Here is a 72,089-nt window from a genome sequence, read left to right on the forward strand (position 1 = left end):
CGTATGGGGAAAATTAATTCAACTAACGATAAATTCGTCTAACGATAAGCTCTCTGGAATGGATTAATATCGTTGGTTGAGGGTCCACTGTTTTATAAACTCCAACTGCACCTTAACACTTTCACAGTACAGTCAGTATGTAGCATAAAAATTAGTCCTTAACTATTGAAGTATAATAAAGCCTCTGATTAATAGATTTCAGCAATTTCAAGCAAGCAACTGGTTGGACAAAAGCTCTCCATATTGGACAAAATAGACTAAAGTCTGTAATTTTGCATTTTGTCCATAATGAGTGTCTGGTTGTCTTCTGAAGTATTGGGCTAAGTCTGCTAACTCCAATGTTTGTCCAGTACGGACAAAGCGGCCACATCCAGGACCAGTCTGTTTTCATTGTTCCCTGAGCCATAGGCCATCTATGCCAGTTTCTTTTTTGTGTTCACTCATGGATACACTCATATTTCAGTCTCTAGTTTTCCCAGGATTTAGAGCATTGTGTGTCACTTTAATTAACTTATCAAGTAAGGCACAATTAACAATGGCTTCTAAAGCAAGTGGTGATGCCAAGAGAAAATGTGTGGTTCTCAGCCCTCTACATTGTTTTCAATGCTTGAGTTTTACAGCTTCTCTGACTCAGAACCAAACTTATTCCGAGTCACCACTATCGATTAAGCAGTTTACACCTCATCTCTCAACCACAAAAACATAATTAAATTTACTGTACATTATGCAAAATACTATAAAGTGCAGTACTGTACTGTAGCACTACAGGTTACAATATCCACGTTCTTAGTGTCTGGTTGTCTTCTGCATCAGTGGCCCAAGTCCACTACTGCAGAAGACAACTGGACGATCATGAAATATTAATTTCATGAGTCAGAAGTTGTAGACAGTTAGCATTATCTTACACCCCCTTCCTAGAATTAGTCCATTAATGAGAGGTTTTACTGTGTAGTTAAATTATGGGAAATTTGGTTTATGAATGGGTGAACTATTGTATGTTAAGACTGGAAAGTAGTGAAGTACTATCATGATCTCTGGCACATTATAATATGTGAACTATCATAGTTCACATTTTAATGTGACTGGGAAGTAGCAGATCAGAGCATTTTCACAACCCCTATGAGATTACCATATTAAGAATTTTTTATTTTAAGACTATATGTTAACAAAATTTATGATTCATCTTTGGAGAACAAGGTGTTAGTGTTCATATTACTGTATGTAAAAGTACAATTTCCTGTTTCTAATATTGTTGGAATAAGAACTGCTGCTGCTTCATAATAGTACATAATTAGCAGCATCTCTGGTTATCTGCAGTTGGTGTCCACTGGGGAACATTTGAAGGAGAACGTAATGTGGGCTTCATGTTTCTTGTGGAGACAGCCTTAGGGAGGATGAAGTACATTAAGATGGGCAACAGCTCTCTCACTCATCCCCCTGAAGGATTTAGCAGTATTGCTGCCAAGGGCAGACTGGAACCAGGTGAGGGAATATAGATAGTTTACATTAGCAAACTATTTTTTCCAGATCTACATTCAAGCAATGCAAATGAGACCATCTGATTACAGCTGTTCTGTACTTTAAACAAAATTGTATATAGAGAACCCATTATAAAATAGGTTCACTATATACATTATAAAATGTGAAAGATAAAGATTTGTTCTGAGACTTTGCAATTTTTTTTTTTTTTTTAAGCAAATGCATTCATACATTGTTAATGTTCATTTCAAACATGTATGAAGAGTTCACATTTTCTTTGTAAAACAGGTTGGACAAGAAGTGTAGATTATTCATGGTGTGTCATTACATAAGTGGTTGACAGGTGAGAAGAGGGTGGTTGGTGAGGAATAATGGTGAGTGGGAAGCCAGCAAGCTGTGGAAGGAGGCACCAGCCCAGCCCAGAGGAAAGGTAATGAGAGTGGAGAGAGTTGGCTGGGTGCTGAGGAGGGAGGCCCAGGACCAGGACTGGAGGTCAACACATTAAGTATGCTCACTGAATTTACCATACCAAAATCTGGTTGGTAGGTAAGACACATGGGCAACAGTTAAGCAACTTTATTCTGAAATGTTTCACCTACACAGTAGGCTTCTTCAGTAGACTACAGAAAGTAGGCAGGAGCAGTAGAGATGTGAAGACGATGTAATCAGTCCATCACCCTTAAAGTCATAGATTTGAGGTTGTCAGTCCGTCAGCCTGGAGAAGAGTTCTGTTCCATAGTCTGAAACAGTCTGAAGAGATAAGTGACATTGTGGAGACTTATATACTGTCGGAAGGAGAGGTGCAGGGTTGTAGAGGAGAGAATGTAGTTACTGAGAGGTTATGTCCTTCTCAGATCCATCAGTTCTCACTTGAAAAAGTTGTCCAAGGTGTTTTCTCTTCTGTACCAAGATGCCATTGTGTTGCAGTGTCTGACAGAGTGAATAACAGGATGGTAGGTAAGACACATGGGCAACAGTTAGGCAACGTTATTCCAAAATGTTTCGCCTACACAGTAGGCTTTATCAGTCGAGTACATTTTGCCTACTGTGTAGGCAAAACGTTTTGGAATAAAGTTGCTTAACTGTTGCCCACGTGTCTTACCTACCATCCTGTCAGTATTGTATACCATTTTGATATTTTTACCAAAATCTGTTTGCTTTAAAGTCTTTCTTATGAATGTCAATATAAATAAGTTTAGAGTGATATTTAATGAGATATGTATTGATATAAAATCAAGTGGTGCTGTGCTTGGGTCATCACATATAAGTGAAAACACAGAACAGACACTCACTTCAGTTGCATAACCGTGAACTTTAAGCGCATATAGTGAATTCCTCACTATGGGGGAATCCACATAAAGTGAAGGGAAACCCTTGGTAAATTTTGCCAATGACAAAGCACTTTTCGGAGATTCTGAAGAGAAGTTGTATGGTTGGTGGACTAATTTGGGAGGGTCTGTAGCTGAAAAAAAGCGAATATAGGAAAGAGCAAAGTGATAAAGGTAATAAAGTGTTTAGGTAATGGAAGATTGGATATCAGATTGGAGGGAGGAAGTAAGGAGGAAGTGAATGTATTCCGATATTTGGGAGTGGACTTGTCAGTGAACGGGTCTGTAAAAGATGAGGTGAACCCTAGAATTGATGAAGGAAAAAAAGTGGGTGTTGCATTGGGGCATCTCTTAAGATGAACATTATCCATGGTAGCAAAGAGGGGACTGTATGAGAGTACAGTGGCAACAACACTTATATGGGTGTGAAGCACGAGTTGTGAATGTTGCAGCAAAGGAGGCTGGAGGCAGTGGAAATGTCATGTCTGAGAGCAATGTGTTGTGTGAATATTATGAAGAGAACGTGTAGGTTGTAGATTAGAAGGAGGTGCAGGGTTACTAAAAGTATTATCCAGAGGGCTGAGGAGAGGGTTGTTGATGTGGTTTGAACATTTAAGAGAGGATGGAGCAAAGTGCTATGGCTTGGAGGGTGTATACATCTGTAGTGAGGGATGATGGGTAGAAGTCACTCTAAGAAAGTTTGAAGGGAGGGAGTAAAGGAGGTTTTGTATGTAAGGGACTTGGACATTCAACAGGCATGTGTGAGCATAGTAGTTAGGCATGAGTGGAAGCAATGGCTTTTATGACTTGATGTGCTGTTGAAGTGCAATTCAGGGAAAGTGGTTAGTTAGACTTTAGTCCTGGAGATGGGAAATACAGTGCCTGCATTCTGAAGGGGTGGAGATATTGCAGTTTGGATTGGCATCTGAACTGTAGTATCAGTGCATCTATTGAAAGATAATAATGGGGTGAGAGATGGTGAGAGTGTTTTATTTTTTTTTTTTTGGTTCCCCCTACCTTGGTGGGACACAGTTGGTGTATTAAAAAAAATTAAGTAAATGATGCTTTTATACTTTTTTTTATAATGAAATTAGAAGGGTCACTTGTACTGAGCTTCACTGGAGATTAAAATCATACCTAATTATCAGTATATATTAAGTGCACTGAAATAAAACATAGTTTCAATCCTATGAGTGTGTTTATTTCTTATGCCATGCTGCTCTGGTAGATTTTTTTAAGAGCTACTAATGAAGACAAAGCCTTTGGGAATTTCTCTATGACCATGCCTTTCCCACCATTCCATTCTTATGCCGTAATTACTTATGCAACTGCTCTCTTAAGTTTTTTTTTTTTTTATCAAGTTGATATTTTTCTTTGTATTACTTTAGTCTCTCATACTTCACTTATAAATTTGACTCGACTATATCATCAGTGATTCCTCACTCTTAATGTTTTTGGCTTTGTTCTTGGCCTTCATCATAATGATAATTTTTACTTTTTATTCCATTCCATCTGCTTATACTACAGGTATTCTTGAAATAGCTTACTATAGCAGTGAATTTTGGATCTTGTTCCATAACCACGTTTCACTCACAGTGATGAAGTTGTAAGATTACCTTTTTTTTTTACTTCCACAGATCCATCTAAAGACAAGATACAAATGTTGGACAACATGAGAGTAATTATACCTATTGGACCTCCAGAACCACAGAGGGAGTTTGAAGCAAGTGGATTTTTACACAGTGAGTATGTGATATACAACGAAGGACAAGCAAGGCTTCGCTATCTTGCTAAGTTCTCCTTTGCTTAAGTAAATGCATAAATAAAATAAATAAATTAATAAATGTTTGTTTTTCAAGATACATTGTGTTACTAAGATTGGTTTATGTTGGTTGTATCTTGATGGAAAGGACAAAGTTATGCAAAGCATTTTGGGCAGACTGAAACTGGAATTTTAAATTATTTGACATTGAATAGTCAGATTACTTGAATCCTAAGCTTAGCATAACTAAGTTGTTTGGAAATAAGATTATTGAATGCAATGATCATTCCTGTTAAGTAACAAAATTCTGTTTATTAAAAGTTGCCCATTATGCATTCATATCTTGATTCTTTAACATGTTTATTCAATGAAATTTATGAATGTTTATTCACATTATCATTACATCAAACCAAAGGTCATACACTGAGTATTTTCTTAGACATTTACATTCTTGTTTATAATAGTAACACCTATTTTGTTATAAAATAGTTTTCTGTGATAATCACAGGTCTTAAATGGAGTGCATTTATTTACATGCTCCTAAGTGATGTGTTTTGTTTTATAAAAAAAAAATCATTAAGTGCTGGACTACAGTAGATAACTGTAAGTATGTTTTTTTAATTCATCATTGGTTAAGAAAGCTTCATTAATATATATCTACTGGATGTTTTATTCTAAAACATATACATGTACAGTATAGCTCTTAACTACAATATATGGAAGCTACCTGAAATATTTACACACAATATAGCTGACTACTATACATAAAGGCTACCTAAAGTATATACACACAATATCATTAACTAGCATACATAAATATCCTTGAAGTATGTATTATACATACATATTATAGATCTGACTATATATGATGATTACTGAGAGTATACAGTAGACCATTATATTACACGGTTTTATTTGGCACATTTTGGTTATTGCACTATTGAAAAATTGCAGCACAATTTTATACAACACTTCATAAAATTAACACGGTTTGGATTGCGGGAAGGGAAAAAATTTGGAATATTGCCCGTGTGATGCTTCCCCAACACAGCTAGGAGCTGGCTGTGTTTATTGTTATATTTGTGGATTGAGTTTAGAGCTTTTAATTGTCATATCGTGTATCCACCAAACAATGATATCATGGCACCCAGTAGACATACAAGTGTTGCTGAAGGTGGCAAGAAAAGGTTTAAGCATTTAACTCTTGGAGTTACAAAGAAAATAGAGATATTAGGCAAGCTTAAGAGTGGCTCACGTGTGGTGGATATAGCGAGAGCCTATGGCCTTATTGAAGTGTCAGTGCATACAATTAAAAGGAACGAGGTAAATGTACGAGCTTGTGTAATGAATAACCCAAGATGTCACCTCATGAAAAGAATGACATGTAGATCACAACAAGTAAATAAAGCTGAAAACTTGTTGCTTGAGTGGATTGAACAAAAGACAAAGAAATGTGCACCACTTAATTTCATCATAATTAGGGAAAAGGCCTTACAGTTGTTTAAAGCAGTGTGTGATAAGGAAGGAAGGCCTGAAAAAGTGTATGTTTAGCACAGGCTGGTTTCACAACTTTAAGTTGCATAATAAGTTACATAATATTAAGTTTTCTGGTGAAAGTGCTTCAGCTGATCATACAGCAGCAAGTAATTTCCCTGCTGAATTGCAGAAAATTATTTCTGAGGGTGGCTTTGTGCCACATCAAGTGTTTAATGCTGACGAGACAAGTTGTTTTTGGAAGAAAATGCCAGCAAGAACTTATATCAGTCAGCAATAGAAAAGTGCACCGGGCTTCAAGACAGCAAAGGATTGCTTAACCTTGCTCCTTTGCAGTAATGCTTCAGGTGATTTTTAACCCTTTGAGGGTCGACAGGCCCTCTCCGAAACTCGTTCTCAGGGTCGGCCAAATTTCAAAAAAAAAAAAAATTATTTTTTCTTATGAAAAAATAGAGTTTTTTTTCTAAACATTATAGGATAAACAAAAAAATTTTACCATCAATACTTACGGAGATATGGATGCATGAAGTTTGCAGAAAATGAGCAGCGTATGGCAACAGCGGCAACTGCCGCTCACCCGGTAAACTTTGATTTACTTGTATTTGAAGGTTTGTTGTTTTTTTCACTATTTTATTTTTTCACATAACTTATGTGGCCTATGAGACCAAAGTAAGGTGCAGTGTACATATATACACTCGTTGTATACAACACAATAAGCACACAAACATAATTATCAATATATTGTTTACAAAACTTGTTTACAAAAACAAACAATACAAAACATTGTTTATTATTATTGTTCTATAATATATATACCAATATACAGTCACTGAACATATTCCTATTAGTTCTGCAGCTTGTGGAACTCTGAAACATGGTGTCATACACAATGGTGTTTTATCTTTCTCCCTCATTCTATCTCTTTCAATCTGTCTCTCTCTTTCTATCTGTCTGTCTATCTCTGTCTCACAGGTACACATAAATACAAGTATACATAGTATAAATTACCTAGGATAACCCAAGAAATCCAGACAAAGTGCTATACTCTGCTTGAAGATGTGAGTAAAAGTGATGACACAGTCTTGTGGCTCTCTGAGACAGAGAGCTAGACGGATAGACAGATAGACAGGGAGCTTGACAGACAGACAAATAGACAGACAGAAATGTTAGTGTACCAGTACCAGTGTACTAGTGTTCCACCCTCCTCCTCCTCTTCTTCCTCTTCCTCCTCTTCCCCCTACTCTTCCTCCTCTTCCCCCTACTCTTCCTCATACTCTTCCTCTTCCTCCTCTTCCTCCTACTCTTCCTCTTCCTCCTACTCTTCCTCTTCCTCCTCCTCCTCTTCCTCCTCCTCCTCTTCTTCCTCTTCCTCCTACTCTTCCTCCTCCTCCTCTTCTTCCTCTTCCCCCTATTCTTCCTCCTTCTCCTTCTCCTCCTCGTCCATAGTGTAAATTACAAGGAGTCAGCAGCTGTCAAAGTGACATATTGGCTCATTACTCTTTCCCCCTCCGGCCTGTCAAAACAATGGGGTCGGATGCTGCTTCCCCTCCTCCATTCTATCTAATTATCTTTCTCCCTCATTCTATCTGTCTATCTCTGTCTCACAGGTACACATAAATACAAGTATACATAGTATAAATTACCTAGGATAACCCAAGAAACCCAGACAAAGTGCTATAATCTGCTTGAAGATGTGAGTAAAAGTGATGACGCAGTCTTGTGGCTCTCTGAGACAGAGAGCTAGATGGATAGACAGGGAGCTTGACAGACAGGCAAATAGACAGACAGAAATGTTAGTATACCAGCAAAAACAAAGGGAGGGCGATGTTCATCTCATCTTTTGGCATCAGCTCTACCCTCATTTACCCTCATCAAACGTCAGCACTTATCAGATGTTATCTCCCCTTATCTTGTTACTGTCATGGGTGAACATTTATTATTACATATTATTATTACCTATTATTATTATTATGTATTATTATTATTATGTATTATTATTATTATGTATTATTATTATTATGTATTATTATTATGTATTATTGTTATCATTACGTATTCTTCTTCTTCCTCTTCCTCCTCCTCCTCTTCCTCCTCCTCCTCTTCTTCCTCCTCCTCCTCCTCTTCTTCTTCTTCCTCCTCCTCCTCCTCCTCCTCCTCCTCCTCCTCCTCCTCCTCCTCCTCCTCTGCCTCCTCCTCCTCTTGCCTCCTCCTCCTCTTGCCTCCTCCTCCTCTTGCCTCCTCCTCCTCTGCCTCCTCCTCTGCCTCCTCCTCCTCCTCCATTCTTGGAACAAGTTTGAAGAGCTTGTAGTTCATAATCACTATCATTATCATCACCAATGCTCACATCTGAGTCTGGGATTTTGGAAAATAGGAGTTTCCTCTTTGATTCTGGTACAACTGAACGACGGCCCAGCACCAGAGGTGGAAGGCTGTGGGTTGTCTGGGTTTTCCTCACTATTACCCATATTATGGTCATTAGTTTCGGTCAAAACCTCACCAGAACCTTGAAACTCATCTTCACTGTCACTTCCATCTGTATTAGAACTGTCACTGGGGAACAAAAGTGTCCCAATTCGCCGAGGAGTGAGGAACTTCTTACCGCAGGGCACGGTGGAAATTGTGTACTATGATGGCAGTCCCACAATGCACCACTGGGTCCCAGATTTTTTTCCTACTGCGCACACCCACCACACAGACCCATTCTCTCACATCTAGGCTTATCAGCCTTTTCCTGCGAGATTTGAGGCCGCTAGAATTTATGCGTACTAGTACGTCAAAAACCCCTACGCGTAAGACGTACTAGTACGACCAAAACCCTCAAAGGGTTAAGTGTAAGCCCATGTAATTTGGAGGTCAAACCAATCAGCATGGATGACAGAGGAAATATTTATTGGCTAGTTTAAGCATCACTTTATTCCTGAAGTCAAGTTTTACCTGCACAGCAAGAACCTTGCATTCAAGGCTCTCTTCATTCTTGATAATTTCAGTACTCATCCACAAGCTTTGCTGGATATGACCTCACATGTAAAAGTTGTATTTTTACCTCCAAATACAACATCTTTAGTACAACCACTGGATTGCAAAGTTATTAAGTCATTCAAGTGTAACTACACAAAAAAGTTATAAAAAAACTAGTTGCATCAGTGGACTCTGACTCCAATCTGGCAGTACCAAGTTTCTGGAATAAATTTAACATTGCAGATGCTATCAGCTATGCTATAAGTGCATGGAGTGAAGTGCCCCAATCAACATTAAATGAAGGCTGGGGAAAGTTAGGGCCTTCTGTAATTAATTCTTTCACTGCTTTTTTCTTGCTTGACAGTCAGGTTCAGGAAATTGTTCAGCTGGCAAGGAGAGTACTAGGTTATGGTTTTGAAGATATGAATGAAGAAGATATGAATGAGCTCTTAGAAGATGATGAAGACAGGAGTCCAGGGAAAATGTTGGCAGAGCTCGATGCACAGATACAAGGGAGCCACATAACAGAAGTAGATGAAGAAGAATCTGAAGAAAAACAGTTAACATTGCAGCAGTTAGGTGAGCAGTTCCATATTATTGGTAAAGTTGCAGACCTTTTCACTGAAGAGGACCCTGACAAATCAAGAAGCAGTGCTTTAAAATGGGATCTGGTGATACCTTACTGTCAGTTGTATAATGTACTGCAGGATAAAAGAGCCCAGAGATCCATTACAGAATTTATGCACACTCCAATGCAATCATCGACTTTAGTACCAGAACTTCTACCATCTGCTTCTGCCGACAACCAACAACCATCCACCTCAGTCCAGTAGGGCCAAACCATGCATCTCCACTCTCTTCACAATCATACACAAACACCAATACCCACAATTTAAGTTAAGAAATACTATTATTTCTGCTGCATTTGTAGTCTTAAACAGTAAAAACATAATATATCACAACAGTGAACTACTGTTACATCTTCACTTTTATTTTTGAAAGATCTGTTGGTCTAGGAAAAAAGTTGTTCAGCTTTTTGGGGGCTCCCAGGAACGTAACCCTATTTTTTCCCATAAGTTCTTCAGTTTATCTAACAGTTTTACCTAAGACGGCATTTTCAGAAACGTAACTACCGTGTAATATAACAGTCTACTGTGTACAGTGGACCCTCCCTTTTCTTTGGGCTCTGTTTTTGCTCATTTCAGTTATTGCCGAATTTTTCCGTGAAGTTATTGGCTCAGTTCTCGTTGCTTTTCTCCTTTCTCATTGGTGATACCGTAAAAATATTGGCTCAGTTTTCATTGCTTTCCTCCGTTTGCGTCGGTGGTATGGTACCTGTCTGAGTGTGCCACACACACAACCTCCCACACATGCATTCTGAGGAGGCAGTGTCGCTTTGTTTATGGTTGAGTGAACATTACCCTGCGAGCTCATGGGAATTATTTCGTAACAATTCATTGTTTTTTGCACTTATTTATTCTGAGTGACTGCTAAATAAGCCACTATGGGCCCAAACAAAGCTGCTAGTGCTAGTCCTTTGGTAAAGAAGGTGAGAAACACAATAGAATTAAAGAAAGAAATCATTGAAAAATATGAACGTGGCTTACATGTGATCAGCATCGTGAAGATGTACCACAGGCCTACATCAACCATCAGTTCCATCATAGCGAAGAAAAACGAAATCAAGGAAGCTGATGTTGCGAAAAGGGTAAAAGTGATAACAAGACAGAGATCACAAACACTGAAAGATGTTGAGATATTGTTCTTGGTGTGGATGAACGATAAACAATTAGTGGGAGATAGTATTGTGCAGTTGATAATTTGTGAAAAGGCAAGGCAGTTGCATGCCGATCTCGTAGAGAAAATGCTTCAAACGAGTGCTGGTGTTAGTGAATTTAAGGACAGCAAAAGGCTGGTTCGAAAAATTCAAGAAGCGTAGTGGCATACAGTGTTGTAAGGCATGGTGAAGCAGCAAGCTCAGATAAACATGCAGCTGAAAAATTTGTCCATGAATTCAAGGAGTACATAGAAGCTGAAGGATTCGTCCCCCAACAAGTGTTCAATCGTGACGAAACAGGCCTGTTTTGGAAGAAAATGCCAAAGAGGACCTACATCATGCAGGAGGAACAGGCACTCCCAGGACACAGCCTATGAAAGACATGGGGTTTCACTCTGAAAATCCCAGAGTGTTCGAGAAACAATGCCGCCAAGAGTAAATTGTGTGTGATGTGGAAGGCTAACAGTAAGGCATGGGTAACAAGGGAAATTTTCCTTGATTGATTCAATGAAGTGTTTGCCCGAGTGTGAAGATGTATGTACTTCCTGGAAAATAAATTGCCACTCAAGTGCCTCCTGGTAATTGACAATGCTCCTGGTCATCCTCCAGACCTGGATGACCAAATGGTGGAGGAGTTTAATTTCATCACAGTGAAGTTCTTGCCCCCTAATACCACTCCTCTCATCCAGCCCATGGACCAGCAGATAATTTCGAATTTCAAAAAACTCTCCACCAAAGCAATGTTTCAAAGGTGCTTCAATGTGACCTTAGACCCTAAGATAGTTCTGGAAACATCACTTCACTATCTTCAGTTGCATAGGCCTTATAAATAAGGCTTAGCAGGGAGTGACTTCCAGGATAATGAACTCTGGAGAAAATTGTGGCCAGAATATGTCCAAGAGAAAGATTTTGAAGGGTTTGGGGCTGACCATGTTGACCCTACACTTGTTGTGGAATGTATTGTGGCATTGGGGGAATTCCATGGGGTTGGATGTGGAAGAGTTGGCGGAGGACCGTAGTGAAGAACTAACCACTGAAGAGCTGCAAGAGCTTTGTCTGCAACAGCAACAGAGCACAGCTGAGGAAAATGCTTCAGAGGAGGAGGAAGAGGAACAGAGAGAAAAGGTGCCTTCTTCAGAGATTAAGGAGGTTTGTTCAATGTGGAGTAAGGTGCAAACATTTGTGGAGGAACATCAGCTGTTGCAAGCTGTATCGGCAACATGTGCAATGGCAATGCCATGTCCCATTTTAGGCAAATTTTAAAGAGATGCCAGAAACAGAGCTCTCTGGAACAATTTTTTGTGCGACAGGGGTTCAGTGACTCTTAAGCTGGTCCTAGTGCCATTAAAAAACAAAGAAGGGAAGTAACCCAGGATAGGGACTTATTACCTAAAGTCTTTATGAAAGGGGATTCCCCTTCCAAACACTAGTGACTTCTCCCGCTCACCTCCTCCCTGTCTACTATACACCAACAGCAGTCATCAATCAAGGTAAGTGTCATGTTATTATTGTTATATGCTTCATTTCTCATTCTTCTCTGTATGTAAATCTATATTTAATGTGTAAAAAAATATTTTTTGTTAATACTTTTGGGTGGCTGGAATGGACTAATTGGATTTACATTATTTCCTATGGGGAAAATGGTTTCAGTTTGTCAATTTCACATTTCATCAGACTCTCTGGAACGAATTAAAGATGAAAAGGGAGAGTCAACTGTACATATTTTATTTTATTAACACATCAGCCATTTCCCACCAAGGCAGGGTGGCCCAAAAAAGAAAAACTTTCACCATCATTCACTCCATCACTGTCTTGCCAGAGGTGCCCTTACACTACAGTTATAAAACTGCAGCATTAACACCCCTCCTTCTGAGTGCAGGCACTCTACTTCCCATCTCCAGGACTGAAGTCCAGCCTGCCAGTTTCCCTGAATCCCTTCATAAACATTACCCTGCTCACACTCCAACAGAACGTCAAGTCCTAAAAACCATTGGTCTCCATTCGCTCTGATCTAACATGCTCATACATATTTGCTGGAAGTCCAAACCCCTCTCACACAAAACCACCTTTACCCCCTCCCTCCAACCTTTCCTAGGCCGACCCCTACCCTGCCTTCCCTCCACTACAGATTTATACACTCTCAATTTCATTCTACAGTGGACCCTCGTTTTTCGTAATTAATATGTTCCAGAGAGCGTGACTATTATCGAAATTGATGATTTGCGAATTCATTTTCCCCATAAAAAATAATGTAACTCCAATTAATTCATTCCAGACACCCAGAAGTATCAACAACAATTTCTTTTTTTACCTGAAAGATTGATTTACATGCACAAAGGAATGAACATTCAGCATGACAGTTACCTTCATTGAAGGCTGTTGTTGATGAATGGAAGACGGAGGAGGAGGAGAGAGGGAAGAGAGGTTATTGTTTGGAAGGGGAATCCCCTCCCCCTCCATAAGGACTCTAGGTCACTTCAGGGGTCACTTTCCTAGCTTAAATATAGATTTACATGCAGAAAAGAATGCCAAATAAATATAAAGTACTAATAAAATGTATAAATGAGCATTTAACATCACACTTACCTTTTATTGAAAACTTTTGTTGGTGTATGGCAGAGGGAGGGGAGGCGAGTTTATTGTTGGAGAATACGACACTAATATCAACTCTACGGCTTATTTATCTATCACAATTCAACTAATATGACATAATAAACAATTTTAATAACATAGATACATGGAATATACTCTAGAATGAATAAAATAAGTCGTGTATGTCACGAGAGGTATTGTGTTGTGTTGTTGTTGGGTGTATAAGGGCCACTGAGAGTAAGCCGTCCATAATGGTGGTGAAGCAGCAGCTGAGGCGGTAGTGTTTTCTGTAGCCCTATATAGCTCCAACAACATTGGAGGAGTTGGTAGAATCACTGAAGAAGGCACCCTCAACCACCATCACAATCACTACCACCTTCTACCACTATCACAACTGCTACCACCATCACTACCACCATCTACCACTACCACAACCACTACCACCCTCTACCACAACCACTACCACCCTCTACCACCATCACTACCACCCTCTACCAACATCACTACCACCCTCTACCACCATCACTACCACCCTCTACCAACATCACTACCACCCTCTACCAACATCACTACCACCCTCTACCACCATCACTACCACCCTCTACCACCATCACTACCACCTTCTACCACTATCACAGCTGCTACAACCATCACTACCACCTTCTACCACCATCTACCACTATCACAACCACTACCACCCTCTACCACCATCACTACCACCCTCTACCACTATCACAACTGCTACCACTCTACCACCACCACCTTTGTATTTTTCTACAAACTTTTTCTTAAATTATATGTTTCTCACATTCTTTACCAAAGGGCTGGCACTAGAAGCTTTCTTTGGAACCATGGTGACTTATTTAGCACTTGCAAGCACTAAAATGAATGGAATACAGTGGTCCCTCAATAATCTTCCGGCCTGAAAGTCGTCCATTTCAGAAATAGTCCCGTTATTTCGTCTAAACATTGGCTCACAAATGGTCCGTTAACTCACTAATTGTCCTTCATTTGGGATGCGTACTCACACTCTGAGCCGCCTGGGCCTGCCTTCCCAGCCAGTGTGCCATTGTTTACCAATGAGCGACGGTCCCCTCACTTGCTCCTACGAAATATTTCATAATATTCCATTGATTTTAGTGCTTGCAAGTGCTAAATAAGCTACCATGGCTCCAAAGAAAGCTTCTAGTACCAGCCCTTTGGTAAAGAATGTGAGAAACGCATATAATTTATGAAAAAGTTTGTAGAGAAATGCAAAGGTGGTGGTGGTGGTAGAGTGGAAGCAGTTGTGATAGTGGTTGATGGTGGTAGTGATGGTGGTAGAAGGTAGTAGTGATGGTGGTAAAAGTTGTAATAGTGATAGAAGGTGGTAGTGATGGTGGTAGAGGGTTCCTTCTTTAGTGATTCAGTGATATTACCAACTCCTCCAATGTTGTTGGAGTTATATAGGGCTACAGAAAACACCACTGCCTCAGCTGCTGCTTCACCACCATTATGGACGGCTTACTCTCAGTGGCCCTTATATACCCAACAACACCTCTCGTGACATACGTAATGACTTATTTTATTCATTCTAGAGTATATTCCATGTTTCTATGTTATTAATATTGTTTATTATGTCATATTAGTTGAATTGTGATAGATAAATAAGCCGTAGAGTTGATATTAGTGTCATATTCTCCAACAATAAACTTGCCATCCCTCCCTCAAACAAGTCTCCAATAAGAACATAAGAAAGGAGGAACACTGCAGTTGGCCTGCTGGCCCATACTAGGCCAGTCCTTCACAAATCCAACCCACTAACAGAACAAATGCTACCTAAGCAATAAGCTCAGGTGCAAGCGACTCAAATCCAACCCCTCTCACTCATGTATTTATCCAACCTAAATTTGAAACTACCCAATGTTTTAGCTTCGATCACCCTACTAGGCAGACTGTTCCACTCATCAACTACCCCTATTACCAATGTTCATTTATACATTTTATTAGTGCTTTACATTTATTTGGCATTTTTTTCTGCATGTAAATCTATATTTATGCTAGGGAAGTGACCCCTGAAGGACCTAGACTCCTTATGGAGGGGGAGGGGATTCCCCTTCCAAACAATAACCTCTCTTCCCTCTCTCTTCCTCCCTGTCTTCCATTCATCAACAACAGCCTTCAATAAAGGTAACTCATGTTGAATGTTCATTCTTTTGTGCATGTAAATCTATCTTTTAGGCAAAAAAAAATGTTGTTGATACTTCTGGGTGTCTGGAATGAATTAATTGGATTTACATTATTTCTTATGGGGAAAATTGATTTGAAAATCGTCTATTTCAATAATAGTCCCACTTCCAGGAATGGATTAAGGACAATAATTGAGGGACCACTGTATTATGAAATGTATCGTATGAACTCGTGGGATCATCCTCACTCACTGATAAACAATGACACACTGGCTGGGAATGGAGTGTGAGGAGGCTCGGGGCTGTGTGTACGCGTCCCAGACGAACGACTATTTACGAATCAAACGATTCGCGAGTCAATGTTTTGACGAAAATAACGTTATGATTTTCGAAAATTACGACTTTCGAGCCTTTCGATTATCGAGGGTCCATTGTATTTTGTTCCATCCTCTCTACAGGTTCGAATCACCTCAACAACCCCTCCTCAGCTCTCTGGATAGTAGTTTTGGTAATCCCGCACCTCTGTCTAATTTCCAAACTACGAATTCTCTGCATTACAGTGGACCCTCCCTTTTCATCAATCTCAGTTATCGCCGATTTTCGTTTTCACCAAGTTTTTTCGTCAAAATGTTAGTTCCCTTTTCGTTGATGGTCTGGAACCTGTCCAGTGCCCAGCGTGCACACAAAGCTGCCTCCCACACGCATTCTGAGGCAGTGTCACGTTGTTTCTTGGTGAGTGAACATATCCTGCAAGGTCATATGAAACATATCATAATAATCCATTGTTTTTGGCACTTGTTTATTGTTTTTGACTGCCAAATAAGTCACCATGGGCCCAAAGAAAGCTCCTAGTGCCAGAACTTAATTAAAGAAAGTGAGGAACACCGTAGAATTGAAAGAAGAAATCATTCAAAAATATGATAGTGGGTGACCTCGACAGGATGTACAGGAAGGCGCCATCAACCATCAGTTCCATTGTGGCAAAGAGAAAAGAAATCATGGAAGCTGATGTTGCGAAAGGGGTGAATGAGATAGCAAAGCATAGATCCCAAACAAGTGAAGATGTGTAAAGCTTCAATGTGTAAAGCTTCAACGCAGTCCAGAGAATGTTATGACCTGAGCTGCCCAGACCATCATGTAACAGGAACGCAGTGCTACAGAGTTAGCAGAGAAAGGGAAATTGAACAGCATCCTTTTTAAGACAAAAAGAGAAAAGATCAAACAAAGGAAGAGACAAACAGGGGGAATGGTACAGAGAGGACAGGTGGGCAGTAAAATGGGGCGTACTAAACCAGGCATCAGCCCGTCAAGGCCGAAAAAACAAACAAACGTGAAGCCAGTACTGGAGAAACCAGGGGTGTGTACACCAGGGGACATACCAGGTAGTACACCACCAGTGGTACTAATGAAACACAAGACGAGACAAAGCATTCCACATGGTAATTCCTGCTTCATATTTGCAAATATACAGGGTTTGAAATCAAATAAAAATGACAAAGTTAATTATGTCAGTGGGCTCCTAACAGAAGCGAATGTCATGTTCGGAGCATTTAAGAAACATATACAAGGGATGTTTTGGACGGAAAGATAAAGTTAGAAAACTACAACATGTATAGATGTGATAGAATCAATAGTTCACAGGGAGGAGTAGGAATCTATGTAAAGGATACTTTCTGTTGCACAGAAGTGCTGAATTCTATGAATGATATACTAGAAATTCTAGGCATTAAAGTTGAAAATAGGAATTTGGTGATTATCCTAGTACGTATACAAACCGCCATCGGCAACTGCTGAGGAATTCACAAATCAGTTAAGTAAGATAGATAGCTATCTGGATAGGCTAGAAAATCCTACACCAAATATTTTACTCCTTGGAGATTTTAGTCTCCCTCATGTAAAATGGAAGATGGCGCAACGTAATGTTATACCAGAAATATCTCCGGGAAGCACCCTGGCTCAACAGGCACATACCAGGGAACTAATGAGGCTTTGTGAAAAGTACTCTTTAAACCAACAGGTAATTGATCCCACCAGAAATGAAAATACCCTGGATTTGATATTCACAAACGAGGAACTGATCAGACACAACATTTTCCATGATTTCTTTTCTCTTCGCCACAATGGAACTGATGGTTGATGGCGCCTTCCTGTACATCCTGCCAAGGTCGGCAATATGTATGCCACTATCATATTTTTGAACGATTTCTTTTTTCATTTCTACGGTGTTCCTCTCTTTACCAAAGGACTGGCACTAGGAGCTTTCTTTGGGACCATGGTGTCTTAATTAGCAGTCATACACAATAAACAAGTGCCAAAAACAATGGATTACGTATTATGAAATGTTTCGTATGACCTCGCAGGATATGTTCACTCACCGAGAAACAACGTGACACTGCCTCAGAATGCGTGTGGGAGGCGGCTTTGTTTGTGCGCTGGGCACTGGACAGGTTCCGTACCCTCGACAAAAACGGAGGAAATCGATGAAAATGGAACCAATATTTTGACGGGAAAACTCAGCAAAAACGGAAATTGGCGGTAACGGAGATCAACGAAAAGGAGGGTCCACTGTATCTGAATACATTCACCTCCTCCATTCTCTCTCCCTCCAACCTGATATCCAATCTTTTGTTACTAACACCTGAGCATTCACTTCTCTTACAACCCCATCTATAAATATATTAACCCTTTGAGGGTTTTCGTCGTACTAGTACGTCTTACGCGTAGGGGTTTTTGACGTACTAGTACTCATAAATTCTAGCGGCCTCAAATCTAGTGGGAGAAAGCTGGTAGGCCTTCATATGAAAGAATGGGTCTATGTGGTCAGTGTGCACAGTCTAAAAAAAATCCTGCAGCACACAGTGCATAATGAGAAAAAAAAACTTTGACCATTTTTTTTTAATAAATCAGCGACTTTGCAGTGTATTTTCGTATGGTATTTATTGTTGTATTCTAGTTTTCTTGGTCTCATTTTATAGAATGGAAGACATATTACAGAAATTGAGATGATTTTGGCTGGTTTTACAAAGAAAGGTGCCTTGAAATTGAGCTCAAATTAGCAGAAATGTTCGATTTTTACCAAACTTCAAAAGTAAACAAATCGTGCCAAGCGTGCAATACACGTCAACTGGTGAGTCTAATATTCTTTCACAAGTGCACCAATAATATTTATACCATTTTTTACACTAATGCAGTAGTCTGCATAACAGTAAATCTTATATTTTTTGTGAAAATAAAAATTCAAAGTGGAAAGCAAAAGAATATAAGAGGGGCCTTGAGACATGACTAATGACTAGAGGAAATGTCATTTTAGTGCCAGGAATGTCTTTCTTGTTTATTCTGGACCCTATTCGGAAATTGGCATCTTTTGAAATTTGTGTGAAATTGGCAAAATTGCTAAATTCTGACCACTGTACTGGATAGTAGAATTTCATAAATGAGTGGTTTCTTGCACCCATTCGATAGAAAAAATGGAGTTCTATCGAAATATTCATGTTTTTTGTTGACTAGTACAGTGAAATTGGCCGAAAATGGGGCTCAAAGTGGGCAAAATCGCCGATGCGTAAACATCGCCGAGACGCTAACTTTGCGAGAGCATAATTCCGTAAGTTTTCTATCAAATTTCAAACTTTTGGTGTCTTTATGATCGGGAAAAGATTCTCTATCTTTTCATAAGAGAAAATAATTTTTTTTTTTTAAATTTGGCCGACCCTGAGAACGAGTTTCGGAGAGGGCCTGTCGACCCTCAAAGGGTTAAACAACCACGGTGACATCACACATCTTTGTCTATTGCCTACTTTTACTGGGAAATAATCTCCCTCTCTCCTACATACTCTAAACTGAGCCTCATTATCCTCCTGGAGTACCTGGAGTTCTTGGAATACCTTTTCACTGCTTTCAGTAACCTACCTTCTATTCCATACATTTGCAACATCTGGCACATTGCCCCCCTATCCACCCTGCCATACACCTTTTTCAAATCCGTATCTAGATACTGTTCACCTGTATGTTTCACTGTAAACACTTAGTCTACACACCCTCTACCCTTCCTAAAGCCTCTTTGTTCATATATCCTACTCTTTGTCTTACTCTTAATTCTTTCAGTAATAACTCTTCCATACACTTTACCAGGTATATACATACTGTATATACTCTCTCATACACTACCAGTATATAGTACATACTGTATGTAATATTGCTCTGATGGTTACCATTAGTATGTACTGTACATATATAACAGATCTGACCACTATAAATAAAAATAAAAAATACAGTACCACATTTCTTCTGTTAAATTATATACTGTAAATACTATAATAATAAAATTTCCATGACGTAAATACAGTTGGCCTCCAGATTCTCATGATGTTACATTCCAAGAGGTGCATCAGATTTAGAATCCACAAACAAAATTTTTTCCCATTTAATAAATTATGTTTCAGATTTATTCTTCTTTAGTGTTTCAAAAGCCAGATCTTTCTAAATATAGTTCTAATTTCATTGTAATAAGTTTTCATGATAAATAAGGATTAGGCAGAAAATAAGTTTGGGGATAGGAAGTGTGATTTAGGTATCATGCACCAAGCCAAAGGAAAAAAAAAAAAATAGGCATTGTAAAGGAGAATCTCCATACAAAAAATGAATGCATTTGATAAACAAATGTTTAAAAAGAGAATAAATTCACTGTGAGCCAACCCATAAGAGGAGAATGGCCATAATTCTTTAACTCTTTGACAGTCTGTCCTGTAGATCTACTGCTTTGAAGCCAGGGTCCAAGCTGTAGATCTACGCCATGAGCTCAGCTCACTCAGATAAGCTATGAGCTGTAAATTTGGGCCTAGATATGAGAGAATACATCTGTGTGATAAGTGTGCACCACATAAAACAAATCCTGCAGCAAGCAGTGCATAATAATAATAAAAAAAAAACTGACCATAATTTTGGATTAAAACAGCGACTTTGCAGTGTTTTTTTTTTTTTTATATTTTTTACAATTGTATTCGTGATTTCTTGGTCTCATTTGATAGAATGGAAGATATACTACAGAAATAGAGATGATTTTGAAACTGAGCTCAAAGTAGCGGAAATGTTCAATTTTTGCCGATGTTCAAGAGTAAACAAATGATGTCACACGTCTAATATGCGTCTGCTGGTGGGTCTAATATATACGTTCACGAATGTGCTGCTATTATTTATACAATTATTACAACATTGGTGTGAATAAAAATTCATTTTGTGAATAAAAAAATCAAAATGGAAATCATTTGTAAAGCTTGAAAACGTAACTAATGAACAGAGAAAATGTTAGTTTAGTGCCAGGAATGCTTGCATTGTTTATTCTGGACCCTATTTGGAAAATGGAATATTTTGAACTTTGTGTTAAATTGGCCAGATTACCAATATTCGATCACTTTATTTTATAGTTGAAACAGTTGACTGGGCAATTACTTGTGCTCAGTTGATAAAATAGAAGTAATACTAGCGATATAGCTAAGAATTTGGTCAACTGGAATAATGTAATTGGCCTAAAATGAGTGTCAGAGTCGGCAAAATTGCAGGTGCGTAAATATCACTGATGCACCAAAATTCACGAGTGAAATTTCATAATTTTTTCCATCAAATTCCAAACTTTTTGTTTTATTACCTTCAGAATAAGGTTCTCTACCATTTCATAAGAAAAAATAATAATTTTTTTTTTTTTAAATTCTTGGATCCTGGCTGTCACTCTGAGATTTGGCCTCTGGATCCTCAAAGGGTTAAACATCTTTTTAATTATGTTCAGAATCATTTTTGGCTGTATAACTCTTGTGGTTTAGTGCTTAGTTTTGATGATAATAATCAACATCATTTTCATAAGGGTGAAGCAAGTAAAACAAGTTTTTTGGTCATAGCTCTTTAAATATTACTCTCATTTTGTTAATATAGGATTAAGAATGAATGATCAAAGAGAAAAACAGATTTAGGCTTTTGAAACCTAAATTTTGAACAAAATCTTCTGGATTTTTTTGTTTAACTTCAGGGTCATGCACCATGCCAATAGAAAATGGACACACACAAAAATATTTTATTTGGATATTGCCTAGCATGAAAAATTTTGGATAATCAAATTCCACGACTTAGGAAGCCTATGAATTTGAGGGCTGACTGCAGTTTAGAAATAGGTGCCATACTGTTTATTATAATAACCAAGAACAATTATTATAAATATCTGTCATGTTTACAAATGTTTTATATGATGTAAAGATAGAGATTCTCCTTAATTTTAGAAGCCTTTTGCATTAGAGAATTTTTGGAGTATGGTAGGTGTCAGTTTAGGTAAATTAAGCCTAAAATATTCAGAATGTTACATATATGTCTATATGCACTTATGTGTAAATTAACCATTGTATTTAAATACATGTATCTGGTTTGGTAATTAATGTGATTATAGTTGTTTTGATGCCAGACATTATTAATTTGATTCCATTACTGATACAAAAGAAATTACCAATACCTCATAATATCCACATTTGTATACCAAACAGCCATTTATAAAATCATGTGCAAATTTACTTGGATATGTATTTGAAAGAAAATGACCATAGACACCCATGTTATAATTAAATATGTCATTGGGACAGCAATGTTCTGTATGTATTGTCTTTTATTAATGATGAAATTAAAAGCAATTTACTCCACTGCAGTGATTTGACTAAGACACACATTAGCCACAGCTATATTTGAACTCCATTTTCTGAAATGTTGTTTTCTCTCCAGTATGTCAGTGTCTAATTCCAGCACTTAACCACATGAAGAAATTGTGAGTAGCAAGTACCTTATCTCTCTCTCCCTGTCTCTTTTGTTTTCTTGTTCCTTTTTCCCAGTTCCTCTGTGTGAAATCACTGAGAGGTGAACATACAGATATATAAAAGAAAGCACTCCTCTCAGGTAGGATACTGTTTTCACTTCTTAGTGATTATCTGCAGAGGTTCTTAATTCTGGCCCATGGTAGCACTACGTCCTTTGTTGATCCAAGTACTCGCACACATTCACAGGAATTCCCTTATACTTATCGATTTATTATTATAGTCAAAACTAAGGGCTAAATCACCAAGGTCATGCAGCACTGTCATAAACTTGAATGTTTCAGTTGAATTAGTATGCTATTGCATTAATAAAATATTTTTATAATTGTAGATTGTATTAGAGAACTAAGATACTTTTCAGGTAGCTTATAAATGACAATAAGAATTTTGATCTTGTCTCACTCTAATCACTCAGTCCTTTATGTATGGTTCCCAGTATTAATTCACATTATGTAACTGTGAAATAAAAGCAACTACTGCCACTATTACATCGAGGCAGTGGTAAAGGGAACCTGAGGAAGTATAGATGCTTCTATTTTCATAATCTGCAGGCATTTTTTTTTTTTCAACAAACCGGCCATATCCCACCAAGATCTGCAGGCATATAAGTGAATATTTAGATTAAGGTAGGGAAGTTTTCATTGCTTTTATGAATTTAGAATAGGCATATGATAGGGGAGCAGTATGGCAGATGTTGCAAGTACAGTGGAACCCCGGTTTTTGTCTTTAATCCATTCCTAAAGGTCAGCCGAAAATCGATTCATATGAAAACTGAAGTAATATTTCCCATAAGAAATAATGTAAATTCAGTTAATCCATTCCAGACACCCAAAAATATTAACAAAAAATACATTTTATAGAGAATAACTATAGTTTTACATACAGAAAACAATGAGAAGCAAATGACTAATGAAATGGATAAATGAACATTTAACATCACTTTTACCTTTATTGAAGACTCTTGTTGGTGTATGGAAGATGGTGAGGAGGGGAGAGGGATGAGAGGTTATCGTTCGGAAGGGGAATCCCCCTCCATAAGGACTTCAGGTATCAAAGCCCTATCTGGGGTTACTTGATTTCTTTGTCTTTTACTGGCACTAGGACCAGCACGAGTCACTTTACCTCTGTCGCACAAAAAATCTGTCCAGAAAGGCCTGTTTCTGGCTTCTCTTTAAGATTTGCCTAAAATGGGACATGGCATTGTTATTGAACATGTTGCTGACATGGCTTGCAACAGCTTTGTTAGGGTGATATTTCTCCACAAAACTTTGCATCTCACTCCACTTTGCACAAATGTCCTTAATCACTCAAGAAGGCACATTCTCCCCTCTTCCTCCTCTAAAGCAGTTTCCTCAGCTAAGGTCTGTTGCTGTTCCAGATGAAGGTCTTGTTTTGGATGAACGCGCTGAGTAATGCTCACTGAACGAGTAACAAAGGCAGACGAGTCACGAACATACGAGCGGCTGCGTCCAACGGGCAGGTGGACATAGTATCAGGTATGGACGATTTCCAAGCAGATGTATGAAAACAGAAAATTTTGCCGAAAAAAGTGGCCGAAAACTGAATTGTACAATAACTGGACCAGACGAAAACCGGGGTTCCACTGTATCTTGAACATTGGTAAATTACTAAATGCTGTAAAGAGTTTTTATGGGGATAGTGAGGCTCAGGTTAGGGTATGTAGAACAGAGGGAGATTACTTTTCAGTAAAAGTAGGAATTAACCCTTCAACTGTTTCGACCATATATATACATCTTACGGCCCAGTGTTCTGGACGTATATATACTCAATAATTCTAATATCTACTCAATATATACGTACTCAATAATTCTAATATATATTCAATAATTCTAATCAAGCAGGAGAAAGCTGGTAGGCCCACATGTGAGAGAATGGGTCTGTGTAGTTAGTGTGCACTGTATAAAAAAAAATCCTGCAGCACGCAGTGCATAATGAGAAAAAAACTCTGATAGTGTTTTTGGATTAAATGTCGACTTTGAGGTGTATTTATGGTTGTATTCTCATTTTCTTGGTCTCATTTGATAGAATGGAAAACATATTACAGAAATAGAGATGATTTTGATAAGTTTCATGATGAAAATGACCTTGAAATTGAGCTCAAATGGTATACAATACCGACAGGTTGGTAGATAAGACACATAAGCAACATTTAGGCAACTTTATTCCAAAACGTTTCGCCTACACAGTAGGCTTCTTTAGTCGAGTACAGAAAGTAGGCAGGAGCAGTAGAGATGTGAAGATGATGTAATCAGTCCATCACCCTTGAAGTCGTAGATTTGAGGTTGTGAGTCCCTCAGCCTGGAGAAGTTCTGTTCCAAAGTCTGGAACTAACTGAAGATCAAGCGACAGTGTCGAGACTTAAATACGGTCGGAAGGAGAGGTGCAGAGTAGTAGTAGTGAGAATGTAGCCACTGAGAGGTCACGTCCCTCTCAGATCAAATTCTCACTTGAAAAAGTTGTCCAAGGTGTTTTTCTCTTCTGTACCAAGATGCCATTGTGTTGCAGTGTCTGACAGAGTGAATATCAAATGGTATAAAATACCAACAGGTTGGTAGATAAGACACATAAGCAACATTTAGGCCTAAATGTTGCTTATGTGTCTTATCTACCAACCTGTTCGTATTGTATACCATGAGTTTGGTCGAATGGAACAATAGAATTGGCTGAAAATAGAGCTCAAAGTCGGTGAAATTGCCGATGCGTATACATCGCTGAGATCGCTAACTTCGTGGGAGCGTAATTCCATAGGTTTTCGATCAAATTTTGTACTTTTGGTGACATTACCATCAGGAAAAGACTATCATTTCATAAGTTTTTTTTTTTTTTTTTTGGGGGGGGGGGGGGGGGGCATTTTGCGACACAAGGAGACGCTTCAGGATTTGGGGTTGGGACAGTCAAAGGGTTAAACAGGGATGTATGATGTCACCATGTTTAACATATTTATAGATGAAGTTGTAAAGAGTAAATGCTAGGGTGCTGGGGAGAGGGGTGGGATTAAAATGTGCAGAATGTAATACAAGATGGGAGTTGGCAGTTACTTTTTGCTGATGATACTGTGCTTTTGGGAGATTCTGAAGAGAAGTTGCAAAGGTTAGTGGATGAATTTGGGAGGGTGTGTAAAGGAAGAAGGTTGAAAGTGAATATAGGTAAGAGTAAGGTGATGAGGGTATCAGACTAGTTAGGTAATGAAAAATTGGATATCAGATTGGAGGGAGGGAGTATAGAGGAAGTGAATGCTTTCAGATACTTGACAGATGGGTATATGAAAGATGAGGTAAACCAGAAAATTGATAAAGGGAAAAAGGTGGGTGGTGCATTGAGGTATCTGTGGAGACAAAAAATGTTATCCATGGAGGCTGTGCGAGTATATAGTGCTATCAACACTTACATGGGTGTGAAACATGGGTTGTGAATGCTACAGCAAGGAGGAGGTTGAAGGCAGTGGAGGTGTATCTGAGTGCAGTATGTGGTTAAATATGCAGAGAATTCTTAGTGTGGAGATTAGGAGGAGGTGCAGAGTTAAAGTATTATCTAGAGGGCTGAAGAGGGGTTGTTGAGGTGATTTGGTTATTTAGAGAGGATGGAGCAAAATAGGATGACTTGGAGGGTGTATAAATCTGTAGTGGAGGGAAGGCAGGGTAGGGGTCATCTTACATAAAGATGGAAGGAGGGAGTTTTTAAAGGAGGTCTTGTATGTAAGGGTCTTGGACATTCAGCAGCCATGTGTGAGCATGTTAGGAGTGGAGACAAGTGGTTTTAGGACTTGACACACTGTTGGAGTGTAAGCAGGGTAATATTTTGTGAAAGGATTCAGGGAAACCTGTTAGACTTGAGTCCTGGAGGTAGGAAGTACAATGCCTGCACTCTAAAGGAGGGGATTGGGATGTTTACTGCTTGGGGGGACATCTGAACTGTTATATCTGCATACCTCTGGCAAGACAGTGATAGTATGAATGATGGTGAAATTGTTTCTTTTTTGGGTCACCCTGCCTTGGTGGGAGACAGCCAGCATGTTAAAAAAAAAAAAAAATCAAGAGACATTGTCAGTCTGCTCCAACCAGCAAATTCCCAGTTAACCCTTAACCCTTTGGGGGTTGCCAGACCCTCTCAGAGACTTTTTCTCAGGGTTGCCAAAATTAAAAAAAAAAAAAATATTTTTTCTTATGAAAAGATAGAGAATTTTTTCCTGGTCATAATGACACTGAAAGTATGAAATTTGATGGAAAACTTACGGAATTATGCTCTCGTGAAGTTAGCGATCTCGACAATGTTTACGCATTGGTGATTTTCTCCACTTTGAGCCCTATTTTCGGCCAATTCCAGTGTACTAGTCGACAAAAATCATAACTAATTTGTTAGAAATCCATTTTTTCTATCAAATGAGTACAAGAAACCACCCATTTACCAATTTCAACTATCCAATAAAGTGGTCAGAATTTAGCAATTTTGCCAATTTAACACAAATTTCAAAAGATGCCAATTTCCGAATAGTGTCCAGAATAAACAAGAAAGACATTCCTGGCACTAAAATAACAAGTTCTCTGTTCATTAGTCACATCCCCAAGCCCCTCTTATATTTCTTTGGCTTTCATCTTTGAATTTTTTTTATTACAAAAAATAGAAGATTTACTGTTATTCAGACTACTGCATTAGTGTAGAAATGGTATAAATAATATCAATGCACTTGTGAAAGAATATTAGACTCACCGGTTGATGTGTATTGGACACTTGGCATGATTTGTTTACTTTTGAACTTTTGTAAAAATCAAACATTTCTGCTACTTTGAGCTCAATTTCAAGGTACTTTTCATTGTAAAACCAGTCAAAATCATCTCAATTTCTGTAATATGTCTTCCATTCTATAAAATGAGACCAAGAAAACTAGAATACAACAATAAATACCATACGAAAATACAATGCAAAGTCGCTGTTTTAATCCAAAAACACGGTCAAAGTTTTTTTTTTCTCATTACGCACTGTGTGCTGAAGGATTTTTTTTATACTGTGCACACTGACCACATAGACCCATTCTTTCATATGTAGGCCTACCAGCTTTCTCTCACTAGATTTGAGGGCGCTTGAATTTAGGCGTACTAGTACATCAAAAACCCCGGGGCGTAAGCCGTACTAGTATGGCCAAAACCCCCAAAAGGTTAACCTTTTCACTGTCCATCCTGTAATATTACGGCTTGCAAGTCAGTATCGGTCTCGTAATATTACGCCAAAATTCTAGTGGCTTCAAATGTTGTGGGAGAAAGCTGGTAGGTCTACATATGAGAGAATGGGTCTGTGGTCAGTGTGCACAGTATAAAAAAAAATCCTGCAGTAGTACACAATGACAAAAAAAAACTGTTTTGGTTTAAAACAGCAACTTTGCGGTGTATTTTCACATGGCATTTATGGTTGTATTCCCATTTTTTTGGTCTCATTTGATAAAATGGAAGATGTATTACACAAATAGAGATGATTTCAAATGGTTTACGGGCTAAAAGTACACCTTGAAATTGAGCTCAAAGTAGTTGAAATGTTTGATTTTTCCCAATGTTCAAGAGTAAACAAATCATGTCACCTGCCCAATACACATCAACTGGTGGGTCTACTATGCTTTCACAAATGCGCTGATATTATTTATACCAGTTTTTACATAATTCAATAATCTGCATAACATTAAATCTTCTAGTTTTTTGTTTGAATAAAAATTCAAAATGGAAAGCAAGCATAACATAAGAGGGGCCTGGAGACATGACTAATGAACAGAGAAAACATTATTTGAGTCCTAGGAATGTTAGTACTATTGTTAATTCTGGACCCTATTTTGAAATTGGCCTTGAATTGTGTATGAAATTGGCCCAATTACCAATTTCTGATCGCTTTTTTGGGTAGTTGAAATCAGTAAATAGGCGGTTTCTTGTACTCAATCAATAGATCAAATGGAGTTCTAGCGAAATAGCTATGAGTTTAGTCGACTGGAACGATGAAATTGGCTGAGAAAAGGGCTCAGAGTGAAATCGCCAATGCGTAAACATCGCAGAAACCGCTAACTTCACGAGAGTGTAATTCCGTAAGTTTTCCATCAAATTTTGAACTTTTGGTGTCTACCATCAGGAAAATATTCTCTATTATTTCATAAGAAAAAATAATTTCCAGGATTCTGCAGCCTTCAGAATGGTCCTGATTGGCCTGGTTATTCCTACATCAGAGAATAACAAGTCTGTGCCATAAGTGTGCAGAGAATAAAAAAAAAAGTTGTGTGCAGAGCATTGTGGGAGCCAGTAAATGCCATTTACATTTGTTTAGTGTGAATGAACAATATAGGTGAAATATGACATGAAAACAGATACAGGCACTCCTCACTTAACGACTGAGTTCCATTTCCACGACTAGGTTGTTAAGTGAATTGGTCGATAAGCGAGGAGCTGCCTCTTATCAATATTTCAAGCATACTGTACTGGTAGTGGGTTTGTGTCATCCATCTTTAGATATTGTTTTAATGTCACCTGTGCACCATTTATAAATTTTTTAATATATTTTTGAATGTTTATATAGTAGTGTACTGTATACAGTACACCAACTGTACCTTATACGATATACTGACTGGAGAGCCGGTCAAAAGTCTGAGCACTCGTTAAACAGGAAGTTGTTAAGTGAGGAGTGCCTGTATACTGAAGGTGTAAAACGTATGATCCCTAAAAAATAATTAAAATAACAGCAACTTCCTTAATGTGGCAGGCACTTGTGTTGCCATTAACCCTTTCAGGGTCCACAGGACAAATTTCAAAATATGCACCAGGGTCCAAGAATTTTCAAAAAATAATTTTGTTATTTTTTCTTATGAAATGGTAGAGAATCTTTTTCTGAAGGTAATAAAACAAAAAGTATGAAATTTGATGGAAAATTGACAAAATTATGCTTTCACAAATTTTGATGTGTCAGCAATATTTACGCATCGGCGATTTTACTGACTTTGACTCCCTTTTTAGGCCAATTTGTAGACAGCCTGTACTGTCTGCATAGACAGCCTATGCTGTCTGCCAGCTTTGTCCATATTTCGTGCCACTAAGGTGCTGCCCTCTGGGCCTGTCCAGGTCAGTGGGATGCTGGGCCCACACACTGTCTCACTCGCACAAGGCCTAGTAGCTCTCTCTCGTGGGATGGCCCTCCCGGGCCATGGGCACAACACACAAGCCTGTGTACCCACCACGGCCTAACAATAAAGTAAGAAACCTCCGAAGACATTTATAATTTACCACCCCGCTACCAGCATCACCAAACAAACTGGTTATAAATGGTGGGAAGCGGCGGTCGCAGCAGTTGTGTTTGCCCGGAGAGAGGAAGGAAGGAATGAAGTCATCTTCACTTCTTCATCCCATGCAAGAAGGATCCGTCTCTCAACGAGTTATCCTGAAGTCATGTCTGCACGTTTCAGCATTCAGACACAGGTACAAGCAGGATCCAGCCGAAATTTGCCAAATTTCTTCGAGAATTTTAAGTGGCATCCCAGTGACCCCACGCTACAGCGTCCCATGCTGTTTCTCAAGTCACGTGTTCAGCATCACTTGAATGTTGCTGTTGTTGTTCAGCTCAACACAGCTGTTTGAGCAAGCCAGAGGCAAGTTTTGTGGTCATTTCTGCATCCAGTGTGAGCTTCTCCACGTGTTTGTGGGTGGGGGAGGAGGAAGTGGCCGTTCCTCACCTTGCCCATGCTCGCCCGTCTACCATACACTCCACCGCTATGTACTCACTCCTCTGCTGTGTTTTCTGCTGTTTTTCGTGTGAATTCTTTGCCAGTGCTGTGTATACGAGTGCCCAAGGCCACGCGGATCAGCATGCCACGTAGATCAGCAAGCCACGTGGATCCCGACGCCACGTTGGGTGTGGGCAATGTCACGAGGATCTACAAGCCATGTGAGTTACCAGATGTCCCAGGTCACATGCTGTGGTCTGCATCACATTGACGTCACCGACGATGCTGCCCGACTTCATGACGTCACAATGTCTGCCTGACGTTACCTCGAGATGTCTGCTGACGTCACAGTGCTGCTGACGTCACCTCGCGACGTCACACCTGGCATCACATGATGTCACCATCGAGTGTTTCTAGTAATTATTTCAGTATTGTCGAGAAGATTGAGAGAAGATATATGTCGTGTGTTAATTAATTCCTTTCAGCCAGTGTTCTCACATGTTAGTGTACTGCATGTACCGCGGGTGTGTGTAGTTTCCGTGTGTCCAGTGAGGTCTGAGCCAGACCTGAGTAGCACCACTGTGCTAAGTCACCCAATGTGACCAGTGTGTTTGACAGCTGTTATCAGACAGCCCTGAGCCCGAGCCCCCTTGTACAGAAAGCTCTTATGCTCGTCGCTCATAGAAGTTCTGCAGAATCGTACCTGCTACCATTCCCATCGAGATTTGTTTCACTTCACCTCCAGACCTTCAGAATGCAGTTATATATAGAGAAACAAGTCTTGGGACGCTTAGACTAACCTCTGCTATAACTCCAACTGCTGAGAGAATGACACTCGTCAAGCCGCAGTTAGCCCTGTCGGCAGGCGCTGTGTCAGCCTCGTGTCAAGCTTCAGTGAGCAGCCTGCACAAAGAAGATGTCTGGTGTATGATGTTACAACTCCCAGATGTTTCGCCCAGTCGTCTCTGCCACGACTCGCTCCACAACTCGCTCCACGCTCGCCGACAGTGACAGCCCAGCGACAGTACCAGTCGAGAAGTGTCCTCCTGAGTCGCTTGCCAGAAGTCTTGCCGAGTTTTGTCGATGCCTCACTCAAGGGCACCAGCATGTCGTGCCCCAGGTTGAGTGAAAACCTGCGACTCCTACGATGACTGCTTCACCGTTCCAGAGGAGACCGTACCCTATTATGTCACAGCTCAGCCGCAGCGATGTCTCCCGTGTTGCAGTATCTGTCCAGACGCAGGAAGGTGTGCAGTGATGCCCTTCGACGCTCACTGCCTATGACCACGATGTTTAGCACACCCCACATGTTTTTTTCTTCCCTCCCTGTAGGAAGTTTTTTTTTACATGTTCATATGTATATATATGTTTTTATTTTGTGTTGTGCTCTGTTCCTACGAGAGAGAGACCGAGTTATTTTTACCGCCAGACATGGTCGGGTCGACCATGTGGTAGGTGGCCGAGCGTATGTAGACAGCCTGTACTGTCTGCTTAGACAGCCTATGCTGTCTGCCAGCTTAGTCCATATTTCGCGCCACTAAGGTGCTGCCCTCTGGGCCTGTCCAGGTCAGTGGGATGCTGGGCCCACACACTGTCTCACTCACACAGCGGCCTAGCAGGAAGACACAAGGCCTAGTAGCTCTCCCTCGTGGGATGGCCCTCCCGGGCCATGGGCACAACACTGTGTACCCACCATGACTTTACAATAAAGTAAGAAGCCTCCGAAGACGTATCATTTACTCCCCGCTACCAGAACACCAAATAATCTCGTTATAAATTACATTATTCCAGTCGGCCAAATTCTTAGCTATTTCGCTAGTATTACTTCTATTCTATCGATTGAGCACAAGAAATTGCCAAGTCAACTGTTTCAACTACAAAATAAAGTGATTGGAAATCGGTAATTTGGCCAATTTAACCCTTTGACTGTCGAAGGGCCAAATCCTGAAGTTGTTTCTGGTGTCGCAAAATATTCGAAAAAAAAAAAAATTATTTTTTCTTATGAAAATGTTAAGATTATTTTTCTGATTGTTTTAGTCCCAAAAAAAAATTTTTCCCATCAGTACTTACCGAGATATAGAGTCCTGAAGTTTGCTGAAATTGATCTGCTGGCGGCAACAGCGGCGACTGCCGCTCACCCGGTAAACTTTTATTTACTTGTATTCGATGGTTTCTTGTTTTTTTCACTATTTTATTTTTTCACATAACTTTTGTGGCCTGTGAGACCAAATTATTGTGCAATGTTCAAATATACACTCGTTGAATGTAACACAATTATAGCAAAAACACTCGTATCATTATAATGTTGCTAAAACTTGTTTACACAAACAAACAATGTAAACAAATGTTTATTACGATTGCTTTATAATATATATACATATGTACAATCACTGGACACTTTATTAGAAGTGCTGCAGCTTGTGGAATTCTTTGAAACATGGGTATAAGCACAATGGTGTCTTACACTCCTCACACATAAAACGTGTGTCTCTGCGTTTTTGTTGGCGTTTTGTGGTATGTCCACAGACAAAACACCTCTTCTGAGCATTTTTCTTGGCAGTAGTAGCAGGCAGTGGTATGGGGTAGTGATCACCAGGCCTCAGACGAGAGGACATGTGTTGATAATTTCGTGGGCGCTGGTCTATTGCAGGTGTTGTTTCTTGGTACTTGAATATTATTTGTCTGATGACTGACAAACAAAATTCACCATATTTGGGTTTGTTCTTGGTCTTCAACTTATACATATTATAAGCATTCAGCATGGAAATGTCAAGAAGATGGAAAAACAGTTTTATGTACCACTTATAACTCTTGCGAACACAGTCAGCAAACCCAATCTGCATGTCACATTTGTCCACTAAGCGCATATTGAGGTTGTAATCCATCACAGCTGCAGGTTTTACAATAGGTTCTTTGGTCTCTCTATTCTGCTTGCCAGTCTCTACCATTTCGTGTCGGTGAACTGATGTCAGCAGTGTGACATCACGTTTGTCATGCCACCGAAATGCCATGATGTCATTGGCAGCAAACACCTGCACTTCACCTCTACGACTGCCAGCTTCGAACCTAGGCATATGTTTACGACTTCTACGCACTGTGCCACACACATCTGTCATGTTCACTCGCAAGAAATCACTGAGTATAGGGCTTGTGTACCAGTTGTCAGTATATAAAATATGCCCCTTACCAAGATATGGCTCCATCATTGTTCTAACCACATCACCAGAGATACCCAGTAACTTCCTGGTATCTTCCATTGTTTTACCGCCAGTGTACACAATTATATCCAAAACCAGACCAGTTTTGCAATCACACAGAACAAATAACTTTATACCAAAGCGTTTCCTCTTGCTTGGTATATACTGCTTGAATGAGAGTCTTCCTTTGAACAAAATCAAAGACTCATCAATAACAAGCTTCCTGAAGGGATAAAAATACATACAGCACTTTTGTTTCAGGTACATAAACACACGTCTGATCTTATATAACCTGTCGCTTCTGTCAGGCCTGGTTTTGTCTGAAAAGTGTAACATACGTAACAGTAACACAAATCTATTCACTGGTATAATGTCACTGAAAGCAGGGGTTGAAATCAGGCGGTCTGTCGCCCAGTATGTGCTGACACTATGCTTATACACATGTGGCATAAGCATTATTGTGGCAAAGAACAGATACATCTCTGCCACAGTTGTGTCCTTCCACTGGTGTAGGCGTGATCTTGGTGAAAGCATAGTGTTTGCCATGGTGTACTCATAGTATGTATTGCTTTCCCTGACAATAATGTCCATCAGGGGTTCATCGAAGAACAACTGAAAGCATTCCAGTTCAGTGGGATTGTTCCCAAGTGTACATGATGGCCGTATTCCACTTTGTCCTTCATCAAAGTCATGGGGATTGGGAACAAACTCGTCATCTTGATGCCAATCCCAGATGCGGTCAGCTGGTGCGTTCTGGATATTGTAATGTCGTTGTGGTTGTGCAGGTTGTGGTTGTGGTTGTGAGAGTGTGGGGTCGGCCGAAGCAGGTTGTAGTTGTGCAGAGTCAGCAGCGCGGGCACTAGCGTGGCCCGCTGCTGGTGTCACATGACTCATGGCACCGTCACTATCACCACCACCGCCTGCTGCCTCACTCACATCATTTATACCCATCGTAACAATATCGTCATCTTCACTATCAGGACGTGGTGTAGGGCCACGGGATGTGCTCCGAGATGTACTCCTTCCTCTTGGAAGAGCATATGGCACACTACCAGACCGCATGCGACGTCGTACATACTGCCGTTTCACTGGGGAATATTCACCCTCACTGTCACAACTAGAAGTGCTTTCAATAACCTTGAAATCACTATCACTATCACTTGCACTGCTCACATCTGAGTCTTGTACACGGGCAAATAGTTTCCTCTTTCGTCCTGGTACAGGTGAATATGAACGAGCCGGCCTAGCACCAGAGGTGGATGGTTGTGGGTCATCTGGGTTTTCATCACTAATTATGTTATCCTGGGTAATTTTCTCGGTCACACCCGCTTCAAAACCATGGAATTCACTTTCACTGACACTATCATCACTGTTTGAGCTATCACTTGGGAACAAAAGACCTCCAATCCGCCGAGGAGTGAGGAACTTCTTACCGCGAGGCATGGTGAAAATGGACTACCAAGATGGCGTTCCCACAATGCACCGCTGAGTCCCAGATTTTTTTCACAGGGTGCACACCGACCACTGAGACCCATTCTCTCTCGTGTAGGCCTACCAGCCCTCTCCCGCTCGATTTGAAGCCGCTAGAATTTATGCGTATAGATACGTCAAACACGGTATCTCCCATGACGTACATATACGACCGCGACAGTCAAAGGGTTAATGCAAAGTTCAAAATATTCCAGTTTCAAAATAGGGTCCAGAATAAACAATGCAGGCAATCCAGAGAATGTTATGACCTGAGATGCCCAGACCACCTTATAAAAGGAACGTGGTGCTACAGAGTTAGCAGAGAAAGGGAAATTGAACAGCATTCTTTTTTAGACAAAAAGATCAAAACAAAGGAAGAGACAAACAGGGGGAATGGTACAGAAAGGACAGGTGGGCAGTAAAATGGGGCATACCAAACCAGGCATCAGCCCATCAAGGCTGAATAAGCAACCAAATGCAAAGCCAGTACTGGAGAATTATTATTATTATTATCAAAAAGAAGCGCTAAGCCACAAGAGCTATACAGCGCTGCAGGGTAGGGAAGGAAGCGAGGGTATTGGGTGGCAGAAGGGAGGAGGGATGATCAGTAGGTTACAGAAAACAGCGGGGCAGGGGATAGTACGGGAGTAGAGGGTACCAAGAGATTGAGGTACAAAGGGCTGAAGGTATCATCAGAGTTTGTGAAGTAAGTCAGTTGTTGTCAAAAAGTCAATGAGAGAGTCCAGATGAAAGGTGGGTCCATCAGTGAGAAAGGAAGGTAAAGAGAGAGCAGCGGAGCGAAGACGACGATGGAGGTAAATTCTGCATGCTCGTTGATAAAGAGGGCAGTCCAACAGAATGTGGCTGACTGATAATAGAGCCTGGCAATTCTCACAGAGAGGAGCAGGGCGCCTCTCCATGAGATATCCATGAGTAAGACGAGTATGGCCAATGCGAAGACGGGAGAGAGTAGTCTCCCAACCTCGACACTGGTGATAAGAAGACGGCCAGTAATCTATACTCGGTTTAATAGATAGAAGTTTGTTACCGAGCATAGTAGACCAACCTTGTTGCCAACGGGTGTGAAGGTGGGAAGATATTGCAGCAAAATAGTCCGTAAATGGAATACCTCTATATGAAACTGGTAGGTCATGTACTGCTGACCTCGCAGCAGTGTCTGCCTGTTCATTGCCCTGTACGTCAACATGACCAGGGACCCAACAAAAAACAATATCTTTATGCTTGGTAAAGATGCGGCGTAGCCAAAGTTGGATACGGAGGACTAAGGGGTGAGGTGTATCAAATTTCTGTATAGCCTGTAAAGCACTAAGGGAGTCTGAGACAACCACAAATGATGACACAGGCATAGATGCAATACGGATAAGTGCTGCAAGGATGGCATACAATTCAGCAGTAAAAATACTAGCCGAAGATAGTAAATGCCCTCGTACGACGCTGTCTGGAAACACTGCTGCGAATCCTACGCCGTCAGAAGACTTAGAGCCATCTGTGTACACAGCAATGGCATGAGAATGAGAGTGGAAGTGGTCAAGAAAAAGAGAGCGGGAAGCGACCATAGACAGTTGGGCTTTCGAGCAAGGGAGAGAGAAAGAACAGACTCGAACAGCTGGAACTTCCCAGGGGGGTAGGGAAAAGTGAGATGCTACATGAACATAGAAAGGTGGTAATTGAAGAGAAGACAAGAGCGAATGAAGGCGAAGAGAGAAGGGACGGAGTAAACAGGGGCAGCGAACAAATAAAGAATGTCTACTAATATCGGTGACCATTCTATAAATGGAAGGATTGCGGAGATCATGAGAGCGTACATAGTAGCGAAGGCAATGGGCATCACGGCAATCGGATAAGGATGGAACTTTCGCTTCTGCATAGAGGCTCTCAACAGGGGAAGAGAGAAAAGCACCAAGGCATAAACGTAATCCTTGGTGATGAATGGGGTTAAGGCTAGAGAAAGTAGCAGGAGATGCCGCTGAATAGATCTGGTCACCATAATCAAGTTTTGATGAAATGAGGGTGGAATGTAGGCGAAGGAGGGTTCGACGATCAGCTCCCCATGAAAGATGAGCAAGGGTTTTAAGAAGGTTCAGCTGGCTGTGACAAGTTGCCTTCAGAGAGGTAATGTGAGGTTTCCAGGATAACCTACGGTCAAAGAGGAGGCCCAGAAACTTGACTGTATCACGTTCAGGGATACGGGAGCCATAGAGGTACAAAGGATGATCGAAGATGACATAGCGTCGAGTGAAATTAATTTGGTGGGTTTTAGTGCTGGAAAATTTAAACCCATGTGTGGTGGCCCAATTGGAAATATGGTCGACCGCATGCTGGAGAGAAACTGTAATGAGGTGACAGTCAGCACCTGCACAGGCAATAGCGAAGTCATCAACATAGTGATGACCAAATATTTGATGGAAGACTAGAGGCCAAATCATTAATAGCAAGGAGAAAAAGTGTTGTGCTCAGAACACATCCCTAGGGGACACCTTCAGCTTGGATAAAGTCCGGGGAGAGCACATTATTAACCCGAACACGGAAATGTCTATCAGTTAAAAAGTTCTTAAGGAAGGATGGTAGATTGCCTCGGAGGCCTAAGGAGTGGGCTTGGGCCAAAATATCATACCTCCAAGTTGTGTCATACGCCTTCTCAAGGTCAAAAAATATGGCAATAACTGAGTGGTTATTCGCAAAGGCATTACGAGCATATGTATCCAAGCGTAGTAAGGGGTCTGTGGTAGAACGTCTCTTACGAAAGCCATATTGACGAGTGGAGAGACTGTTGTGTCTCTCTAAATACCACACTAAACGTCTATTTACTAGGCGTTCCATTACTTTGCAAACTGCACTGGTAAGAGCAATGGGACGATAGTGGGAGGCTTCATGTCCCGTAGTGCCTGGTTTGCAGAAAGGGAGAACAATGGCAGATTTCCACAGCTGTGGAAGAACTCCTTGTGACCAAATAAGATTGAAAAGGCATAATAGGACTGCAAGGGCTGACTGATGTAAATGTTGTAGCATACAAATATGAATGTTGTTGGGCCCAGCTGCCGATGATCGGCAAGCTGAAAGTGTTGCCTCCAGTTCTTGAAGTGTAAAAGGCACATTATATTGTTCTTCTCTGAGAGAAGAAAAGTCCAAGGGTGCTAACTCTCTGGCAGACTTTGAGGAAAGAAATGAGGGGCATAGATGGAGCCCCTGAGAAATACAGACCAGATGATTGCCAATTTCATTGGCAACATCTAGTGGGTTTGCTAAATCAACAACGGCAACCCGCAGAACAGGAGCCGGGTCAGGAGAATATTTACCACTCAGTTTTTGTACTTTTTTCCAGACTGCACTCATAGAGGAAGCAGAGGTGATGGTGGAGACATAATCTCGCCAGCAAGTGCGTTTAGTATCACAGATGACACGGCGAGCGATCGCACGCTTCTGCTTAAAATCAAGAAGTCTCTCCGTGGTTCTATTGTACCGGTACCTGCCCCATGCAGTGCATTTCAAACGTACTGCACGAGCACAAGCAGGAGACCACCAAGGCACGCATTTCTGAGAATGTCTGCCCGAAGTTTGGGGTATAGAATGAGAAGCTGCGGTTAAAACGGAGGACGCGAAGAGGTGTAAAAGCTCATCAGTGGAGGATGAAGTAGGAACCTCACTAAAAACAGTTAGTTGTGAGTAAAGGTTTCTATTTGCTTGATCAAATTGCCAGCGTGGGATACGAAGAGGTGGTGAATATGAAGGGGAAGTAAGAATGATTGGGAAATGATCACTGTCATGTAAATCCAGGAGAACAGACCAGGTGAAGTCTAATGCGGCAGAGGAAGAGCAGACTGAGAAATAGTTGCAAGAGAGAGTATGAGTCCGAGGATCAAAACGGGTGTGAGTACCTGTATTTAAAACATGGAGGGGGTGGGTGGCAAGAAAAGCCTCTAACTGAATGCCACGGGAATCACAGTGAGACCCCCCCAGAGGAAATGATGGGCATTAAAATTGCCAAGTAACAGAATCGGTGGTGGTAATGACGAAACAAGAAAGGCAATATCCGGAATAGATAATGCCCAAGAAGGAGAGAGAGATAAAGAACAGAGCGTATACCACCTATGTAAGTGGATACGGGCTGCTCTGTAATGCAGCAAAGTACGAACAAATAGCTGATGGTGCGGAATATCAGTGCGTAGAAGGGCACTTTCATTAAAGGTCCCATCAGGAAAAGGATCTGAAGAATACAATAAATTATAGCCTGAGATGGGAGAGATAACAGCAGAATGTAATTTTGATTCCTGTAAGCAAACACCAACAGGGAAAAACTGGGAGAGTAACATCTGAAGCTCACCCTGATTACCCCTGAGGCTGCGTATATTCCACTGTAAATAGGCCATGATTGGCAATGATAAAGATACTTGAAATCCACAGGTAAGGGTTCCTATGGACTAGAGGGGTTAGAAAAGTCCACATGCGAAGGCAGCGGAAAATGTCCAAGCAGCAAAGGAACGGTGCGCTGTGAAGAAAGGAGTTGCAGATGGAGGAGAGGAGAGAGAAGGAATAGAGGGTGGATCACTGTCCATTGATGGTTTGGTCTCTGCAATATATTCAGAGATTGCTTCAAGTGTTTTGGAATTCAGAGACGTCGTATGGGAGACAATATTGGAGATGGTAGGGGGAGGATGAGTAAAGATTGGAACTGTAATGGACTGTACCAAGGTACGGGGGGGGGGGGCAAAAGGGTGGAGGGAACTGGAGAAGAAGTGTGGAAGGGGACAGAAGAGGCAGAAACCTGGGAGGTGGCAGAAGAGGAAGAAACTTGGGAGGGAACAGGGGAGGTAGGTATAGTACGAGGAGGAGGGTGAACCTCTACACTTGTAACAGAGCCAGTGAGAGGGGAAGAACCCTGTACAGAGACAGGAAAGGTGGGGTTAAAGGACGTTTTTTTGACTTCTGAGAAGTAGAGGGATGATTGGGAGGAGGTGTCTTACGAGGTCTCGTCGATACTGAGGCTTGTGAGGGAGAACACGAAGAAGCGAGAACAGACTGAGGCGATGAAGTAGGGACGTCTGAGCCTAGGACAGCAAAAGAATTAGATACAGGAGTGACTATGGGAGAGGTAACCACAGAGGAGGCTGCAGAAGATGGGACCCCAGAAGTGGGGGGGACGTTTTGAAACACGGGAATAAGAAACACGAGGTAGTCTCCCTTGGAGGCGGAGATGAGAAACTGCCATGGCATAAGGGAGACCTTCTGCCTCTTTGAGGTAACAGATTTCCCGCTCATTTAAGTAGACTTGGCAACGGCGAGAGTACAAAGGGTGAGCCTCATGAGAATTAAGGCAAGAGGGAGGTCGATTGCAAGATGTATTAGAATGGTCATCGGCACCACAGACTGGGCATTTGGCTATGGATCTGCAATATTTCGCTGGATGGCCAAATCGCCAGCAATTTCTACACTGTTGCGGTGTAGGGGTCACCTTTTGAACTTGTAACCGATGTCCTGCTACATAAACTGAGGATGGGAGTTCACGGCTGTCAAAAGTTAAACGAGCCACATTGCTAGGGTATCGTCTCCGCCCGCGGACAGGAAGAACATAAGTGTCTACCTTGAGGATTGGGAGATCTTGGAGTTCCAGCTGTTCAAGAATGTCATTGCCACATGTCTGGAAATTTTGTCGAACTATGGTATGGGGCAGAATGACGGTACCACTACAAGAATTGAGGGAATGATGTTTTTCAATAGTGACAGGAACAGTATCTATATGGGAAAGAAGAGAAAAATCATGAGCTTGGGTAGCATTCTGTACAGTGATGATGCGCGTACCGCTTTTAAAAGCATGAAAAGAAATATCTTTACCAACATGGCGTAGGAGTGCCTTGCCAATACTGTGGTCGGAAAGATAGGCGGTAGAGGAAGTCGGTCGTAAAGTGAAGAATTTAGTCCATTGTGCAGTCTGAAACTGAGCTTGGAAAGGGAGTGCAGGACGTGTCGATCTTTTCTGAGAAGAATGAGAAGGTGGAGAAGTATCATCAGCAGGTAATTGTCGTTGGCGTTTAGGCGTGGGACCAGAGTTGGTCCGATGTGGAATGGGCCGGCGATTCGAAAATTGCCGCACCGTAGAGGGAGAGGCCGGAAGCATAATTAAAGGAGAGCGGAGGTCAGATAAATCAAAGGAGTCTGTCGAGACCTCGGTACCTGAAGCGGGTGAGGAAACAGCACTGGCAGGAGGTACAGAGGCATGAGGAGTGTCCGAAGAGTGGTCCAAAGATGAGGCGGGGTCAGAACGGGGTGCGGTATCAAGAAGGGGCCCGGGGATACCAGGTTCATGGACTGGTGCTGCCATGGTTAGGTTACTTCTTTCTTTTTGTTTTTAAGAAAAAAAATAAAAAAAAAATAAAAAAAGAATAAAAAAAGGGGGGACCGGGGAGGGATAGGTCCTAGGAGGAATGAAAGGGCCAGAAATCTCCCTCCGCGCCCAAGAGGACCTCAGCACCGCAAGTAGCGTAGATGCAGCGTGGAACCCGTGCCATACCCTACCCATCATGCCAGTAAACCAGCAATCCGGGATAGCAACCTCACATCTGCCGAGCTACCTCGGTGGACAAAAGAGAGGGCGGCCGGATATCTGCCACAAAGCATACCTCCTTCGGCCACCACCCCCGGAATCCGAAAGGTGGCTTCCAGAGACACACCCGTCGCCCGAAAGACACCCAAAGCCACTCTCTGGAATACCGGAGAGGGATCGGGACATCCCCAGGCGATCCAGATTCCATGGCAAACTACGCCACCGCCAAGAACCTCAATGGAATGGGATGGACCCCGGTACCCTTTCCCCTACCTAGGAACTAGCGCGCCTGTGGGAAAAATCCCAAAGCCCAAAAAGAGGAAGGGCAAAAGGGAGGGGTGGCGAGGGGGAGGAGGAAAGGGAAAAGGGGAGGATGGGATAGGGAAGGGGGGATTGGGGGGTAATTAGGTTCGGTCTGAGGAAGGAGACCGACAGGTCTAATTCCTCAGACCAAGAGCCTCTTCACCATGCCAAGGAGCCCCCCTTGAAGAGGCAGTACTGGAGAAACCAGGGGCGTGTACACCAGGGGACATACCAGGTAGTACACCACCAGTGGTACTAATGAAACGCAAAGCGAGACAAAACATCCCACATGGTAATTCCTGCTTCATATTTGCAAATATTCAGGGTTTGAAGTCAAACTAAAATGAGTTAGTTATGTCAGTGGGCTCCTAACAGAAGCAAATGCCATGTTTGGAGCATTTACAGTAACACATACAAGGGATGTTTTGGACAGAGAGATAGATAGAAAACTACAGCATGTATAGATGTGATAGAATCAATACAGTGGACCCCCGGTTAACGATTTTAATCCGTGCAAGAGGGCTCATCGTTATGCGAAATAATCGTTATGCGAATGAATTTTCCCCATAAGAAATAATGGAAATAAAATTAATCCGTGCAAGACGCCCAAAAGTATGAAAAAAATTTTTTTTTACCACATGAAATGTTAATTTTAATACACACAAACTGAAAAAGGCATGCACAATTACATGACACTTACTTTTATTGAAGATCTGGTGATGATTGATGGGATGGGAGGAGGGGAGAGCATTATCTTCTTACTGTTTAGAAGGGGAATCCCCTTCCATTAGGACTTGAGGTAGCAAGTCCTTTTCTGGGGTTACTTCCCTTCTTCTTTTAATGCCACTAGGACCAGCTTGAGAGTCACTGGACCTCTGTCGCACAACAAATCTGTCCATAGAGCTCTGTACCTCCCGTTCCTTCAAGACTTTCCTAAAATGGGCCATAACATTGTCATTGAAATAGTCACCAGCACGGCTTGCAACAGCTGTGTCAGGGTGATTTTCATCTATAAAGGTTTGCAGTTCAACCCACTGTGCACACATTTCCTTAATCTTTGAAGTAGGCACAATGGATTCCACAACTGGCATAGGCTTCTCAGGGTTAGCCCCAAACCCTTCAAAATCTTTCTTAATTTCCATACTAATTCTCACCCTTTTTACCACAGGGTTGGCACTAGAAGCTTTCTTGGGGCCCATGGTCACTTATTTTCCAGAAACAGCACCGAAAACACTGTAATAATACGAAATATTCCGAGTGTATGCTTGGATGTTACCGCGGAGGCTGGCTGGTAAACAATGGGACGGCCGGCACATGTGAGGGCACATTGGACGCGTCTCGGACGAAAATCGGTAAGCGGGTTTTTAATCGGTATGCGCGGCAAAAATTTTGTGATAAAAGTAATCGTTATGCGGAAAAATCGCTATGTGATGCCATCGTTATGCGGGGGTCCACTGTAGTTCACAGGGAGGAGTAGGAATCTATGTAAAGGATACTTTCTGTTGCACAGAAGTGCTGAATTCTATGAATGATATACAGTAAGGCCCCGCTTTACGGCATTTCGCCTTATGGCGTTGTCGAATTATGACCAAAATTTGCTATACGGCAAGCGGTCTTTCAAATACGGCGTCCCCCACCCGGTTTGTTTACATTTTCCGTGACCTCATCTATTTTGTCTGGAAACTTTCCAAAATTTCAAGTGCTTTAAAGTTACTGCATGTTTTATATGTACTCTGATAATTATACTTATGTGTACCTGTACCTAAATATACTTACACACTGCGCTGGTGTGCAGGTACACATTAAAATCGCTAAGTCTCTCTCTACTCATGATGCCAATACTACGTAATAATAATCACTCTTGGGCACACTAAATGTCTTATTTTACATCAATATAGGCATTTTCATTAATCCATCTATGATATTTTCCTCAAAATTATATATGAAACCCATTACATAGCATATAAACATAATACATACACTCACAGAATAAAAATTTACGTAAATATGAGATTTGTTTACAAAGCGGTTGCGTAGGTAGTGTCGGAAGAATTACGTTTTCTCTAGTCAAACTGGGGGATACCTGTGCAAGAAAGGTATAAAATACCGACAATATGAAAGTTAAGACACATGTGCAACATCTGGATATCTTTATTGTAGACGTTTCGCCAACCAGTGGCTTTATCAATACAGATTCTAGGACATAATAGGAAGACAGTAGAACTATATACAAAAGATGAGGTAATCAGTCCCTCGGCCTTGGAGTTAGTGTTCACAGCATCGTGGTGGAGGAGAATCTGGAGAAAAGGCAAGAAGACTGGCGGTTATATACGCGTCGGTGGATAGGGACGGGCAGCAGACGAGGGCAGTCACTGGTAGGCGGGATTCCCCAGTGGAAGTAGGTCCTTCCCAAAGAGATGGGTTAGTTGCAGAAGCCGTGAAGAAGGACCTTCTTCACGGCTTCTGCAACTAACCCATCTCTTTGGGAAGGACCTACTTCCACTGGGGAATCCCGCCTACCAGTGACTGCCCTCGTCTGCTGCCCGTCCCTATCCACTGACGCGTATATAACCGCCAGTCTTCTTGCCTTTTCTCCAGATTCTCCTCCACCACGATGCTGTGAACACTAACTCCAAGGCCGAGGGGCTGATTACCTCATCTTTTGTATATAGTTCTACTGTCTTCCTATTATGTCCTAGAATCTGTATTGATAAAGCCACTGGTTGGCGAAACGTCTACAATAAAGATATCCAGATGTTGCACATGTGTCTTAACTTTCATATTGGGGGATACCTGTAGAAAAATATTCTTTTCGTATGCCTTTACTCTATATATAGCAATTCACGACCCTTGTGGGTTTAGTGCTTTTTATAATAATAATAATATCTTCATTCATTCTAAAAATGGTGTGTTGCTGTTTGTTTATTCTGAACTAACTTGTACAACTTGTACACAATGTAAGAGTATTTGTATTGTGAGGTAACTGTTATTATAATAAAAAAAAATATTCAGGTAAATGTTTTACAAACTCTTAAAAATGGACGTGAATGAACTAAAAGTAGACACACATTAATACGCATTTATTTCGCCTGACCAAGTGATCGTCCACTACCTGTTCAGTTTGTGTTCTTAAATTGTCTCAATTCTGTATCTCGTTCTCTCTCTCGTTAACTAGTTGGCTCTCATTGACGATGGCGTCTAAGGTTAGCTGTGATAAAAAGAGAAGTCGTAAGCCTCTTGCTTTAAGTGCCAAGTTAGAGGATGATGGTGTGCCATTCTGATTTTATTCAATAAACACCCTGCTACTCACCTCTCACACATTAATATTAATATTTTAAGGTAAGTAATAAGTGTATCTTACCTTTTATTGTGCTTTTAATGCTTATTTCTATTGCTAACTTAATATAAGTTAGTGTAAACTTGTTGTCTGGCATTTATTGCATATTTTATGTGTGCTCTGATAATAATACTTGTGGACCTGTGTGGTAGCCGGGTGGAGGGACAACATTACGTTTTCTCTGCTCAGCCATCAGAGAAAATGTGTATGAATCTGCGTTTGGCCCAGCCACTCCCTCACTCCGCTTTTGTTTACAATTTTCAGCATGAATTATTCATTACTTCTACCTTCGTTTATGATGGCATCTAAAGGTAGTTGTTAGAAATGATTAAATTCAGTGAACAAGGCATGTCAATGTTAATAATATGGCTTTTGGACCACAGTGTAGGTAGCCGGTAGGTGTAGCCCAGGCGGGCTACACCTACCGGCTACCTACACTGACTTCCAACAAATAAATACTACTCACCTCTCTTCCTATATTAAGACTACACATATTTTAAGGTAAATAATGAGTGTACTGTATGTGTATTTTACCTCTCTGGGATGTTTTAAATATCGTATATTTAGTATGAGACGGAGCCAGGGCTACCTGCACCTGACTTCCTACAAATAAGTACTACTCACCTCTCTCCCTATATTAAGATTACAAATACTTTAAGATAAGTAATGAGTTTACTGTGAATGTATTTTACTTTGTGTGTTTTTAATGCCTGGTTCTATTACTAACTTAATATAATTTAGTGTAAACGTGTTGTCTGGCATTTATATGCATTTATAAATAGAAAAAATGGTGTTCTGCCTTCCAGCGATGTCTGCTTTCCGGCGACAGCCTGGAACCTAACCCTACTGTACTAGAAATTCTAGGCAATAAAGTTGAAAATAGGAATTTGGTAATTATTCTAGTATACAAACCACCATCAGCAACTGCTGAGGAATTCACAAATCAGTTAAGTAAGATAGATAGCTATCTGGATAGGCTAGAAAATCCTACACCAAATATTTTACTCCTTGGAGATTTTAATCTCCCTCATGTAAAATGGAAGATGGCGCAACATAATGTTATACCAGAAATATCTCCGGGAAGTACCCTGGCTCAACAGGCACATACCAGGGAACTAATGAGGCTTTGTGAAAAGTACTCTCTAAACCAACAGGTAATTGATCCCACCAGAAATGAAAATGCCCTGGATTTGATATTTACAAACAACGAGGAACTGATTAGAGACATAACAGTTACAAAAACAATATACTCTGATCATAACATCATAGAGGTTCAAACTAGTATTAATTCAGGGGTAGGAAACTGCCTCACTAATTTTAGAGACGGGATGTTTAGTAAGTTTAATTTTAACAACCATAGAATTGACAGGGAAAAAATAAACCAAGAGTTATCAGACATACTCTGGGAATCAGACATGAGCACCCTAAATCCCCACTAGTGCCTAGAGAAGCTGAATACAGAAGCATACAAAGTACAGTGGACCCCCGCCTTACAAACTCATCGCGTTATGTTAAATCCGCTATACGAAGCATTTGAATGCAAAAATTTTGCCTCGCCTCACGATAAAAAACTCACCTTATGTGATTCGTCCGGGAGGCATCCCATGTGTGGCGTCAGCGCCAGTGTTTATAAGCCAACCAGTGCAGTCGCATCTACGCATAAATTCGGTACATTTCACATTATCCCAGTGTTTTTAGTGCTTGTAACTGCAAAATAAGTCACCATGGACCCCAAGAAAGCTTCTAGTGCCATCCCTGTGGTAAAAAGGGCAAGAATTTGTATGGAATTGAAAAAAGAAATGTGTGCAAAGTGGGTTGAACTGCAAACCTTTACGGATGAAAATCACCCTGAAACAGCTACTGCAAGCCGTGTTGGTAACCTGTACAATGACAATGTTATGACCCATTTTAGGAAAGTCTAAGGAACGGGAGGTACAGAGCTCTATGGACAGATTTGTTGTGCAACAGAGGTCCAGTGACTCTCAAGCTGGTCCTAGTGGCATTAAAAGAAGAAGGGAAGTAACCCTGGAAAAGGACTTGCTACCTCAAGTCCTAATGGAAGGGGATTCACCTTCTAAACAATAACTTCCACACACTCCCCTCCTCCCATCCCATCAATCATCACCAGATCTTCAGTAAAGGTAAGTGTCATGTATTCTATTCTTAGTAGAGTAGTAATTGTGCAGGTCTTCTTCAGTTTGTGTGTATTAAAATTAATATTTCATGTGGTAAAATTTTTTTTTTTTCATACTTTGGGGTGTCAGGAACGGATTAATTTGATTTCCATTATTTCTTATGGGGAAAATTAATTCGGCTAACGATAATTTCGGCTTACGATGAGCTCTCAGAAACGGACTAATATCGTAAGGCAGGGGTCCACGGTATGTATGAAACATGTACTATTGAGGAAACCCAGAAGATCAGATATAGAGAGAGAGCATAGGAGATGGTACAGAAGAAGAAAACAGGTTACTGATCTGCTTAAAAACACAAATATGCTACAACAGAGGAAAGATAGACTTAGCAGAGAGATCACTGAATTAGAGCAAAAACTTAGGATGTCATACCTCACAGAAGTACAAAAGGAACAAAGGGCCATACAGGATACTGCAAGAAACCCAAAATATTTCTATTCCTACACAAAATCCAAGCTAAGAACTACCTGTAAAATTGGACCACTACTGAGAGGAGACTCGTATACTGACGACGAACAGGAAATGAGTGAAATCCTAAAAGAACAGTAGTAGGTAGTAGGGCACTAGCTAAAAATTACAGACCAGTAGCCCTAACCTCTCACATCATAAAAATCTTTGCAAGAGTGATGAGACGGCAGGTTACAAATTTCATGGGCCAGCACAACCAACATAACCCGAACCAGCATGGTTTTAGAGCAGGACGATCATGTCTGTCACAGCTGCTGAACCGTTATGACAGAATTACGGAGGCACTGGAAGACGACCAAAACGCAGATGTGATTTACACAGATTTTGACAAATGTGATCATGGAGTGATAGTGCACAAAATGAAGGCCATGGGCATTATGGGGAAGGTAGGCAGATGGATTTTCGGTTTCCTAACACACAGAACACAAAAAGTAGTAGTGAACAGGGCAAGATCCAGCATCAGTCAGGTCAAAAGCTCAGTGCCCCAAGGCACTCTCCTGGCACATCTGCTGTTTCTCATCCTCATAGCAGACATAAACAAAAACACCCGGCACACTTTTGTATCATCATTTGCAGATGACACTCAAATAAGCATGAAAGTCAGTACAGTAGAGGACACTGAAAAAGTACAGGACAACATGACGTTCAATGGTGATAAGTTCCGGATGCTTGGGTATGGAAAGAATGAAGAACTCAAAAGGAGCACTATATACAAAACTCAAGAGGGTCACCAAATAGAACGTAAGTAACATGTAAAAGACCTAGGAGTAATTATGTCAGCGAACCTTTCTTTTAAAGACCATAACAAGACAAAGATCACGACAGCCAGGAAGATGATGGGGTGGGTATTGAGAACTTTCAAAACAAGGGAAATAATGCCAATGGTGACTCTCTTCAAATTGCTAGTGCTCCCTCACTTAGAATATTGCTCAGTGCTGACGGCCCCATTCAAGGCAGGAGAAATATCTGAGCTGGAACAAATACAGAGATCGTTTATGGCTCACATTGAGCCTGTAAAGCACCTAAACTACTGGGAATGCCTGCAAGTCTTGAACATGTATTCATTGGAGTGGAGGAAAGATAGGTACATGATAATATATACCTGGAAGGTACTCGAGGGCTTGGTCCCAAATCTGCACACTGCCATAATAACATACTGGAGTGAGAGATATGGGAGGAAGTGTAAAATAAACCCAGTGAATAGCAAGGGTGCAATGGGGACAAAAAGAAAACACTGTATCAACATCCGGGGTCCCAGATTATTCAACATCTTGCCAAAAGATATCAGAAACACAGCTGGAACCAGTGTAGAAGCCTTCAAGAGGAAACTGGACAAGTATCTTCACCAGGTGCCAGATCAACCAGGCTGTGATAGATATGTGGGGCAGCGGGCCTCCAGCAGCAAGAGCCTGGTTGACCAGGCAAGCACCAGATGAGCCTAGCCCATGGCTGGGCTCAGAGAATAGATAAACTCTCGAAACTCTTCAAAGGCAAAGCAAAGGTCAAAGGTTCCCTGATGAACCTGAATACCTGTCTCTCTTCCTTGGCATTGTAGGACCTTATGAATGTAATAATGATCATGGGGTGATCACTAAATCTATAGGGTATATCAGGCCAAATTTCTTATATTATTTCAAGAGCCCCTCTCGAGCATCAAGGAATCCCCTCCCCCCTCATTGAGAGGGCCTGAAAGCAAAAGATATTTCATCTTTTGCTGATAGAAAAAGAAGAGACACAACAATCACATTGAACATTATAAAACATAAAAACAACTGACACTTCATAACAGCAACTTGCATATGAAGCCAGGCCTGCAAACTAAGAAAGAGGGGTTGCCCAATGGAATGGTTGACAAGCTAGCATTACAATGACGAAACTTTCAAGCTCTTAATGACAGGTTAAATACTGCAAGTCCTTCCATCACCTGGGTATCACGTACATACAAGCCCCATCCTGCACTAGACCTACCACTTGGTGGATGATCTGCTCATAGCCTGGGCCAGCTATGTATGACCTACTACATCCTCTTTCACATGCTAGGCCTGGGACAGTTCAAACATCCCAGGCTATGGCTCTGTTGTTCCATGCCTTGAAGCAACATCCTATCTCTCTTCCTTGGTGCTTGCCCCTAGTGTTGGTCCCTCTCATTTTCACATGACCTGCTTTAAAAAAAATTTAATTTCAGTCACAGAGAATTGACCCATAGGGGTCATACAACACCTGGGAATTATTCAGGTTCAATCCAAGGATCAAGAGGCCCCTCACTAGCATAAGAACATAAAAATCAAGAAACAATGCAGCAGGCCTACTGGCCCATATTAGTTAAGTTCTTCTCAAAACCAACCATTCCCACCCACCTAATTGTCTAGCCTTTTCCTAAAAGCCACCCAAGAATTTGCTTCAGTACTTCAGGTACTAATCAAACCCAGACTTTCTGCTCATATATTTGTCTAATCTCTTTTTAAAGCTACCCAAGATTCTAGCTTCTATTACCCTGCTTGGGAGATTACTTCACTCATTGACAACTCTGTTTGAACACTAGTACTTTACTATGTCCGTTCTAAATATAAATTTATCTAATTAATATCCATTATTTCTAGTTCTTATGAGAGTCAATATCCTCAGATCTTTATATTGCCTTTGTTTATGCATGTCATCCACTTATAAACTCCAATGATATCTCCCCTCATTTTATGTCTCTCAAGAGAGTGATGGTTCAAGGCTCTCAATCTATCCTCGTATGAGGGGTTTCTCATACATACAGTATATTAACTTTGCTATCCTTCTCTGAATGTTTTTCAATGCATTTATATCCATCCTGTAGTATAGTAATCAAAAATTGAGCTGCAAAATCTAAGTGAGGCAATGGAAATAAACACACTGAGCTTTATCAAGTCATAAACAGACCTACCCAGGTAAAGAGTGCATGAGTATACAGTGGACCCTCGACCAACAGCATTAATCCGTTCCAGAGAGCTAGCTGTTAGTTGATTTTGCCGTTAGTTGAATTAATTTTCCCCATAAGAAATAATGGAAATCCAATTAATCCGTTTCAGACAGCCAAAAGTATTAACAAAAAATTTTTTTTTTTAAAGATTAAATATAAATATACATACAGAAAACAATGGCAAATATAAAGCACTAATAAAATGGATAAATGAACATTTAACATCACACTTTCCTTTATTGACTGGACTTGTTGGTGTATGACAGACACGTAGGAGGCAAGAGGAAGACAAGTTTATTATGCTTCAATATGACGCTAATATCATCTCTATGGCTTATTTATCTATCACAATTCATCTAATATGATATTATAAACAATATTAATAACATAGAAACATGATATATACTCTAGAATGAATAAAATATATCATAATTTATGAGAGGAGTAAATAGTGTAAGTGTTGGTGGCGGTGGAGGCTTCTGCCACCAACACCATCACACTTAAGCAATGGATGTAATTTATAAATAAGAAATATTTACATTTTAATTTATAAATAAGTTTATTCAGGTATACACAAATACAGTTACATAGATTATCATACATAGCAGCATATGTGTAAAGTACCTAGGATAACCCAAAAAAGTCAGTGACTTTCATATTTCTATTGGGGTCCTTTTATATTTACACTTAATATATTTACTTTTATGCTTACACTTTTATATTTACACTTACCTTGGAGGAGATGTTAGTTCAATTAGTTTGATGGAGGAGATGCTGGCAGAGGTTTAGGGTAGTGGAAGATAGCAGGCCGGCATATGTTCACACAGCCAACAACTTTGGAGAGTTACTTTCGTGTCTTTTTCTATCACTTACTCACTTAACTTACTTGCTACACTGTTAATTCTACACTTTATCCCTGGCTGGCACTATAGCCTTCATCGATACCTGCTACTTTAGTATCGTAGAATCGCTGCAGAAGGCACATTCTCCCCTCTCTCTTCCTCCTCCACTTTGCTACGAGTTTTTTCTTGAATTTTATTGTGTTTCTTTCCTTCTTTATCACAGGGCTGGCACTAGAAACTTTCTTTGGATCCCGCTCAGGCCACACTCCGGCCTGAGTGAGATGAACGCCGTTAGATGAGTCATTTTTTTTTTATGCCAAAGAGCGTCATTAGACGAATTTACCATTACTTGATGCCGCCGTTGGTGGGGGGTCCACTGTATATATATAGAGTGGAGAGTCAGGTGGAGATGGACCTGCAAGGGATGGGCGGGTGTGTATGTAGTTATGTTAGTTAATGAAGTTTCCTGGCAAAGGGTTCATCTATGCTATATAAGTGTTACGAGTATGGCCATACCCGTTTTATTTTATAATAGGATATGCCCCTTTATTTTATATATATATGTTAAGGCTAATATTAATGCTAATATTGTATTATGTTTTGTTAGGCTTTAATATTATTTCCATGTAGTGGGAAACCACTAGGTTTAAGTGCCGGTTACCAGTTCAGGTACTGAGGTCTCCCTCAGTCACGTGACCAACCTGACGTCGGCTTACCACTCAGTGGTACCGTCAGTAGGTTCACAGCACCTGCTCAGAGTAGGTTCCCACGCTCGCTCAGAGTGGCTTCACAACACTGACTAGTACTCCCACTTCTAGTCTGATTTCTAAGAGTTCACTGATCATATTACCTGAAATCGTATTTTAGCAACACATTGATTGCTTGACTCTACTACTGGGAATTGTTTCCTAGTAGACTCTTGTGTTGTAACAATAGTTTTGTATATATAAAATAGTATCCTTGATGTGTAAAGGAAAAAAAACAATTTTATTGCTCTATTTTAATTAAAATATAGCTCATAACTATATGATCCCATGTACGTTTTATTGTTATTAAAGAGACGGATTTTATTTGAGTTTTGGCCATCCTACAGAAAGAAGGTTAACAAAGTCCTTTTTAAAAGGCTATATTGGCTGCACTAAAACCTTGTTGCTATGGAGTTCCCCCTAGACAATAGCCAACCAAGTAACTGATAACCCATCAAGGATCAGTAACCCAATGTTATATAATCCATATCGCAACAATAAGCCATTGAAATTGTTAGATATACAGATAAGTGGCGAGTCCAGGATTCTGTAGTACCGAGTATCTTCTTCCTTAACCCTTAAACTTTCCAAACCTATATATACGTTCACTCGCGCAGCGCCCCGAATATTTTGAAAAAAAAAAGAGCACCTTTTTCTAAGTATCATAGAATAAAAAAGAAATTTAGGGTCAGTACTTACGGAGATATGAGGCCGAGAAGTTGGCACTGGATGCTCATGTGACAGCAGCATCGAGTCCTGCCGCTTGCAGAAGTGATGCCGATGTACCTTTTTTTTTATTCTTCATATTTTATGTAATTTTTATGTTCTGATAATTACAATTTGTAGTAATTCTTGTCACTTTATAACCAATCTTTGTTCTGACACTAGTATTAGGTACTGAAATTGTCACAAACATACTGACAGGTGGACATTTACACCTGCCTTGGAATATAAACAAAGTATTTATAGGTCCCAGCAATGTTTTGGAGGAGGAGGATGATGATGATGATAATGATTGATGAGCGATTGATTGATGATTGATTTAAGAATAATACATGAACTACATGAACCCACGTAGACCACAACATGACCCAAGAATACTAAGAATGTAACCCAAATCTTGACAAAATTAGAAGATCTAAGGAAGACAGCCCTGCTAACCCAAACACTGCCTCCGCTGCCAGACAACCACTTAACCCAAGCTCCGAGAAAACAAGCCTTCTCCTCCATTGCTACACAGTATCTACTTCAGTGATACTATGAAAGGATATCGCAGAAGAAACAACACCAGTAATAAAAGAATAACAGCAAGGACCCTAGAACTCAACTTGTCTACCCAGCAGGACGCCGGTGTATCATCAACCCCCCTCACCACCGCCACCCAGGGAACAACAACAACAAACATGGCTGACTCCCCCTCCAACTCCACTCCCTTCAAAGGATTCATCCATGATAACTCAGGTATGATTATTCCTGACAATATCAAGGACTACATCGTTGCTCTAGAAAATGAAATCAAAGATATCAAAGCAACACTCGAGCGACGAGAATCCAAGATAACCAACCTCGAGAATAAGATCCAAAACCTTGAAGAGAAGATTACATCGGGAAGTGTTGACACAGAAAATACTCTATAAAAGCAGCTATAGCCAGTCACACTGAGCAAATAACAACAATAAATATGAAGGTTGAAGAAGCAATCAAGGACTGGAATCAGAACATGCACACTCGACTAAATGAATACCTTGATTTCCAAGACGACAAAACTGAACAAGATAAGTTGTCTGATGCAGTTATAATAAACAGTCCACACATTCCTAGTGACATAACACAAGCACAGTGCAAAGAAACTGCTATCAGGATAATACAGAACCACGTACAAGTCATCGTGCAAAACAATGAAATCAAAGAAACACGTTTGTTAGGAAAACCAGGAAGTAAACACAGTATAATGATCCGACTTCATTCATACGATAAAAGAAAGGACCTAATTAAATCAGCAATTACAATCAAAAATGGAGTGTACATAAATGAGTGTCTAACAAAAAAACGTCAAAACCTTCTGTTCAGGTTGAGAAAACTTAAACAGGAAAACAAAATACATCAGTGTTTCACGCGAGATGGGAAAATACTCGTAAGGAAAACATCAACAGGACAACAATATACCATCTCAAACGAACACGATTTCTCTACCTTCCTTAGAAAAGCTGACATTTCTGTAACAGATTAGATAAGTGCCCTTAATACATATATACGTGTGGTGCATATAGTGTACGTTACTATTATATTGTACATTATTATTTTTATTATTTTTCATCACTAGCTAATGCCAACTACCTCCAATACTCTATACTACTTTCTTTTTTTTTTTTTTTTTTTTTTTTTTTTTTTCAACAAGTCGGTCGTCTCCCACCGAGGCAGGGTGACCCAAAAAAAAGAAAGAAAATCCCCAAAAAGAAAATACTTTCATCATCATTCAACACTTTCACCACACTCACACATTATCACTGCTTTTGCAGAGGTGCTCAGAATATAACAGTTTAGAAGCATATACGTATAGAGATACACAACATATCCCTCCAAACTGCCAATATCCCAAACCCCTCCTTCAAAGTGCAGGCATTGTACTTGCCATTTCCAGGACTCAAGTCCGACTATATGAAAATAACCGGTTTCCCTGAATCCCTTCACTAAATATTACCCTGCTCACACTCCAACAGATCGTCAGGTCCCAAGTATCATTCGTCTCCATTCACTCCTATCTAACACGCTCATGCACGCTTGCTGGAAGTCCAAGCCCCTCACCCACAAAACCTCCTTTACCCCCTCTTTCCAACCCTTTCGAGGACGACCCCTACCCCTCTTTCCTTCCCCTATAGATTTATATGCTTTCCATGTCATTCTACTTTGATCCATTCTCTCTAAATGACCAAACCACCTCAACAACCCCTCTTCTGCCCTCTGACTAATGCTTTTATTAACTCCACACCTTCTCCTAATTTCCACACTCCGAATTTTCTGCATAATATTTACACCACACATTGCCCTTAGACAGGACATCACTGCCTCCAACCGTCTCCTCGCTGCTGCATTTACCACCCAAGCTTCACATCCATATAAGAGTGTTGGTACTACTATACTTTCATACATTCCCTTCTTTGCCTCCATAGATAACGTTTTTTGACTCCACATATACCTCAACGCACCACTCACCTTTTTTCCCTCATCAATTCTATGATTAACCTCATCCTTCATAAATCCATCCGCCGACACGTCAACTCCCAAGTATCTGAAAACATTCACTTCTTCCATACTCCTCCTCCCCAATTTGATATCCAATTTTTCTTTATCTAAATCATTTGATACCCTCATCACCTTACTCTTTTCTATGTTCACTTTCAACTTTCTACCTTTACACACATTCTCAAACTCATCCACTAACCTCTGCAATTTTTCTTTAGAATCTCCCATAAGCACAGTATCATCAGCAAAAAGTAACTGTGTCAATTCCCATTTTGAATTTGATTCCCCATAATTTAATCCCACCCCTCTCCCGAACACCCTAGCATTTACTTCTTTTACAACCCCATCTATAAATATATTAAACAACCATGGTGACATTACACATCCCTGTCTAAGACCTACTTTTACCGGGAAGTATTCTCCCTCTCTTCTACACACCCTAACCTGAGCCTCACTATCCTCATAAAAGCTCTTTACAGCATTTAGTAACTTACCACCTATTCCATATACTTGCAACATCTGCCACATTGCTCCTCTATCCACTCTATCATATGCCTTTTCCAAATCCATAAATGCAATAAAAACTTCCCTACCTTTATCTAAACACTGTTCACATACATGCTTCAATGTAAACACCCGATCTACACATCCCCTACCCACTCTGAAACCTCCTTGTTCGTCCGCAATTCTACATTCTGTCTTACCTCTAATTCTTTCAATTATAACCCTACCGTACACTTTTCCTGGTATACTCAGTAAACTTATTCCTCTATAACTCATATTGCTCATAATTTTAAATTACAAGTCAAATCTTACTCCAAATTAATAATATTCATTATTCTTACCTGTCCATTTAATTTTGTTTATCACTACTTGTTTTTTAGTCACTTTTCATTGTGTATGCAATTAGTGTATATTCCAATTACTTTTTTGCAAGTACCAAAACTATCTTTTGCTAGCTAGTACCAACTACCTCATTTTTTTTACTTTTATTGTGCAATAAACTGCTCAATTTATTTAATATTACAAATCAGATCTTACTCCTAAACCAATATTATTTCATAGTGACCATCTGTCCATTTAACTTTGTTTACCATTACTTAATTTTAGTCCCTTATATATTTTCTCCTTTATTTTAGCTTTATATAACTACCCTAGTTTATATATTCACAATTGTTAAAATAATCAAGGTGCTATTCTCAGGTGCTAAAGTAGAATAAGTTCACAATTTTGCCATTATATTCCAAAGCTCATTTGTTTGATTACCACTTTATTGTTCACCACAACTTATATTAGTCCCTTTTATATTATAATTTTATACTATAATTCTAACTTTAAAGAATTACCTTTATAGTACTACCTACTATCATATTCCCAAGCTCCATTATTTGATCATCACTTTATTTGTATTAGTCCCTTTTATATTGTCTCCTTTATTTTAGCTTAAAAAAAAAAAAAAACTACCTTAGCTCATTATTTTACATTTGTTAAATAATTCAGGTGCTATTTTTTAGCTTAAGACTATTTACTTTGTTTTATACTTAATTCTAACTATAGATTCACTACAAATCTTATGATTACAAGCATTGATCCTGATACCAACCTCTTATTTAATGACTTAAATGAATCAAACAGTTACTGTAATTACTACACTGCAGAACAATCAAAGGCACTTCTCAGTGCCAACAACAACATAACTATCTTTAACTACAATATCAGATCTTTAAGCAAGCATTACGTTGACCTCATAGCATTACTAAATTCCTTACATGCCAATATGTCCATCATTACACTAACTGAAACCTGGCTAAAGCCTGATAGTACAGATGTCTATGCCATTCCTGGTTACACAGCCATACACAACTGTAGGCCAGACCAACAAGGGGGTGGCACAGCCATATACTACTCAGACCAACTAGAATGTATCACTAATACTTGCACAAGGGATGAACATGGGGAATATATAATAGCCAAATTCAAATCCAAATACCTACAAAAACCTCTCACATTGATAAACATCTACAGAGTTCCACAGTCAAACATTAGCCAATTTAGTCAAAACCTAGGAAGTATGATAACTGATGCACGCATGAACAAAGATCACTTACTACTCTCAGGTGACTTCAATATAAATCTCCTGCAAGACCAGGACCCACACATTACTGAATTCACAAACACAATGAGTAACTGTATGTTGCTACCAACAGTAACAAAACCTACAAGAGTTACAGAGACTAGTGTTTTCCTACTTGACCACATCTGGACCAACACCATATCCCCTTTAAAATCAGGCATAATTACAGATAATACCACAGACCACTACCCTACTTTCCTCATAACAACTCTTGGTAAATTACCCCAAGACACTACTAAAGTCACCTTCAGACTTCACAATGAGGCAGCCATTAATAACTTCACAACAGCAGTAGCAAACATTGACTGGCACACTGAGCTAGAAATCTATACAGATATTGACGAATGTATTAATAATTTTCTAAAAAAGACCCAATACCTCTATAACAAGCACTGCCCTAAAAAAACTAAACAGATGACAGCTAAGAGACTGAACAGTCCCTGGCTAACACCCAGCATTCTCAAATCCATAAATACAAAACACCAATATGAAAAACAGTACAGAATGGGTCACATAACCAGAGACCAAACAAAACGTTACTCGTCACTCCTAACCAGCCTGATAAGAAGGGCAAAAAAATTGTATTATGAGAACAGATTATCCAACTTACGAGGTGATATAAAAAAGACCTGGAAAACCCTATCAGAAATTCTGGGAACAAAAAAGATATCACGAAATAGCGAAATAAAATTAGCAAAATCAGATGAACCCCAACTCCCACCAACAGAAACAGCAAACAGACTCAATGATTTCTTCTCCACTATAGGACAAAACCTTGCCAATAAAATCCCAAGCTCGGATACCCCACCAAATGACTACCTCACCGGCAACTACCCGAACACACTGTTCCTAGCTCCGACTAACCCATACGAAGTCTCCCTTATTATTAACACACTAAAAAACAAGGCAGGAGATTTAAGTACCTTACCACCCTTTATATACAAAAAAGTGTCACAAGTGCTATCACCAATCATTGCAACACTCTTTAACAAATCCATTGAATCCTCCACCTTCCCTACAGTACTCAAAATAGCAAGGGTCACCCCGTTCCACAAAGGAGGAGACCAAACAGAGTTGAATAACTATAGGCCAATATCCAACTTACACCCTCTCTCAAAAATCTTCGAAAAATTAATTCATAAACGAATCTACTCCTACCTTATCTCCCAAAACATACTCAACCCCTGCCAATTTGGATTCAGGCCTAATAAAAATACTAATGATGCTATTATACACATGCTAGAACATGTATACACTGCAATAGAGAAAAAAGAAGTCCCACTGGGGATCTTCATTGACTTACGTAAAGCTTTTGATACAGTTGACCATGACTTGCTCCACGTAAAATTGTCACACTATGGTATAAGAGGGCACTCCCTCAACCACCTCAAGTCATACCTCAGCAACAGAAGCCAATATGTGTATGCAAATGGGGCAAACTCTTCTGCACAACCAATTACAGTTGGTGTCCCACAGGGAAGTGTCCTTGGCCCTCTTCTCTTTCTCCTATACATAAATGACCTACCAAATGCTTCGCAATTACTCAAACCCACACTATTTGCAGATGACACTACATACGTCTTCTCCCACCCGAGCCCAGTCACGCTAGCCAATACTGTAAATACCGAATTACAGAAAATATCTACCTGGATGAGGACTAACAAACTTACACTAAACATTGAGAAAACCTACTTCATTCAGTTTGGTAACAGAGCTACAGATGTCCCTCTTAACATAATGATAAACGGATCACCTATCACAAAGCTAACAGAGGGAAAATTCTTAGGAATCCACCTTGATAATAGACTCAAATTTCATACACATATACAACAAATTTCTAAGAAAATTTCCAAGACTGTAGGCATACTATCGAAGATATGATACTATGCTCCACAGTCAGCCCTCCTGGCCCTATATCACTCTCTTATTTACCCCTATCTCACCTATGGAATTTGTGCATGGGGCTCAACAACAATTAACCATCTCAGACCACTAATTACCCAACAAAAGGCTGCAGTTAGAATGATAACAAATTCTCACTACAGGCAGCACACTCCACCAATATTCAATACACTAAACCTACTCACCATACAAAACATCCATACTTATTACTGCACCTATTACATACATAGAACTCTTAACTCTGATATTAACCCTCCCCTCAAACATCTCCTTGCCAACCTCAACAGAACACATGACCATAACACAAGGCACAGATCACTCTTTGATGTTCCTCGTGTCCATCTCACACTATGCAAAAACTCAATGCACATAAAAGGCCCTAAAATCTGGAATTCATTACCTGTAAATATAAAAGAAACACTACCTGTTTATAAATTCAAGTCTATTCTCAAAGATCACTTACTCACCCAAAACCAAATAAATACTGAATAACTGAACCTTATAAATTGTATATCTTAAATGTTTCTCACAATTATATCACATAAATGTTAAACCTAAAACCCAATCTAACTTTATTATTTTCTAAATACACTACCTAACAGAATACTCCATTCTACTGAATGTACAACAATGCATACAACCATATGACCTGTCTTTGTAATACTCATTTGTGCTTTATAGTTATCTGTTTACATTAATGTTTTATCACTGATTTCATCATTGCTTAGTTAATCTTAAGCCAGCCCGTAATGCTATGCATAGTATAAGTGGCTTTGGCATGCTGCTCTTACCTGTATTTTTTGTACCTCTGTATGTGTGCTCAAATTGTTAATAAATAAATAAATAAATAATATGTTCCCTTGAAGCATGAAAAACAAAGTCCACCCCTGACAGTGACATGATAAGGGGAGATAACATCTGATAAGAGCTGATGTTTGATGAGTGTAAAGGAGGGTGGGGGAGGGCACAGCTGATAAGAAAAGATTAGATGACCATCACCCTCAATTTGTTTTTGCTGGTACACAAACATTTCTGTCTATTTGTCTGTCTGTCAAGCTCTCTGTCTCAGAGAGAGCCACAAGACTGCGTCATCACCTTTACTCACATCTTCAAGCAGAGTATAGCACTTTGTCTGGATTTTTGGGTTATCCTAGGTAATTTATACTACATATACAGTGGACCCCCGGTTAACGATATTTTTTCACTCCAGAAGTATGTTCAGGTGCCAGTACTGACCGAATTTGTTAACATAAGGAATATTGTGAAGTAGATTAGTCCATTTCAGACCCCCAAACATACACGTACAAACGCACTTACATAAATACACTTACATAATTGGTCGCATTCGGAGGTAATCGTTATGCGGGGGTCCACTGTACTTGTATTTATGTGTACCTGTGAGACAAAGATAGATTGAAAGAGATAGACAAAGAGACAGAGATCGACAGACCCTAAACTTGGGGTTAACATCATTTTCCTCTTAAGAGAAGTGTTAATATATTACATCGGTGAATCTTTGGTCACTGTTTGCTCTAGCTGGTGCTCAATTTAACTGGTGCTCCCACAAGGTACTAAGTGGTCCCAGATTTTTTTAATACTGCCCACACCGAGTGTTAAGACCAATTCTATGCTGACCAGGCATCTCAGGCCAATCGTGCCAAATTTGGAGGCAGGAAAAATAAAACGTATATATACATTTGGGCGCTACTACACGAGTGAACGTATATATAGTTTGGACCTTTAAGAGTTAATAGTTGATTAAATGGTTGTGAAACTTTCAGCACTGAATGCAGGCATTCCTTAAACTGTCTGTTCTGCAATGTACAGATCTCTGGATGTCTCACCCATGTATAACTGGTTGCAGTCATTTCAAGGGATTATGTATACCCCTGCAGAGGATTGAACCTTGTCTGTTGTCAATAAAGGATCGCATACTGCATTTGAGTTTATTTTTCCATCTAAGTGAGGCCTTACTAGTGATGTGTAGAGCTATAAAATAATTTTTGGACTCCTTTACTTATTGTGCACACTTAGGCACTTTTGTCTTAGCTTCAGATTTCTCCTTACCATGAATCCCACATTCTATATGATCAAGCTCTACATCATCTAGTTTATAGCATATTTTCATTCCCAAAGATTAGGACATTAAACTTGTCTACACTGAACTGCATCTGCCACTTCTCAGACTATGACATTAATATGGCCCAATTCTCCTTTAATTTATTGGCGACTTCCTTGTTATTGCTTCGTCAAGGTCATTAATGTAAATTTTGAACAACAATGGGCCCAAAACTGATCCTTGTGGAATGCCACTGGTGACCAGTCCCCATTCAGAGTTGACCCCATTAATGTAAACTCTGCTTCCTATTGGTCAGCCATGCCTCAATCCAAGTTAGAACTTTTCCTCCTATACCATGACCTCCCACTTTTCTTAATAGTCTTTTGTGAGGTACTCTTTTGTAGACTGTATTGAAATCCAAATAAACATTACTTTATCGTTGTTCACTGCTTCACTTGCTTTGTTAAAGAATGTCAGTAAATTTGTCAGGCAGGAATGACTTCTTGTGAATCCATCTTGAGAGTCATTAATCAAATTATGCTCATTAACCCGTAAACGGTCCAAGCAGATCTACGTTCACATGTGTAGTACTACAAAAGTAGATCTAAGTTTTTTTTACATATTTTCAAATATAACAAAAAAAAAGTAGATCAAAGTTTTTTTACACATTTTCAAATGTAGAAAAACAAAAAGAAGATCTACTTTTTTTACATACGTTCAAATGTTGAAAAAACGTATATATATGTTTGGACCGTTTACGGGTTAAGGTGGCATCTAATAATTTTTTTTTTCAACAAGTCGGCCGTCTCACCCAAAAAGAAAGAAAATCCACAAAAAGAAAATACTTTCATCATCAACACTTTCACCTCACTCATACATAATCACTGTTTTTGCAGAGGTGCCCAGATACAACAGTTTAGAAGCATATACTGTAAAGATATATAACATATCCCTCCAAACTGCCAATATTCCAAACCCCTTCTTTAAAGTGCAGGCATTGTACTTCCCATTTCCAGTACTCGAGTCTGACTATATAAAAATAACCGGTTTCCCTGAATCCCTTCGCTAAATATTACCCTGCTCACACTCCAACAGCTCGTCAGGTCCCAAAAACCATTTGTCTCCATTCACTCCTAATGTGCTCACGCATGCTTGCTGGAAGTCCAAGCCCCTCGCCCACAAAACCTCCTTTACCCCCTCAAACCTTTTCGAGGATGACCCCTACCCTGCCTTCCTTCCCCTACAGATTTATATGCTCTCCATGTCATTCTACTTTGATCCATTCTCTCTAAATGACCAAACCACCTCAACAACCCCTATTCAGCCTTCTGACTAATACTTTTAGCAACTCCACACCTTCTCCTAATTTCCACACTCCTGATTTTTTGCATAATATTTACACCACACATTGCCCTTCGACAAGACATCTCCACTGCCTCCAACCGCCTTCTAGCTACAGCATTTACAACCCAAGCTTCACCCCCATACAAGAGTGTTGGTACCACTATACTTTCATACATTCTCTTCTTTGCCTCCATAAATAACGTTTTTTGTCTCCACATGTACCTCAACGCACCACTCACCTTTTTTTCCTTCATCAATTCTATGGTTAACCTCATCCTTCATAAACCCATCCACTGACATGTCAACTCCCAAATATCTAAAAACATTCACTTCTCCCATACTCCCTCTCTCCAATGTGATATCCATTTTTTCTTTATCTAAATCATTTAATACCCTCATCACCTTACTCTTATCTATGTTCACTTTCAACTTTCTACCTTTACACACCCTCCCAAATTCGTCCACTACTAACCCTTGCAACTTTTTAGAATCTCCCATAAGCAGAGTATCATCAGCAAAAAGTAACTGTGTCAACTCCCATTTTGTATTTGATTCCCCATAATTTAATCCCACCCCTCTCCCCAACACCCTAGCATTTATTTCTTTTACAACCCCCATCTATAAATATATTAACCCTTTGACTGTTGCAACCCCAAATCCTGAAGTGTCTCCTGGTGTTGAAGAATATTAAAAAAAAAAAAAAAATTCTTATGAAAATGTTGATTAATTTTCTGATTGTTTTACCCCCCCCCCCAAAATGTGATCAGTACTTACTGAGATATAGAGGAGTAAAGTTGGCAGAAAATGAGCCGCATATGGCAACAGCGGCGAATGCCGCTCACCCAGTAAACTTTGGTTTACTTCCATTTGAAGGTTTCTTGTTTTTTTTTTGTTTTTTGTTTTTTCACTATTTTATTTTTTCAGGTAACTTATGTGGCCTGTTAGACCAAAGTAAGGTGCAAGGTACATTCACATATACATACACTTGTTGTATACAACATAAGTGCACAAACATAATTATCAATATATTTACAAAACTTGTTTACACAAATACAAAAATTTTTTTATTACTGTTGTTCTATAATATATACACAAATGTGCAGTCACTGGACATGTTCCTAGAAGTTCTGCAGCTTTTGGAACTCCTTGAAACATGGTTTCATACACAATGGTGTTTTACACTCCTCACACTTAAAATGAGTGTCTTTCCGTTTTTGTGGGCTTTTTTTTGTATGTGCATAGACAAAACACCTCGTCTGAGCAGTTTTCTTCAAAGTAGTAGCAGGCAGTTGTTTTAGGTAGTTATCCTATATAAATGTGTCATCATTCCTTCCTACCTACCTAGCTTTCTTTCTTCATTCTTTCCTTCCTTCTGGTTTCTATAATACAGTATATATACACATATATAGTCACTGGACACCTTCATAGAACTGCTATTATCATCAGGGAGTTTGTGTTGTGTATGTGTGTGTGTTTTGTTTTTCTCAATGTGCTGAGTCAGGGTCTGGCAGCTGTCAAAATGATATGTTATATTACTCACTCCCCTTACCGCCTGTCAACACAGTGGGGTCCGATGCTTGATAAGATAAGATTTCGTTCGGATTTTTAACCCCGGAGGGTTAGCCACCCAGGATAACACAAGAAAGTCAGTGCGTCATCGAGGACTGTCTAACTTATTTCCATTGGGGTCCTTAATCTTGTCCCCCAGGATGCGACCCACACCAGTCGACTAACAACCAGGTACCTATTTGCTGCTAGGTGAACAGGACAACAGGTGTAAGGAAACGTGTTGAAATGTTTCCACCCGCCGGGAATCGAACCCTGGCCCTCCGCGTGTGAAGCAGGAGCTTTAGCCACCAGGCCACCGGGCCTCCATCCTCCTAATTATCTTTCTTTCTCCTTTCTCTTTCTTTTTCTCTCTTTCTCTTTCATTCTCCTTTCTTTCTTCTAGTATCCTGGGCATTGCTTTATGTCAAACTCCTGAAAACCATGAAATTCATCTTCACTGACACTTCCAGCTGTGTTAGTCATCACTTAGGAAGAGTCCCAGATTCACCAGGGAGTTGCATATTTCTTACTGCTAGGCATCTATAAATATATTAAACAACCATGGTGACATCACACATCCCTGTCTAAGACCTACTTTTACCGGGAAGTAATCTCCCTCTCTTCTACACACCCTAACCTATAATTGATTCTAATAATTTGCCTATTATTGACATCTGGCTTATTGGCCAGTAATTTGATAGAATTGGCTCCTCCCGATTTCATTACTATAGGAATTACAATGGCCATCTCCCACATCTCTGGCACACCACCAGTTTGGATACATGCATCAAACAGGCTTATTAGCAGATGACTAAGTACCCTTGAAAACAGTTCAAGAGCCCAAGGACTTATTTTGGTTTAGCTTGTCTAACTGTTTGATAACCATGTCCTTTGTGACATGGTTATATTACTTAGCTTGTTTTCTTTAGGACCTGAATAATTCTTGTGTGAATTCTGACAAGAAATAACCATTAAAAAGGGAACACATTTCCTGCTCATTATCAGTAAGCTGCCCAGGCCCAATTCTCAGTGATCCTTTTACCCGATATTTGTCCTGTACACTTGAAAGAACCCTATTGGATTTGTCTTTGATTTTCCAGCTACTTTAATTGCATAGTCATGTTTAGCCTTTCTAATCCCCTCCTTCACCTCTCTTGCAATATGAATATATTGGTCAATAAAGGTTATCGTCTCCCATCTCGATGTGCCTATAAATTCCTCTTTTTATACATTATTAAGAAAAAAGTCTTAGTTGCAGTTCCTCCTCCTCCTCATTATTATATAATCTTCGTCAACAGAATCATTAGCTAAATAACCCCAGTTGACACTATATAAGCATTCCCTAAGTCCGTAATAATTAGTGGGATGAAAATCGGGAACTTTTACTGTATTATCCTTATTCTCGTTTTTCAAAGTAATAGACTTGTGATCACTTGCACCATTTTCTTTGTGATTTCTAGATTATTTAAGAGTTATAACTTATTTGACAACCACATCCAGCAAATTATTACCTCTGGTAGGCTTGGTTACAAACTGCTCCAAAAACAGTCTACTTACAGGAAGTCATTGGACTCCAGATTACTGGCCAGAGAAGTCCAGTCAGTCTGACTAAAGTTTAAATCCCCTATTACTACTACATTATCATATCTAGAAGTCCTAACAATTTCATCCTAAAGAAGTACCCTCATTTGCCTTCTAAGTTTGGAGGTTGGTATATTACACCTAAAATTAATTTTTCTTCTCTAAAGAAATTCTACCCAAACAGTCTAGTGAATTGATTTTTATACAGTGGAACCTCTGTTTTCGTTGGCCTGGTTTTCATCGAATTCAGTTTTCGACTTTCTTTGTCAAAATATTGTTCCAGTTTTCGTTCATCACCTTGGTTTTCATCCGCCGTATGTGTCCTTCTGCCTCCACCCACACAAAGCATCCCACACACGCATTCTGAGTCAGTCTGGCTTTCTTTCTCGTCAAGCGAATATTACCCTGCCCATTCATATGAAACATTTCATAATAATCCATTGTTTTTTGTGCCAGCCCTTTGATAAAGAAGGCGAGAAACACGATAGAATTCAAGAAAGAACTCGTAGCAAAGTATGAAAGTTTTGTGGAGAAATATCACTACCACCCTCTACAAAGGTAGAGTGTGGTAGTAATGGTGGTAGAGGGTGGTAGTGATGGTGGTAGAGATAAGCTCTCCTCTCTCTCCCCTCCTCACAATCTTCCATACATCAACAAGAGTCTTCAATAAAGGTAAAAGTGGTAGTAAATATTCATTTATCCATTTCTTTAGTGCTTTATATTTATTTCTCATTGTTTTCTGTATGTAAAACTATAGTTATTCTCAATAAAACGTATTTTTTGTTAATATGTTTGGGTGTATGGAATGGATTAATTGGATTTACATTATTTCTTTTGGGAAATATTGCTTCAGTTTTTGCCAGACTCTCTGGAACGAATTAAAGATGAAAACTGAGGTTCCACTGTACAGGCCCTCTATCACAAATCCGGCATCATTGGGACCTGTGGTGTGCCGGATTACTGAGTTTGCCGAATTAGAGTGGTTAGGTTAGAATACACTTAATAAAATTAACCAACTTGACTTGCACAGTTCATTGAACATTGGCAAAAATCAAAAATTTCTGCTACTTTGAGCTCAATTTCAAGGTACTTTTCATCGTGAAAGCAATCAAAATCATGTCTATTTCTGTAATATATCTTCCATTCTATCAAACGAGTCCAAAAAAATGAGAATACAACCATAAAAACCATACAAAAATATACTGCAAAGAGGCGGCTAATGGCTGAGAAGTGAACTCCCTTATTTATCGTCCGTCTTTTATGTTTTTGTTGTACGTTAAGAAGCATCTTTCCATCATACATTGCCCAAGTTTCAACGAGATAGCCCAACAAACAACCGAGAAAAAAAAATATTTACCAAAAATCATATATGGCAAGCCCAAGCCAGGTACTGGAAATAAGTCACTTTGTCTGACTTTTCTGGGTTATCCTAGGTTCTCTATATATACACTGCTATGTATGATAATCTATGTAACTGTATTTGTGTATACCTGAATAAACTTTATTTACTTCTAGTCTGTCAACTGAGTACAAAAAAACGCCCATTCACTTATTTCAACTACCCAATAAAGTGGTCAGAAATTGGTAATTTGGCCGATTTCACGCAAATTTCAACAGATGCCAATTTCAAAATAGGGTCCAGAATAAATAATACAGACATTCCTGGCACTAAAATAACATTTTCTCTGTTCATTAGTCACGGCTACAGGCCCCTCTTATATTACTCTTGCTTACCATTTGGAATTTTTATTCACAAAAAAATAGAAGATTTACTGTTATGCAGACTACTGCATTATTGTAATAATTGTATAAATAATGTCAAGCCATTCTTGAGTCCGTACTGGAATTTAGACTGGCAGGCGGACAGGTATTGGACGGTGACGTCATTTGTTTACTCTTGAGCTTCGCTAAAGAATAGAACATTTTCGCTACTGTGAGCGCACCTCTTCAAGGGGGGCTCCTTGTTGTGGTGAAGAGGCTCTTGGTCTGAGGAATCAGACCTGTCGGTCTCCTTCCTCAGACCGAACCTAATTACCCCCCAATCCCCCCGTCCCTATCCCATCCCCCCCTTTTTTCTTTCCTCCTCCTCCTCCCCACCCCTCCCTTTTGCCCTTCCTCTTTTTGGCCTTTGGGATTTCTCCCACAGGTGCGCTAGTTCCTAGGTAGGGGAAAGGATACCGGGGTCCATCCCATTCCGTTGAGGTTCTTGGCGACGGCGTAGTTTGCCGTGGAATCTGGATCGCCTGGGGATGCCCCGATTCCTCTCCGGTATCCCGGAGTAGCTTTGGGTGTCTTTCGGGCGACGGGTGTATCTCTGGAAGCCACCTTTCGGATTCCGGGGGTGGTGGCCGAAGGAGGTATGCTTTGTGGCGGATATCTGGGCGCCCTCTCTTTTGTCCACCAAGGTAGCTCGGCAGATGTGAGGTTGCTATCCCGGATTGCTGGTTTACTGGCATGAAGGGTAGGGTATGGCACAGGTTCCATGCTGCATCTGCGCTACTAGCGGTGCTGAGGTCCTCTTGGGTGCGGAGGGAGATTTCCGGCCCTTTCATTCCTCCTGGGAACTATTCCTCCCCGCTCCCCCCTTTTTTTATTCTTTTTTTATTTTTATTTTCTTTTCTTCTTTCTTTTTTTTCTTAAAAACAAAAAGCAAAGGAGCAACCTAACCATGGAGAACCCAATCCATGAACCCACTACCCCCGGGCCCCTTCTTGATACCGCACCCCATTCTGACCCTGCCTTGTTTGTAGACCACTCTTCGGACACTCCTGATGCCCCTGTACCTCTTGCTGGTGCTGTTTCCTCACCCGCTTCAGGTACCGGGGCTTCGACTGACTCCTTCGATTTGTCTGAACTCCGCTCTCCTTTGACTATCCTTCCGGCTTCTCCCTCTAGGGTCCGGCAATTTTCGAATCGCCCACCCATTTCACGCTGGACCAACTCCGGTCCTACTCCTAAACGCCAACGTCAATCTCCTGATGATGCTCCTTCGTTACCTTCCCATTCTACTCGGAAAAGACCGACACGTCATGCACTCCCTCTCCACACTCAGTTTCGGACCACACAATGGACTAAATTCTTTACTTTAAGACCAACTTCTTCTTCTGCCAACCTTTCTGACCATAGTATTGGCAAAGCACTCCTGCGTCAGGTTGGTAGAGATATTTCATTTCATGCTCTCAAGAGCGGTACACGCATCGTCACTGTCCAGAATGCTACCCAAGCTCATGATCTTTCTCTCCTTTCGAATATCGATACTACTCCTATCACTATTGAAAAACATCTTTCTCTCAATTCTTGTAGTGGTACTGTCATTCTGCCCCATACCATAGTCCAACAGAATTTCCAGTCATGTGGCAATGACATTCTTGAACAGCTGGAACTCCAGGATCTCCCAATCCTCAAAGTAGACACTTATGTCCTTCCTACCCGTGGGCGGAGACGTTACCCTTGCAATGTGGCTCGTTTAACTTTTGACAGCCGAGAACTCCCGTCCTCTGTATATGTCGCGGGACATAGGTTACAAGTTCGAAAGGTGATACCTACACAGCAACAGTGTAGAAATTGCTGGCGTTTTGGTCACCCAGCGAAATATTGCAGATCTATGGCCGAATGCCCAGTCTGTGGTGCCGATGACCATTCTAATACATCTTGCAGTCAACCTCCATCTTGCCTTAATTGTAATGAAGCTCACCCTTCGTACTCCCGCCGTTGCCAGGTCTACTTAAATGAACGTGACATCCGTTACCTCAAAGAGGCAGAAGGTCTCCCTTATGCTATGGCAGTTACTCATCTCCGCCTCCAAGGGAGACTACCCCGTGTTTCTTATTCTCATGTTTCAAAACATCCCCCCACTTCTGGGGTCCCATCTTCTGCAGCCTCCTCTGTTGTTACCCCTCCCATAGCCACTCCGGCATCTAATCCTTTTGCTGTCCTTGGCTCTGACGTCCCAACTACAACTCAGTCTGTTCTTACATCTTCGCGTCCTTCCTCACAAGCCCCAGTATCAACAAGACCTCGTACAACACCTAATACCAATCGCCCCTGTACTTCTCAGAAGTCCAAAAAATCCACATTGCTCAAATCTTCTTTGCCCCTTCTTCCACCTCCATACTTTACCTTTCCAGTCTCTGTGCCTAGTTCTTCCCCTCTCTCTGGCTCTATTACAAGTGTGGAGATTCACCCTCCTCCTCGTACTATGCCTTCCACCCCCGTCCCCTCCCAAGTTTCTCCCTCTTCTGCCACCTCCCAGGTTTCTGCCTCTTCTGTGCCCCCCCACACTTCATCTCCAGTCCCTTACACTCTTTCCTCCCCCTCTACTTTGGTATAGTCCATTACTGTCCCAATCTTTACTCACCCTCCCCCTTCTATCTCCAATATGGTCTCCCATACATCTTTGAATTCAGAAACACTTGAAGCCATTTCAGAATATATTGCAGAGACTAAACCTTCAATGGACACTGATTCACTTCCTGTTCCTTCTCTTCCCTCTCCTCCATCTTCACAACCCCATTCTTCGCAACGCTCCGTTCCTTCGCTGTTTGAACATCTTCCAATGCCACCACACGTTGACTTTTCTAACCCCTCTAGTCAGTAGGTGCCTTTCCCTACGGATTCCTGGTATTTTCTTCATCGCCAATCATGGCCTATTTACAGTGGAATATCCGCGGCCTCAGGGGTAATCGGGGCGAGCTTCAGATGTTGCTTTCCAGGTTTTCCCCTGTTGGTGCTTGCTTACAAGAACCAAAATTACACTTGGCTGTTTTCCAACCTATCTCAGGCTATAATTTATTGTATTCTTTGGATCCTTTCTCAGATCTTAATGAAAGTGCCCTTCTTCCATGCAATGATATTCCGTACTGTCAACTATTTGTCCATACCTCGCTGCATTACACTGCAGCCTGTATCCACTTGAATAAGTCATTTACAATATGTTCTTTACATCTCTCTCCTTCTCGAGCATTTTCTATCCCAGACTTTGCCTTTCTTGTTTCATCCTTACCACCACCACTTCTGTTACTTGGTGATTTTAACGCCCACCATTTCCTCTGGGGGGGTCTCATTGTGACTCGCGTGGCATCCAGTTGGAGGCTTTTCTTGCCTCTCACCCCCTCCATGTTTTAAATATGAGTACTCCCACCCATTTTGATCCTCGTACTCATACTCTCTCTTGCATCGATCTATCCGTCTGCTCTTCCTCCACTGCACTAGACTTCACCTGGTCTGTTCTACCGGACTTACATGACAGCGATCATTTTCCAATCATTCTTACTTCTCCTTCCTATTCACCACCTTTCCGTAGCCCTCGCTGGCAATTCGATCGGGCAAATTGGGATCTTTACTCGCAACTCACTGCTTTTAGTGAGGTTCCTTCTTCATCCTCCATTGATGAGCTCCTACACCTCTTCTCGACGTCAGTTTATACCGCAGCTTCTCATTCTATACCCCAAACCTCAGGCAGGCATTCTCAGAAGTGCGTGCCTTGGTGGTCTCCTGCTTGTGCTCGTGCAGTACGTTTGAAACGCGCTGCATGGGGCAGGTACCGGTACAATAGAACCGCTGAGAGACTTCTTGATTTTAAGCAGAAGCGTGCGATCGCTCGCCGTGTCATCCGTGAAGCTAAACGCACTTGCTGGCGAGACTATGTTTCCACCATCACCTCTGCTTCTTCTATGAGTGCAGTCTGGAAAAAAGTGAGGAAATTGAGTGGTAAATACTCTCCTGACCCGGCTCCTGTTCTACGGGCCGCTGGTGTTGATGTAGCAAACCCACTCGATGTTGCCATTGAAATTGGCACACATCTGGTCCGTATTTCCCGGGGGCTCCATCTATGCCCCTCATTTCTTTCCTCAAAGTCTGCTAGAGAATTAGTACCCTTGGACTTTTCTTCTCTCAGAGAAGAACAGTATAATGTACCTTTTACACTTCAGGAACTGGAGGCAACGCTCTCAGCTTGCCAATCATCGGCAGCTGGGCCTGATAACATTCATATTCGTATGTTACAACATTTACATCGGTCAGCTCTTGTCGTCCTCTTACACCTCTTCAATCTTATTTGGGCACAAGGAGTTCTTCCCCAGCTGAAAATCTGCCATTGTTCTCCCTTTCC

General features: G+C 40.5%; 1 protein-coding gene across 1 annotated transcript; it reads left to right on the forward strand.

Moving 5' to 3' along the window:
* Window positions 1-1,317: 1,317 nt before the first annotated feature.
* LOC128696152 (protein mono-ADP-ribosyltransferase PARP3) lies at window positions 1,318-53,039 on the forward strand (the record flags this gene model as incomplete). Its single annotated transcript, XM_053787301.2, is given in 3 exon segments — window positions 1,318-1,482; window positions 4,445-4,549; window positions 51,647-53,039. Coding segments are annotated over 3 exon segments (323 nt in total), but the record flags the coding sequence as incomplete, so codon positions are not given.
* Between the last annotated feature and the right edge of the window lie 19,050 nt (window positions 53,040-72,089).

The sequence above is a fragment of the Cherax quadricarinatus genome, chromosome 48, assembly GCF_038502225.1.
Source record: "Cherax quadricarinatus isolate ZL_2023a chromosome 48, ASM3850222v1, whole genome shotgun sequence".
In the NCBI taxonomy this organism is placed as follows: Eukaryota; Metazoa; Arthropoda; class Malacostraca; order Decapoda; family Parastacidae; genus Cherax; species Cherax quadricarinatus.